Raw genomic sequence first — 51,102 nt, 5'->3', positions numbered from 1 at the left:
GGCGCGCTATAGTATGCCGTACGATATGGGCTATAGCCCACGGTCCAAAATGATGAGAAACGAGGCTAACTTTTTTTTTCAAAATATCATAAAACATGGGCTATAACCCATCGTTTTTGTCATTTCGTCATTTTTTTCAAATCCTCAAAAATGATGAAAAACGGCACGCTATAGTATGCCGTACGATATGGGCTATAGCCCACGGTCCAAAATGATGAGAAACGAGGCTAACTTTTTTTTTCAAAATATCAAAAAACATGGGCTATAACCCATCGTTTTTGTCATTTCGTCATTTTTTTCAAATCCTCAAAAATGATGAAAAACGGCGCGCTATAGTATGCCGTACGATATGGGCTATAGCCCACGGTCCAAAATGATGAGAAACGAGGCTCGAGGCTAACTTTTTTTTCAAAATATCAAAAAACATGGGCTATAACCCATCGTTTTGTCATTTCGTCATTTTTTTTCAAATCCTCAAAATGATTGAAAAACGGCGGCGCTATAGTATGCCGTACGATATGGGCTATAGCCCACGGTCCAACATGATGAGAAACGAGGCTAACTTTTTTTTTCAAATATCAAAAAACATGGGATATAACCCATCGTTTTGTCATTTTCGTCATTTTTTTCAAATCCTCAAAAATGATGAAAAACGGCGCGCTATAGTATGCCGTACGATATGGGCTATAGCCCACGGTCCAAAATGATGAGAAACGAGGCTAACTTTTTTTTCAAAATATCAAAAAACATGGGCTATAACCCATCGTTTTTGTCATTTCGTCATTTTTTTCAAATCCTCAAAAATGATGAAAAACGGCGCGCTATAGTATGCGTACGATATGGGCTATGGCCCACGGTCCAAAATGATGAGAAACGAGGCTAACTTTTTTTTTCAAAATATCAAAAAACATGGGCTATAACCCATCGTTTTTGTCATTTCGTCATTTTTTTCAAATCCTCAAAAATGATGGAAAAAACGGCGCGCTATAGTATGCCGTACGATATGGGCTATAGCCCACGGTCCAAAATGATGAGAAACGAGGCTAACTTTTTTTTTCAAATATCAAAAAACATGGGCTATAACCCATCGTTTTTGTCATTTCGTCATTTTTTTCAAATCCTCAAAAATGATGAAAAACGGCGCGCTATAGTATGCCGTACGATATGGGCTATAGCCCACGGTCCAAAATGATGAGAAACGAGGCTAACTTTTTTTTTCAAAATATCAAAAAACATGGGCTATAAACCCATCGTTTTTGTCATTTCGTCATTTTTTTCAAATCCTCAAAAATGATGAAAAACGGCGCGCTATAGTAAGCCGTACGATATGGGCTATAGCCCACGGTCCAAAATGATGAGAAACGAGGCTAACCTTTTTTTTTCAAAATATCAAAAAACATGGGCTATAACCCATCGTTTTTGTCATTTCGTCATTTTTTTCAAATCCTCAAATGATGAAAAACGGCGCGCTATAGTATGCCGTACGATATGGGCTATAGCCCACGGTCCAAAATGATGAGAAACGAGGCTAACTTTTTTTTCAAAATATCAAAAAACATGGGCTATAACCCATCGTTTTTGTCATTTCGTCATTTTTTTTCAATCCTCAAAAATGATGAAAAACGGCGCGCTATAGTATGCGTACGATATGGCTATAGCCCACGGTCCAAAATGATGAGAAACGAGGCTAACTTTTTTTTTCAAAATATCAAAAAACATGGGCTATAACCCATCGTTTTGTCATTTCGTCATTTTTTTCAAATCCTCAAAAATGATGAAAAACGGCGCGCTATAGTATGCCGTACGATATGGGCTATAGCCCACGGTCCAAATGATGAGAACGAGGCTAACTTTTTTTTTCAAAATATCAAAAAACATGGGCTATAACCCATCGTTTTTGTCATTTCGTCATTTTTTTCAAATCCTCAAAAATGATGAAAAACGGCGCGCTATAGTATGCCGTACGATATGGCTATAGCCCACGGTCCAAAATGATGAGAAACGAGGCTAACTTTTTTTTTCAAAATATCAAAAAACATGGGCTATAACCCATCGTTTTTGTCATTTCGTCATTTTTTTCAAATCCTCAAAATGATGAAAAACGGCGCGCTATAGTATGCCGTACGATATGGGCTATAGCCCACGGTCCAAAATGATGAGAAACGAGGCTAACTTTTTTTTTCAAAATATCAAAAAACATGGGCTATAACCCATCGTTTTTGTCATTTCGTCATTTTTTTCAAATCCTCAAAATGATGAAAAACGGCGCGCTATAGTATGCCGTACGATATGGGCTATAGCCCACGGTCCAAAATGATGAGAAACGAGGCTAACTTTTTTTTTCAAAATATCAAAAAACATGGGCTATAACCCATCGTTTTTGTCATTTCGTCATTTTTTTCAAATCCTCAAAAATGATGAAAAACGGCGCGCTATAGTATGCCGTACGATATGGGCTATAGCCCACGGTCCAAAATGATGAGAAACGAGGCTAACTTTTTTTTTCAAAATATCAAAAAACATGGGCTATAACCCATCGTTTTTGTCATTTCGTCATTTTTTTCAAATCCTCAAAAATGATGAAAAACGGCGCGCTATAGTATGCCGTACGATATGGGCTATAGCCCACGGTCCAAAATGATGAGAACGAGGCTAACTTTTTTTTTCAAAATATCAAAAAACATGGGCTATAACCCATCGTTTTGTCATTTCGTCATTTTTTTCAAATCCTCAAAAATGATGAAAAACGGCGCGCTATAGTATGCCGTACGATATGGGCTATAGCCCACGGTCCAAAATGATGAGAAACGAGGCTAACTTTTTTTTTCAAAATATCAAAAAACATGGGCTAAACCCATCGTTTTCTAACGTGTCATTTCGTCATTTTTTTCAAATCCTCAAAAATGATGAAAAACGGCGCGCTATAGTATGCCGTACGATATGGGCTATAGCCCACGGTCCAAAATGATGAGAAACGAGGCTAACTTTTTTTTTCAAAATATCAAAAAACATGGGATATAACCCATCGTTTTTGTCATTTCGTCATTTTTTTCAAATCCTCAAAAATGATGAAAAACGGCGCGCTATAGTATGCCGTACGATATGGGCTATAGCCCACGGTCCAAATGATGAGAAACGAGGCTAACTTTTTTTTTCAAAATATCAAAAAACATGGGCTATAACCCATCGTTTTTGTCATTTCGTCATTTTTTCAAATCCTCAAAAATGATGAAAAACGGCGCGCTATAGTATGCCGTACGATATGGGCTATGGCCCACGGTCCAAAATGATGAGAAACGAGGCTAACTTTTTTTTTCAAATATCAAAAAACATGGGCTATAACCCATCGTTTTTGTCATTTCGTCATTTTTTTCAAATCCTCAAAAATGATGAAAAACGGCGCGCTATAGTATGCCGTACGATATGGGCTATAGCCCACGGTCCAAAATGATGAGAAACGAGGCTAACTTTTTTTTTCAAAATATCAAAAAACATGGGCTATAACCCATCGTTTTGTCATTTCGTCATTTTTTTCAAATCCTCAAAAATGATGAAAAACGGCGCGCTATAGTATGCCGTACGATATGGGCTATAGCCCACGGTCCAAAATGATGAGAAACGAGGCTAACTTTTTTTTTCAAAATATCAAAAAACATGGGCTATAACCCATCGTTTTTGTCATTTCGTCATTTTTTTCAAATCCTCAAAAATGATGAAAAACGGCGCGCTATAGTATGCCGTACGATATGGGCTATAGCCCACGGTCCAAAATGATGAGAAACGAGGCTAACTTTTTTTTCAAAATATCAAAAAACATGGGCTATAACCATCGTTTTTGTCATTTCGTCATTTTTTTCAAATCCTCAAAAATGATGAAAAACGGCTCGCTATAGTATGCCGTACGATATGGGCTATAGCCCACGGTCCAAAATGATGAGAAACGAGGCTAACTTTTTTTTTCAAAATATCAAAAAACATGGGCTATAACCCATCGTTTTTGTCATTTCGTCATTTTTTTCAAATCCTCAAAAATGATGAAAAACGGCGCGCTATAGTATGCCGTACGATATGGGCTATAGCCCACGGTCCAAAATGATGAGAAACGAGGCTAACTTTTTTTTTCAAAATATCAAAAAACATGGCTATAACCCATCGTTTTTGTCATTTCGTCATTTTTTTCAAATCCTCAAAAATGATGAAAAACGGCGCGCTATAGTATGCCGTACGATATGGGCTATAGCCCACGGTCCAAAATGATGAGAAACGAGGCTAACTTTTTTTTTCAAAATATCAAAAAACATGGGCTATAACCCATCGTTTTTGTCATTTCGTCATTTTTTTCAAATCCTCAAAAATGATGAAAAACGGCGCGCTATAGTATGCCGTACGATATGGGCTATAGCCCACGGTCCAAAATGATGAGAAACGAGGCTAACTTTTTTTTTCAAAATATCAAAAAACATGGGCTATAACCCATCGTTTTTGTCATTTCGTCATTTTTTTCAAATCCTCAAAAATGATGAAAAACGGCGCGCTATAGTATGCCGTACGATATGGGCTATAGCCCACGGTCCAAAATGATGAGAAACGAGGCTAACTTTTTTTTTCAAAATATCAAAAAACATGGGCTATAACCCATCGTTTTTGTCATTTCGTCATTTTTTTTCAAATCCTCAAAAATGATGAAAAACGGCGCGCTATAGTATGCCGTACGATATGGGCTATAGCCCACGGTCCAAAATGATGAGAAACGAGGCTAACTTTTTTTTCAAAATATCAAAAACATGGGCTATAACCCATCGTTTTTGTCATTTCGTCATTTTTTTCAAATCCTCAAAAATGATGAAAAACGGCGCGCTATAGTATGCCGTACGATATGGGCTATAGCCCACGGTCCAAAATGATGAGAAACGAGGCTAACTTTTTTTTCAAAATATCAAAAAACATGGGCTATAACCCATCGTTTTTGTCATTTCGTCATTTTTTTCAAATCCTCAAAAATGATGAAAAACGGCGCGCTATAGTATGCCGTACGATATGGGCTATAGCCCACGGTCCAAAATGATGAGAAACGAGGCTAACTTTTTTTTCAAAATATCAAAAAACATGGGCTATAACCCATCGTTTTTGTCATTTCGTCATTTTTTTCAAATCCTCAAAAATGATGAAAAACGGCGCGCTATAGTATGCCGTACGATATGGGCTATAGCCCACGGTCCAAAATGATGAGAAACGAGGCTAACTTTTTTTTTCAAAATATCAAAAAACATGGGCTATAACCATCGTTTTTGTCATTTCGTCATTTTTTTCAAATCCTCAAAAATGATGAAAAACGGCGCGCTATAGTATGCCGTACGATATGGGCTATAGCCCACGGTCCAAAATGATGAGAAACGAGGCTAACTTTTTTTTTCAAAATATCAAAAAACATGGGCTATAACCCATCGTTTTTGTCATTTCGTCATTTTTTTCAAATCCTCAAAAATGATGAAAAACGGCGCGCTATAGTATGCCGTACGATATGGGCTATAGCCCACGGTCCAAAATGATGAGAAACGAGGCTAACTTTTTTTTTCAAAATATCAAAAAACATGGGCTATAACCCATCGTTTTTGTCATTTCGTCATTTTTTTCAAATCCTCAAAATGATGAAAAACGGCGCGCTATAGTATGCCGTACGATATGGGCTATAGCCCACGGTCCAAAATGATGAGAAACGAGGCTAACTTTTTTTTCAAAATATCAAAAAAACATGGGCTATAACCCATCGTTTTTGTCATTTCGTCATTTTTTTCAAATCCTCAAAAATGATGAAAAACGGCGCGCTATAGTATGCCGTACGATATGGGCTATAGCCCACGGTCCAAAATGATGAGAAACGAGGCTAACTTTTTTTTTCAAAATATCAAAAAACATGGGCTATAACCCATCGTTTTTGTCATTTCGTCATTTTTTCAAATCCTCAAAAATGATGAAAAACGGCGCGCTATAGTATGCCGTACGATATGGGCTATAGCCCACGGTCCAAAATGATGAGAAACGAGGCTAACTTTTTTTTTCAAAATATCAAAAAACATGGGCTATAACCCATCGTTTTTGTCATTTCGTCATTTTTTTCAAATCCTCAAAAATGATGAAAAACGGCAGCGCTATAGTATGCCGTACGATATGGGCTATAGCCCACGGTCCAAAATGATGAGAAACGAGGCTAACTTTTTTTTTCAAAATATCAAAAAACATGGGCTATAACCCATCGTTTTTGTCATTTCGTCATTTTTTTCAAATCCTCAAAAATGATGAAAAACGGCGCGCTATAGTATGCCGTACGATATGGGCTATAGCCCACGGTCCAAAATGATGAGAAACGAGGCTACTTTTTTTTTCAAAATATCAAAAAACATGGGCTATAACCCATCGTTTTTGTCATTTCGTCATTTTTTTCAAATCCTCAAAATGATGAAAAACGGCGCGCTATAGTATGCCGTACGATATGGGCTATAGCCCACGGTCCAAAATGATGAGAAACGAGGCTAACTTTTTTTTTCAAAATATCAAAAAACATGGGCTATAACCCATCGTTTTTGTCATTTCGTCATTTTTTTCAAATCCTCAAAAATGATGAAAAACGGCGCGCTATAGTATGCCGTACGATATGGGCTATAGCCCACGGTCCAAAATGATGAGAAACGAGGCTAACTTTTTTTTTCAAATATCAAAAAACATGGGCTATAACCCATCGTTTTTGTCATTTCGTCATTTTTTTCAAATCCTCAAAAATGATGAAAAACGGCGCGCTATAGTATGCCGTACGATATGGGCTATAGCCCACGGTCCAAAATGATGAGAAACGAGGCTAACTTTTTTTTTCAAAATATCAAAAACATGGGCTATAACCCATCGTTTTTGTCATTTCGTCATTTTTTTCAAATCCTCAAAAATGATGAAAAACGGCGCGCTATAGTATGCCGTACGATATGGGCTATAGCCCACGGTCCAAAATGATGAGAAACGAGGCTAACTTTTTTTTTCAAAATATCAAAAAACATGGGCTATAACCCATCGTTTTTGTCATTTCGTCATTTTTTTCAAATCCTCAAAAATGATGAAAAACGGCGCGCTATAGTATGCCGTACGATATGGGCTATAGCCCACGGTCCAAAATGATGAGAAACGAGGCTAACTTTTTTTTTCAAAATATCAAAAAACATGGGCTATAACCCATCGTTTTTGTCATTTCGTCATTTTTTTCAAATCCTCAAAAATGATGAAAAACGGCGCGCTATAGTATGCCGTACGATATGGGCTATAGCCCACGGTCCAAAATGATGAGAAACGAGGCTAACTTTTTTTTCAAAATATAAAAAAACATGGGCTATAACCCATCGTTTTTGTCATTTCGTCATTTTTTCAAATCCTCAAAAATGATGAAAAACGGCGCGCTATAGTATGCCGTACGATATGGGCTATAGCCCACGGTCCAAAATGATGAGAAACGAGGCTAACTTTTTTTTTCAAAATATCAAAAAACATGGGCTATAACCCATCGTTTTTGTCATTTCGTCATTTTTTTCAAATCCTCAAAAATGATGAAAAACGGCGCGCTATAGTATGCCGTACGATATGGGCTATAGCCCACGGTCCAAAATGATGAGAAACGAGGCTAACTTTTTTTTTCAAAATATCAAAAAACATGGGCTATAACCCATCGTTTTTGTCATTTCGTCATTTTTTTCAAATCCTCAAAAATGATGAAAAACGGCGCGCTATAGTATGCCGTACGATATGGGCTATAGCCCACGGTCCAAAATGATGAGAAACGAGGCTAACTTTTTTTTCAAAATATCAAAAAACATGGGCTATAACCCATCGTTTTTGTCATTTCGTCATTTTTTTCAAATCCTCAAAAATGATGAAAAACGGCGCGCTATAGTATGCCGTACGATATGGGCTATAGCCCACGGTCCAAAATGATGAGAAACGAGGCTAACTTTTTTTTTCAAAATATCAAAAAACATGGGCTATAACCCATCGTTTTTGTCATTTCGTCATTTTTTTTCAAATCCTCAAAAATGATGAAAAACGGCGCGCTATAGTATGCCGTACGATATGGGCTATAGCCCACGGTCCAAAATGATGAGAAACGAGGCTAACTTTTTTTTCAAAATATCAAAAAACATGGGCTATAACCCATCGTTTTTGTCATTTCGTCATTTTTTTCAAATCCTCAAAATGATGAAAAACGGCGCGCTATAGTATGCCGTACGATATGGGCTATAGCCCACGGTCCAAAATGATGAGAAACGAGGCTAACTTTTTTTTTCAAAATATCAAAAAAACATGGGCTATAACCCATCGTTTTTGTCATTTCGTCATTTTTTTCAAATCCTCAAAAATGATGAAAAACGGCGCGCTATAGTATGCCGTACGATATGGGCTATAGCCCACGGTCCAAAATGATGAGAAACGAGGCTAACTTTTTTTTTCAAAATATCAAAAAACATGGGCTATAACCCATCGTTTTTGTCATTTCGTCATTTTTTTCAAATCCTCAAAAATGATGAAAAACGGCGCGCTATAGTATGCCGTACGATATGGGCTATAGCCCACGGTCCAAAATGATGAGAAACGAGGCTAACTTTTTTTTTCAAAATATCAAAAAACATGGGCTATAACCCATCGTTTTTGTCATTTCGTCATTTTTTTCAAATCCTCAAAAATGATGAAAAACGGCGCGCTATAGTATGCCGTACGATATGGGCTATAGCCCACGGTCCAAAATGATGAGAAACGAGGCTAACTTTTTTTTTCAAAATATCAAAAAACATGGGCTATAACCCATCGTTTTTGTCATTTCGTCATTTTTTTCAAATCCTCAAAAATGATGAAAAACGGCGCGCTATAGTATGCCGTACGATAAGGGCTATAGCCCACGGTCCAAAATGATGAGAAACGAGGCTAACTTCTTTTTTCAAAATATAAAAAACATGGGCTATAACCCATCGTTTTTGTCGTTTCGTCATTTTTTTCAAATCCTCAAAAATGATGAAAAACGGCGCGCTATAGTATGCCGTACGATATGGGCTATAGCCCACGGTCCAAAATGATGAGAAACGAGGCTAACTTTTTTTTTCAAAATATCAAAAAACATGGGCTATAACCCATCGTTTTTGTCATTTCGTCATTTTTTTCAAATCCTCAAAAATGATGAAAAACGGCGCGCTATAGTATGCCGTACGATATGGGCTATAGCCCACGGTCCAAAATGATGAGAAACGAGGCTAACTTTTTTTTTCAAAATATCAAAAAACATGGGCTATAACCCATCGTTTTTGTCATTTCGTCATTTTTTTCAAATCCTCAAAAATGATGAAAAACGGCGCGCTATAGTATGCCGTACGATATGGGCTATAGCCCACGGTCCAAAATGATGAGAAACGAGGCTAACTTTTTTTTTCAAATATCAAAAAACATGGGCTATAACCCATCGTTTTTGTCATTTCGTCATTTTTTTCAAATCCTCAAAAATGATGAAAAACGGCGCGCTATAGTATGCCGTACGATATGGGCTATAGCCCACGGTCCAAAATGATGAGAAACGAGGCTAACTTTTTTTTCAAAATATCAAAAACATGGGCTATAACCCATCGTTTTTGTCATTTCGTCATTTTTTTCAAATCCTCAAAAATGATGAAAAACGGCGCGCTATAGTATGCCGTACGATATGGGCTATAGCCCACGGTCCAAAATGATGAGAAACGAGGCTAACTTTTTTTTTCAAAATATCAAAAACATGGGCTATAACCTATCGTTTTTGTCATTTCGTCATTTTTTTCAAATCCTCAAAAATGATGAAAAACGGCGCGCTATAGTATGCCGTACGATATGGGCTATAGCCCACGGTCCAAAATGATGAGAAACGAGGCTAACTTTTTTTTTCAAAATATCAAAAAACATGGGCTATAACCCATCGTTTTTGTCATTTCGTCATTTTTTTCAAATCCTCAAAAATGATGAAAAACGGCACGCTATAGTATGCCGTACGATATGGGCTATAGCCCACGGTCCAAAATGATGAGAAACGAGGCTAACTTTTTTTTTCAAAATATCAAAAAACATGGGCTATAACCCATCGTTTTTGTCATTTCGTCATTTTTTTCAAATCCTCAAAAATGATGAAAAACGGCGCGCTATAGTATGCCGTACGATATGGGCTATAGCCCACGGTCCAAAATGATGAGAAACGAGGCTAACTTTTTTTTTCAAAATATCAAAAAACATGGGCTATAACCCATCGTTTTTGTCATTTCGTCATTTTTTTCAAATCCTCAAAAATGATGAAAAACGGCGCGCTATAGTATGCCGTACGATATGGGCTATAGCCCACGGTCCAAAATGATGAGAAACGAGGCTAACTTTTTTTTTCAAAATATCAAAAAACATGGGCTATAACCCATCGTTTTTGTCATTTCGTCATTTTTTTCAAATCCTCAAAAATGATGAAAAACGGCGCGCTATAGTATGCCGTACGATATGGGCTATAGCCCACGGTCCAAAATGATGAGAAACGAGGCTAACTTTTTTTTTCAAAATATCAAAAAACATGGGCTATAACCCATCGTTTTTGTCATTTCGTCATTTTTTTCAAATCCTCAAAAATGATGAAAAACGGCGCGCTATAGTATGCCGTACGATATGGGCTATAGCCCACGGTCCAAAATGATGAGAAACGAGGCTAACTTCTTTTTTCAAAATATCAAAAAACATGGGCTATAACCATCGTTTTTGTCGTTTCGTCATTTTTTTCAAATCCTCAAAAATGATGAAAAACGGCGCGCTATAGTATGCCGTACGATATGGGCTATAGCCCACGGTCCAAAATGATGAGAAACGAGGCTAACTTTTTTTTTCAAAATATCAAAAAACATGGGCTATAACCATCGTTTTTGTCATTTCGTCATTTTTTTCAAATCCTCAAAAATGATGAAAAACGGCGCGCTATAGTATGCCGTACGATATGGGCTATAGCCCACGGTCCAAAATGATGAGAAACGAGGCTAACTTTTTTTTTCAAAATATCAAAAAACATGGGCTATAACCCATCGTTTTTGTCGTTTCGTCATTTTTTTCAAATCCTCAAAAATGATGAAAAACGGCGCGCTATAGTATGCCGTACGATATGGGCTATAGCCCACGGTCCAAAATGATGAGAAACGAGGCTAACTTTTTTTTTTCAAAATATCAAAAAACATGGGCTATAACCCATCGTTTTTGTCATTTCGTCATTTTTTTCAAATCCTCAAAAATGATGAAAAACGGCGCGCTATAGTATGCCGTACGATATGGGCTATAGCCCACGGTCCAAAATGATGAGAAACGAGGCTAACTTTTTTTTTCAAAATATCAAAAAACATGGGCTATAACCCATCGTTTTTGTCATTTCGTCATTTTTTTCAAATCCTCAAAAATGATGAAAAACGGCGCGCTATAGTATGCCGTACGATATGGGCTATAGCCCACGGTCCAAAATGATGAGAAACGAGGCTAACTTTTTTTTTCAAAATATCAAAAAACATGGGCTATAACCCATCGTTTTTGTCATTTCGTCATTTTTTTCAAATCCTCAAAAATGATGAAAAACGGCGCGCTATAGTATGCGTACGATATGGGCTATAGCCCACGGTCCAAAATGATGAGAAACGAGGCTAACTTTTTTTTTCAAAATATCAAAAAAACATGGGCTATAACCCATCGTTTTTGTCATTTCGTCATTTTTTTCAAATCCTCAAAAATGATGAAAAACGGCGCGCTATAGTATGCCGTACGATATGGGCTATAGCCCACGGTCCAAAATGATGAGAAACGAGGCTAACTTTTTTTTTTCAAAATATCAAAAAACATGGGCTATAACCCATCGTTTTTGTCATTTCGTCATTTTTTTCAAATCCTCAAAAATGATGAAAAACGGCGCACTATAGTATGCCGTACGATATGGGCTATAGCCCACGGTCCAAAATGATGAGAAACGAGGCTAACTTTTTTTTTCAAAATATCAAAAAACATGGGCTATAACCCATCGTTTTTGTCATTTCGTCATTTTTTTCAAATCCTCAAAAATGATGAAAAACGGCGCGCTATAGTATGCCGTACGATATGGGCTATAGCCCACGGTCCAAAATGATGAGAAACGAGGCTAACTTTTTTTTTCAAAATATCAAAAAACATGGCTATAACCCATCGTTTTTGTCATTTCGTCATTTTTTTCAAATCCTCAAAAATGATGAAAAACGGCGCGCTATAGTATGCCGTACGATATGGGCTATAGCCCACGGTCCAAAATGATGAGAAACGAGGCTAACTTTTTTTTCAAAATATCAAAAAACATGGGCTATAACCCATCGTTTTTGTCATTTCGTCATTTTTTTCAAATCCTCAAAAATGATGAAAAACGGCGCGCTATAGTATGCCGTACGATATGGGCTATAGCCCACGGTCCAAAATGATGAGAAACGAGGCTAACTTTTTTTTCAAATATCAAAAACATGGGCTATAACCCATCGTTTTTGTCATTTCGTCATTTTTTTCAAATCCTCAAAAATGATGAAAAACGGCGCGCTATAGTATGCCGTACGATATGGGCTATAGCCCACGGTCCAAAATGATGAGAAACGAGGCTAACTTCTTTTTTCAAAATATCAAAAAACATGGGCTATAACCCATCGTTTTTGTCGTTTCGTCATTTTTTTCAAATCCTCAAAAATGATGAAAAACGGCGCGCTATAGTATGCCGTACGATATGGGCTATAGCCCACGGTCCAAAATGATGAGAAACGAGGCTAACTTTTTTTTTCAAAATATCAAAAAACATGGGCTATAACCCATCGTTTTTGTCATTTCGTCATTTTTTCAAATCCTCAAAATGATGAAAAACGGCGCGCTATAGTATGCCGTACGATATGGGCTATAGCCCACGGTCCAAAATGATGAGAAACGAGGCTAACTTTTTTTTTCAAAATATCAAAAACATGGGCTATAACCCATCGTTTTGTCGTTTCGTCATTTTTTTCAAATCCTCAAAAATGATGAAAAACGGCGCGCTATAGTATGCCGTACGATATGGGCTATAGCCCACGGTCCAAAATGATGAGAAACGAGGCTAACTTTTTTTTTCAAAATATCAAAAAACATGGGCTATAACCCATCGTTTTTGTCATTTCGTCATTTTTTTCAAATCCTCAAAAATGATGAAAAACGGCGCACTATAGTATGCCGTACGATATGGGCTATAGCCCACGGTCCAAAATGATGAGAAACGAGGCTAACTTTTTTTTCAAAATATCAAAAAACATGGGCTATAACCCATCGTTTTTGTCATTTCGTCATTTTTTTCAAATCCTCAAAAATGATGAAAAACGGCGCGCTATAGTATGCCGTACGATATGGGCTATAGCCCACGGTCCAAAATGATGAGAAACGAGGCTAACTTTTTTTTTCAAAATATCAAAAAACATGGGCTATAACCCATCGTTTTTGTCATTTTGTCATTTTTTTCAAATCCTCAAAAATGATGAAAAATGGTGCGCTATAGTATGCTGTACGATATGGGCTATGGCCCACGGTCCAAAATGATGAGAAACGAGGCTAACTTTTTTTTTCAAAATATCAAAAAACATGGGCTATAACCCATCGTTTTTGTCGTTTCGTCATTTTTTTCAAATCCTCAAAAATGATGAAAAACGGCGCGCTATAGTATGCCGTACGATATGGGCTATAGCCCACGGTCCAAAATGATGAGAAACGAGGCTAACTTTTTTTTTTCAAAATATCAAAAAACATGGGCTATAACCCATCGTTTTTGTCATTTCGTCATTTTTTTCAAATCCTCAAAAATGATGAAAAACGGCGCACTATAGTATGCCGTACGATATGGGCTATAGCCCACGGTCCAAAATGATGAGAAACGAGGCTAACTTTTTTTTTCAAAATATCAAAAAACATGGGCTATAACCCATCGTTTTTGTCATTTCGTCATTTTTTTCAAATCCTCAAAAATGATGAAAAACGGCGCGCTATAGTATGCCGTACGATATGGGCTATAGCCCACGGTCCAAAATGATGAGAAACGAGGCTAACTTTTTTTTTCAAAATATCAAAAAACATGGGCTATAACCCATCGTTTTTGTCATTTCGTCATTTTTTTCAAATCCTCAAAAATGATGAAAAACGGCGCGCTATAGTATGCCGTACGATATGGGCTATAGCCCACGGTCCAAAATGATGAGAAACGAGGCTAACTTTTTTTTTCAAAATATCAAAAAACATGGGCTATAACCCATCGTTTTTGTCATTTCGTCATTTTTTTCAAATCCTCAAAAATGATGAAAAACGGCGCGCTATAGTATGCCGTACGATATGGGCTATAGCCCACGGTCCAAAATGATGAGAAACGAGGCTAACTTTTTTTTTCAAAATATCAAAAAACATGGGCTATAACCCATCGTTTTTGTCATTTCGTCATTTTTTTCAAATCCTCAAAAATGATGAAAAATGGTGCGCTATAGTATGCCGTACGATATGGGCTATAGCCCACGGTCCAAAATGATGAGAAACGAGGCTAACTTTTTTTTTCAAAATATCAAAAAACATGGGCTATAACCCATCGTTTTTGTCATTTCGTCATTTTTTTCAAATCCTCAAAAATGATGAAAAATGGCGCGCTATAGTATGCCGTACGATATGGGCTATAGCCCACGGTCCAAAATGATGAGAAACGAGGCTAACTTTTTTTTTCAAAATATCAAAAAACATGGGCTATAACCCATCGTTTTTGTCATTTCGTCATTTTTTTCAAATCCTCAAAAATGATGAAAAACGGCGCGCTATAGTATGCCGTACGATATGGGCTATAGCCCACGGTCCAAAATGATGAGAAACGAGGCTAACTTCTTTTTTCAAAATATCAAAAAACATGGGCTATAACCCATCGTTTTTGTCGTTTCGTCATTTTTTTCAAATCCTCAAAAATGATGAAAAACGGCGCGCTATAGTATGCCGTACGATATGGGCTATAGCCCACGGTCCAAAATGATGAGAAACGAGGCTAACTTTTTTTTTCAAAATATCAAAAAACATGGGCTATAACCCATCGTTTTTGTCATTTCGTCATTTTTTTCAAATCCTCAAAAATGATGAAAAACGGCGCGCTATAGTATGCCGTACGATATGGGCTATAGCCCACGGTCCAAAATGATGAGAAACGAGGCTAACTTTTTTTTTCAAAATATCAAAAAACATGGGCTATAACCCATCGTTTTTGTCGTTTCGTCATTTTTTTCAAATCCTCAAAAATGATGAAAAACGGCGCGCTATAGTATGCCGTACGATATGGGCTATAGCCCACGGTCCAAAATGATGAGAAACGAGGCTAACTTTTTTTTTTCTAAATATCAAAAAACATGGGCTATAACCCATCGTTTTTGTCATTTCGTCATTTTTTTCAAATCCTCAAAAATGATGAAAAACGGCGCACTATAGTATGCCGTACGATATGGGCTATAGCCCACGGTCCAAAATGATGAGAAACGAGGCTAACTTTTTTTTTCAAAATATCAAAAAACATGGGCTATAACCCATCGTTTTTGTCATTTCGTCATTTTTTTCAAATCCTCAAAAATGATGAAAAACGGCGCGCTATAGTATGCCGTACGATATGGGCTATAGCCCACGGTCCAAAATGATGAGAAACGAGGCTAACTTTTTTTTTCAAAATATCAAAAAACATGGGCTATAACCCATCGTTTTTGTCATTTTGTCATTTTTTTCAAATCCTCAAAAATGATGAAAAACGGCGCGCTATAGTATGCCGTACGATATGGGCTATAGCCCACGGTCCAAAATGATGAGAAACGAGGCTAACTTTTTTTTTCAAAATATCAAAAAACATGGGCTATAACCCATCGTTTTTGTCATTTCGTCATTTTTTTCAAATCCTCAAAAATGATGAAAAATGGTGCGCTATAGTATGCTGTACGATATGGGCTATGGCCCACGGTCCAAAATGATGAGAAACGAGGCTAACTTTTTTTTTCAAAATATCAAAAAACATGGGCTATAACCCATCGTTTTTGTCGTTTCGTCATTTTTTTCAAATCCTCAAAAATGATGAAAAACGGCGCGCTATAGTATGCCGTACGATATGGGCTATAGCCCACGGTCCAAAATGATGAGAAACGAGGCTAACTTTTTTTTTTCAAAATATCAAAAAACATGGGCTATAACCCATCGTTTTTGTCATTTCGTCATTTTTTTCAAATCCTCAAAAATGATGAAAAACGGCGCACTATAGTATGCCGTACGATATGGGCTATAGCCCACGGTCCAAAATGATGAGAAACGAGGCTAACTTTTTTTTTCAAAATATCAAAAAACATGGGCTATAACCCATCGTTTTTGTCATTTCGTAATTTTTTTCAAATCCTCAAAAATGATGAAAAACGGCGCGCTATAGTATGCCGTACGATATGGGCTATAGCCCACGGTCCAAAATGATGAGAAACGAGGCTAACTTTTTTTTTCAAAATATCAAAAAACATGGGCTATAACCCATCGTTTTTGTCATTTCGTCATTTTTTTCAAATCCTCAAAAATGATGAAAAACGGCGCGCTATAGTATGCCGTACGATATGGGCTATAGCCCACGGTCCAAAATGATGAGAAACGAGGCTAACTTTTTTTTTCAAAATATCAAAAAACATGGGCTATAACCCATCGTTTTTGTCATTTCGTCATTTTTTTCAAATCCTCAAAAATGATGAAAAACGGCGCGCTATAGTATGCCGTACGATATGGGCTATAGCCCACGGTCCAAAATGATGAGAAACGAGGCTAACTTTTTTTTTCAAAATATCAAAAAACATGGGCTATAACCCATCGTTTTTGTCATTTCGTCATTTTTTTCAAATCCTCAAAAATGATGAAAAATGGTGCGCTATAGTATGCCGTACGATATGGGCTATAGCCCACGGTCCAAAATGATGAGAAACGAGGCTAACTTTTTTTTTCAAAATATCAAAAAACATGGGCTATAACCCATCGTTTTTGTCATTTCGTCATTTTTTTCAAATCCTCAAAAATGATGAAAAATGGCGCGCTATAGTATGCCGTACGATATGGGCTATAGCCCACGGTCCAAAATGATGAGAAACGAGGCTAACTTTTTTTTTCAAAATATCAAAAAACATGGGCTATAACCCATCGTTTTTGTCATTTCGTCATTTTTTTCAAATCCTCAAAAATGATGAAAAACGGCGCGCTATAGTATGCCGTACGATATGGGCTATAGCCCACGGTCCAAAATGATGAGAAACGAGGCTAACTTTTTTTTTCAAAATATCAAAAAACATGGGCTATAACCCATCGTTTTTGTCATTTCGTCATTTTTTTCAAATCCTCAAAAATGATGAAAAACGGCGCGCTATAGTATGCCGTACGATATGGGCTATAGCCCACGGTCCAAAATGATGAGAAACGAGGCTAACTTTTTTTTTCAAAATATCAAAAAACATGGGCTATAACCCATCGTTTTTGTCATTTCGTCATTTTTTTCAAATCCTCAAAAATGATGAAAAACGGCGCGCTATAGTATGCCGTACGATATGGGCTATAGCCCACGGTCCAAAATGATGAGAAACGAGGCTAACTTTTTTTTTCAAAATATCAAAAAACATGGGCTATAACCCATCGTTTTTGTCATTTCGTCATTTTTTTCAAATCCTCAAAAATGATGAAAAACGGCGCGCTATAGTATGCCGTACGATATGGGCTATAGCCCACGGTCCAAAATGATGAGAAACGAGGCTAACTTTTTTTTTCAAAATATCAAAAAACATGGGCTATAACCCATCGTTTTTGTCATTTTGTCATTTTTTTCAAATCCTCAAAAATGATGAAAAACGGCGCGCTATAGTATGCCGTACGATATGGGCTATAGCCCACGGTCCAAAATGATGAGAAACGAGGCTAACTTTTTTTTCAAAATATCAAAAAACATGGGCTATAACCCATCGTTTTTGTCATTTCGTCATTTTTTCAAATCCTCAAAAATGATGAAAAACGGCGCGCTATAGTATGCCGTACGATATGGGCTATAGCCCACGGTCCAAAATGATGAGAAACGAGGCTAACTTTTTTTTTCAAAATATCAAAAAACATGGGCTATAACCCATCGTTTTTGTCATTTCGTCATTTTTTTCAAAACCTCAAAAATGATGAAAAACGGCGCGCTATAGTATGCCGTACGATATGGGCTATAGCCCACGGTCCAAAATGATGAGAAACGAGGCTAACTTTTTTTTTCAAAATATCAAAAAACATGGGCTATAACCCATCGTTTTTGTCATTTCGTCATTTTTTTCAAATCCTCAAAAATGATAAAAAACGGCGCGCTATAGTATGCCGTACGATATGGGCTATAGCCCACGGTCCAAAATGATGAGAAACGAGGCTAACTTCTTTTTCAAAATATCAAAAAACATGGGCTATAACCCATCGTTTTTGTCATTTTTTTCAAATCCTCAAAAATGATGAAAAACGGCGCGCTATAGTATGCCGTACGATATGGGCTATAGCCCACGGTCCAAAATGATGAGAAACGAGGCTAACTTTTTTTTTCAAAATATCAAAAAACATGGGCTATAACCCATTGTTTTTGTCATTTCGTCATTTTTTTCAAATCCTCAAAAATGATGAAAAACGGCGCGCTATAGTATGCCGTACGATATGGGCTATAGCCCACGGTCCAAAATGATGAGAAACGAGGCTAACTTTTTTTTTCAAAATATCAAAAAACATGGGCTATAACCCATCGTTTTTGTCATTTCGTCATTTTTTTCAAATCCTCAAAAATGATGAAAAACGGCGCGCTATAGTATGCCGTACGATATGGGCTATAGCCCACGGTCCAAAATGATGAGAAACGAGGCTAACTTTTTTTTTCAAAATTTAAAAAAACATGGGCTATAACCCATAGTTTTTTTCATTTTTTCATTTTTTTCAAATCCTCAAAAATGATGAAAAACGGCGTGCTATAGTATGCCGTACGATATGGGCTATATTTAACAAGGGTTTCTTATTTAACAAGGGTAAATCATAGGCTACAGATTTAAAGACAAATTAAAGGTTGACTTTGCACTAGGCACTGGGCTAAACAAAACAAAACATAACTTACGGCATAATGAACAAGAACAAACAAAAACAATAATAAGGCAGGCACAAGAGAGGACTAGAGGGATCGAGTCTCTGCTGCTGAATGCTGTCGTCCCCTGCTGAAGGCCAAGTTCAACTGAGCTTTTATACAGAGACAGGAAGAGAGCCCAGCCAACAGGAAACTGGTGTTGTCGGGGAGAACCAATAAGGAACAGAGGGGCAGGTCCAATCAGGGACCTGTCACTCAGAGCCATGTCTGTCAATTCACTTGAGTACTGTAGCAGAAGAAGTACAACTTGTTACCATAAAACATAATAACAAATACCAACTTATAATTATTATCCTAATTAAATAGCCACCATAAATAATAATTATAGTTAAACAAATAACAAATAATCAAAAGGACCGTGGTCCGTAACAGCCCATGGTCCAACATGATGAGAAACGAGGATAACTTTTTTTTTCAAAATTTCAAAAAACATGGGCTATAACCCATCGTTTTTTTCATTTTTTTCAAATCCTCAAAAATGATGAAAAACGGCGTGCTATAGTATGCCGTACGGAGAATGCATTGGGCATTTAAGTTAAATAACTCAGAAACTACAAAACATTTCAAAGTAAAAATGTTCCAGCATGTGTGCATGTCTCCCCCCATCTCTCTCCCCATTTCCTGTCAGCCTATACTGTCTGTCCCTCCATAAAAAAAATATATACAGGCGAAAGCCAAAAACATTGAAAGAAAAGCAGTCATTCATTTGGGATACATGAAAAAAAGAGCTAAACATTTGAGCATTCGAAACAATATATAAAATCAAGAGAAAGTATACAAGTCATTTATTTGATCAATATACTTTTCAAATGTCAGAACATCTTATGACAAAAACCATCGCTTAATAACTTAAAACCTCAGAAACATGGTCAATCAGTCCAGTGAATCGCAGCATTTTAATATCATTTTAATGGACAAAACTAGTATCAACTGTAAAAGTGATAGTTAAAGTAGTGGCCAGATCAGAACATCACTTAAACCCTATATACCAGTAAGACGCGCAAACGCGGGAAGCGAACGCAGCTGAGACCCTGCAGATCATGTCTGTCTGTCTGTCTGTGTGTCTGTCCCGCTGTTACTGTATATGTGGACCTGGCCCCTTTTGTGCCCATATATGGAGCTGAGTGGACCTGGCCCCTTTTGTGCCCATATATGGAGCTGAGTGGACCTGGCCCCTTTTGTGCCCATATATGGAGCTGAGTGATTGCTGATGCAACACACTCCATATTTGGATAGCGGGACAGACAGACAGACAGACACACAGACAGACATGATCTGCTAGGTCTCATAGTAAGTGCTCACTGCGTTCGCAAATACAGTTGACCGGGCTTGACTAGGGGTATTGGTATGACTTGGTCTATGCCTTTCCCCCTCTATACCAAACCTGTTAGGTTGAAAATAGGCGATCTACAAACTCACTAAGTTGTAAGCCTATTGCGACATACCCAGAATAGGAATGCTAGGGCTCATGTGGCTAACCCTGAGTAGGGTTTGGTGATATTTCAAGTTATTCTATTTGTCTTACACCGTTACGTGCTTGCACAAAATATACACTGTAAATATTTTGTGAAAGCACCAGTAGTCATCCATACAATATTGTCACAATATCGATAGCGGTATTTGGTCCAATATAGTTTGTACTATTTGATTTTGTCCATATGGCCTCAGCCTATCGCTTTGTGCGCCTGCTGCTGCTGCTGCTGCTGCTGCTGCTACTGGACAATCTGGATGGATGAGCCAGGGTGCTCAGTGGAGCGGAGGTCACAGAGAGACACAGACCCAGATCCACTGCTCTGGATGTGGGGGTCCGCACGGTAGATGCTCCGGATGTGGGGGTCCGCACGGTAGATGCTGTGGGGCTGCTGCTGGCTGAAGACCTGCAGCACACATTCACGCACAAATGCGCGCGAGCACACACATAAGAATAATATAAAATAATAAATGTATAAAAAGAGCTTAGCAATACCTTATGTACTGTGCGTGCAGCATAGCAAGACACTCTTTTGTCCTGCATAATGCAAGCATTGTGTAAACTTTGTTCATTATTATTGATGATGTTACTTTTGCGTCTGATGTCTTTTACCCTGCTGTATCTACTACAGTACTTTTCTTGCCCTGTGACTGTCTGGATCTGCTATGCTGCCTTTGGTGACTATCTTATCTTACACTTAACCTCAAATGTATCCCTTTCAATTATGTTTACTTACAATTCAACCACTGAGACTCTAATACTCCTAAGTATTGTGGTAAAAGATTGTCAGATTTTCAGATTATACAGGACATTTTTGGACTTTCAACCAAAATATGCACTTGTGTAGAAACCTGGAGGCTCTTGGAGGAAATCTCAAAGGAATGTTAAATGGGAGTGATCTGATATTGAGTTCTATTCTAGACAGCTTATCCATCCACGGTTGTATTTGGATCCTGTAAGTGTAAGGGATGTATTGTAGACCTGTTGGTTTGGGCTGTGAGACACTAACCTGGGCGAGGCAGAGCTGCGAGGGGAGCTTGTCTTGGAGCTCAGTCTGCTGCTAGGGGTGGATGATGGAGGTGATGGAAGAGTCAGGTTGGCCTGGCAGACAAACCAGAACGGCAAATTAAATCTAATGCTTACAACCATGTCTTTCACTTGACTCTGAATGTGAAAACCCAGTCCATAGAATAACATGTGTCAGGCTTTTGTCTTGGGTTTCAAAAATGAGACAAATCACAGAAACCCGACTACCAGTCAAACATAATCGATGAGGAATACATCAAGCTAATACAAAGTACAGCTGTTCTCTTCCTGGGAAGTTAGCATGCTGGCATGGAATCCATTGTTCTTGAATTAATAATAGTTTAAACTGGGTGTCCATAAATAAAAATAAATAAAAAAAGGTTTGAAATTTTGCTTTAAATGGCCAAATCTGCCTACCGATGATGTCACTGGTAGGCAGGTTTCGGAACTGTCCAGAGCCCTTCAGACACCCTTCAGAGTGAGTAGACAGGAATGGTGCCATATGAGGACCAATTATATGAAGATAAGGTTGAAAATGGGTGTAGTGGCCGACCGTTTAAGTGATGTTTATCTACACTACCTGGAGAAAGTACTTCTCTAGCTGAGTCTTCAGATCAGGGTTTTCCTCCATGGCGTCCAGCAGCATTCTGTTGAGCGTCTTGTTGAAGTCTCTCATCTCTCTCAGTCTAATGTCTCGCTCTACAAACGTCTCCTCTCTGCTCTTACTGGCTGAGCGCACATCCTTGGTCAGCCTGGAGCACTGCAAAGAAACATAAACGTCACTGTCAGCCGGCAGAAACCTCATATATCCATATTCACACAAAAGTATCAAAAGTAGCAGATTTACAAGCCCAAAACGCAGTGCTAAGCGACATGTTTTGAGCTTGTTCATCTGCTACTTTTGCTGTTTTTGAATTTGAATCCTGAAAAGTAACAGTTGTGGACATAAGAGGTTAGAGACAGAGACGATGGAATTGCTTTTTTCATATTTTACAAATCAAAGTCTATTGAATATTGCAAATAACTGGGGTTTGTGTTGTTAGTTATTGTGAGTTTTTCGCTGAACTTCACCCCCAGAATAGGTACACTAGGGTTCAAGACGTTAGCGCTGTGATAACCAATATTGTTGTTCTGTGTTGACACATGAAACACTGGTCATGATGAAGCATGTTGAGTGTTTGTGTGTACACGGTTCTCAGATATCATTTGTTATCTGAAAATGACGCTCTACGACTACTGGCTTCTGAATCGACACTCTTTACTGAGCCATTATGGTCACTGCCCTACACTTGAACACCAGACGGTAAGCCTAAAAGGGACCAGGCCAGAACACCTGACGTAGGACAGTAGAGGGAGAGCTGAATAGCCTGCCTGCATCACACCATGGGGTACTATAAAGACACTGACCTACAGGCAGGAGTGGAAATCTAATTTTTATTATTATTTTCCGTCGATGGCTGCAGCCCACCCTAGCCCAGTCGTAAATCCGGCCCTGGGTGTAATACTGGGCATTCGAACCCAGGCCTCCCGTGCAGGAAGGGACACTAAAGCTAAACATCTTATCCACTACCAGCCTAAAGGGGAATTCCCTCTAGGCCATTAGGTTTTTGGTCTTTAGGCAGAGGCTCTGAGTCACCACAGGAAGTAATCATGGAAAAACTACTGTGGAACTTCCAGTCAATTTTAACCAAAAGGTATCTTATGGTCCCCAGGGGAGGGGAAATTTGGCTTTTACAGCTTGACCTAGCTTAGGTCTTCTCAGGCGGCTTAGATAAGCGCACGGCAGGGCGCAACGCCTCGCATTAGGCGATGTGAGCTTGTAGATCCAAAAATTCCAAATATGATTATTTTGGGGGGGATCACAACTTGAAAAGGTTTGAGAACCACCGAGCTACACTGGGCCGCCCCACAAGTTAAGTGTCACGTACTGTATAGACTGCAGTGTGTGACACTTGATGCGGCGGAGACGCTGAGCGATGTGCACCATGCCACTGAGCATTCAAACCTGTTTAGTGACCCGGTTGAGTTTGTCCCTCTGAGAGGCCAGCTCTTTGTTGAGCTGAACAATGTGGGACTGCCTCTGCTCTATCTGCTCACTCTGCACGTTTACTTCCTCCTGCGCCACACGGTCCAGTGTGCTGTTCATCTCCTGGATGTGGAGGAAGGCGCACGCACGCACGCACAATTATCCATGAGGACATCACCATTTTGGGACAGCAATTAATACAAAATGTCTAGTACAAGCTCTGAGCTTCGCAACACGGAAGCATGTACGGTAATTAAGTATGACTCAGGCTTAACTCTTAACCCAAACCACCTAACCTAACCTCTGAATGTGTAATCCTATAACCCCGACCTGAAACGTTTTCTAATTGTAAGCCTTAACTCTAAACATTTTCTCAAATTACCTGGAGGAAATTTGGCTCTCGCGAGTACACACACACACACACACACACACACACACACACACACACACACACACACACACACACACACACACACACACACACACACACACACACACACACACACACACACACACACACACACACACACACACACACACACACACACACACACACACACACACACACACACACACACACACACACACACACACACAGGTACAGTAAGTACAGGGAGTTGCCAGTCTATTGTCAGGCTGCCCTCTTATTTCAGTCACAGGAGAATGTAAACGATCTAGCACAGCAGCGTATTGTAATCCTCACAAGAAGATGTCAGAGTAAAGACAAAAGCTAAAATGAGGGCAGAGGACATTCTAGTGCACTACTGCATGTGAAAGGCAGATAAGAAAACATTAAATTCCTTTTGAATTATCCACTTAGGGCACGGTCACACCAAAGTGTAAGGGTGGATTCTGGCAATGCTTTTCAATGGGAACAGAGCAACAGAGCAACAGAGCAACAGAGCAACAAAACAAACATTGAAAAGCATAGGCAGAATCCACCCGCATAGGTAGAATTAAACTTCGGTGTGACTGCGCCGTGACTGAGTATTTCACTTTAAAACATTTTTCCTGAAGTTGAATGGGCTTAACTCGGACTGATCAAAAATAATTAGGGTCTCCTCACGCATTAGAAGGATAATATCAGTTACCAGAACCAAGGACGTGTGAAATATCTCAAAATGTAATCAAGAAAAAACTGTCTGGGGTCAATTTTAGAAACACCTCTAAAAACCTGACCTAAGTTTTCAGAACATTTAGATAGCCAATCTACAAGCTTACAATACAGCGTGATGTGACACGTTGTGAACTTGTAGATCTGCTATTTCACATTGGTTCTGGTCTGGAACCAATGTTTGGTAAACCCTGTCACAATGACCTGTATGTCTTCCTGCAGTTCTCTGATCTGTCGTTTCTTGTATTTGAGTTTCTCCTCGGCTGCTCTCTCCTGCTCCTCTAACTTCAGCTTCTTCTGGTATTCTTCACCTAGGCAAGGTAAGGCAGTTTGAGTTGTATAGCACATTTCAACAACAAGGCAATTCAATGTGCTTTGCACAGAAAGCAAAGGAAAATGACATGAGGATGTCAATATAATAGCAAGGAGATTAACTACCACCAACCCCCACAGTTGTATTAGTTGTTGTTATACTGTAGTAACATAACATTAACATAACATTTTATTCAGTAAAGCCCAAACCACACCAAAGGGTCAGGTTGGGACAAAACGGTTTTTAAGGTACTCAATGAGTTGTATTGGTGTGGTCTACCTTAAAAACAGTTTCCGACCCTTTGGTGTGGTTAGGGCTTTAGACTGTGTGCATCAAGGTGTTCAAAATGCTCAGCCAAACACCCCAAATAGAAAATATTCCAGCTCTCTGAGACCAGACAATAACGTTGTGTGAACGCAGAATAGACGAGTAGTACCTCGTCACGTCATGGTGTTTCTAACATAGCATAAATGACGTGGCACTTTTTCATTGAAAACTATTCAAACGTACAGTCTGAACTCAGGAGCAGACAAAACTCTTTCTGGACACAGCCCCTAAAACAAGTTATGAATTGCAGCTTTAACACTTTACAATTTAGTCTGAATGAAGAAACCACTCTGTCTCGGAATCTTTCCGCCATCTTGGATCTTTCCTCGTCTGTAACTGGCCGGATGGATGAACGATTCCAAAACAGAATGGATTAAAACAATTGTATTGAAAACTACGGACCTACAGGTTTTAAACTCTAGGCACAGATAAACCGGACATGTGGGGCAGCAGGGTAAGCACCTTAGATGTATTTGTACATGTTCAGAGCCATTAGGGAAGGGGATTTCGGGCTCCTGACCATGGGGCGAGTTCACTTATACTCTCGTAGATTGAAAATGTCAGAATCGATAAATACATCTACGAGAGTCTAAATCTACTTCCTTCATCCAGTACATACTAGACTTGGGCACTTTGCTGAAGCCTTTGCAGTAGGAGTTGTATACTAGACTCAGGTACTTTGGTGAAGGCTTTGCAGTAGGAGTAGTATATAGTACGTACTAGACTCAGGTACTTTAGTGAAGGCTTTGCGGTAGGAGTAGTATATAGTACGTACTAGACTCAGGTACTTTAGTGAAGGCTTTGCGGTAGGAGTAGTATATAGTACGTACTAGACTCAGGTACTTTGGTGAAGGCTTTGCGGTAGGAGTAGTATATAGTACGTACTAGACTCAGGTACTTTGGTGAAGGCTCTGCGGTAGGAGTAGTATATAGTATATAGTACATACTATAGACTCAGGTACTTTGGTGAAGGCTTTGCGGTAGGAGTAGTATATAGTACGTACTAGACTCAGGTACTTTGGTGAAGGCTCTGCGGTAGGAGTAGTATATAGTACGTACTAGACTCAGGTACTTTAGTGAAGGCTTTGCGGTAGGAGTAGTATATAGTATATAGTACGTACTATAGACTCAGGTACTTTGGTGAAGGCTCTGCGGTAGGAGTATATAGTATATAGTATAGTACGTACTAGACTCAGGTACTTTAGTGAAGGCTTTGCGGTAGGAGTAGTATATATTATATAGTACGTACTATAGACTCAGGTACTTTAGTGAAGGCTTTGCGGTAGGAGTAGTATATAGTATATAGTACGTACTATAGACTCAGGTACTTTGGTGAAGGCTTTGCAGTAGGAGTATATAGTATATAGTACGTACTATAGACTCAGGTACTTTGGTGAAGGCTCTGCGGTAGGAGTATATAGTATATAGTATAGTACGTACTATAGACTCAGGTACTTTGGTGAAGGCTCTGCGGTAGGAGTATATAGTATATAGTATAGTACGTACTAGACTCAGGTACTTTGGTGAAGGCTTTGCGGTAGGATGCGTTACAGCTGTTTATGAGCTCCAGTGTGTTCTCGAAGGCTGTAATCTCCTTCTCCATCTTGCGGATTTCTCCATCCAGGTCGTCTCCCTTCTGCTTCAACTCCTCCCTCTCTTGGGCAGCCTGGAGACCATGGAGTCACATGTTATAAAATACTATTTAAAGTTAGTGATATTCTTTTGGTTAAAGGTTTTCTTTTCAGTTGGGTTTGCAAATTTCATCCAATCAGGAGAGAGTACCCATTTATCAGATTAAAATGTATAGTGTTCCAGTTTCAACAGTCTGCTCATTTCTTTGTGTCATCACTTCTGATTTCACTTGTTTATCCTTATAATAAACAATCAGGACTTCTCTCTCCTGATGGCTAAAACTGGTATCCCGACCTGAAAGAACACGTGAACTTGTAGATCAGATTTTCTTTTTAAATGCTCACCCATAATGACATGCACAAGATAGGGACACTGGTTGGAAAGAGACAAATGATACTTGGCCTGCAGAAGAAAGCTCATTTTTACCTTTATGACATAATACGCTTGTGACATCTCCTCTTCACCTTCAGGAGCGGCCATTGAAAAGGTCAGAATCTCGTAGCGTTTCCTCATGATGTCGATCTTAGACAGTCTCTCGTGCACCTCCGCACTAAAAACGTGTGTATAACATGTGAGCTTGGGCGGATGTTAATATAATATATGATATTTTTGTAATACCTGGTCGACTAAACATTTGTTTACTAAGTACAATTCACTGTCAAAATCGGTCAGTCTTGTTCAAGGCTATAGATCCAAGCCCTAGCACGTCTGTGTGAAAAGCAGGTACAGTAGGTGTTCCTGTACCTGATGCCCTGTCTCTCCTGGTTGTGGATCTTGATGTGCATGGTGAGCACCTCCCTGTGCTCCCTGATCTCCTCCTGTCTCTCCTTCATCGCCTCCTGCATCTGCAGCCTCCTCTTCTCCTGGGACAGGACGCCGTCGGCGTGCTCGTACAGCTGGTCTCTCTGGCGCTTCACCTGCAGCCTCAGGATCTTCTCTTCCACCATGGTGTCCTGATGCCCCCCATCAGGAGAGAGAGGGGTCAAGAACAAAGCACTGGTTAGCAGATCTACAAGCTCATAGCGCGCCACCGAGTGGCGCACTATGAACTTGTAGATCTGCTATTTTTGAAAAATCGTAAAAATGCGGCACAAATCTTTGAATATGTATATATTCTTTCGGAGCGAACGTTTTTCTTATTTCGACTAAATGGGTTAAGACCTGAGGCCGATTCTACAAATGTCTTCTAAATCCTATAACAGTTTTCTGAAAAACCTATGTTTCTTTTCTATGTCAGTGCTTCTCAAACATTTTCATGTCATAAATTGCCAGTAAGAATGGAAATAACAATTTTCATCCAGATCCCTACTAGCAGCAGGAGGCATTCATCCAGATCCCTACTAGCAGCAGGAGGCATTCATCCAGATCCCTACTAGCAGCAGGAGGCATTCATCCAGATCCCTACTAGCAGCAGGAGGCATTCATCCAGATCCCTACTAGCAGCAGGAGGCATTTGCAGATACCTGTTTGTTGAGTTTGAGCCTCTTCAGCTCCTTGTCCGTGGTGTCGTTGAACAGCTGCAGCTCCTCGATCTTCGTGGTCAGATCTCTCTTCTCCGCTCCAGTCTTCTCCGCTGATTTCCTCATGCAGAGGATGTCGTCCTGTCGGAGCGGTGAACAAAGTCGATCATTAACATTAACATCAGGAAGCAGGAAGACTAGTGTCTTGTTCAGATTTGTTCAGATTTGTTTAGCTGTGTCCACACACTGTTATTGCATTAACGGCCATGCAGTCTTATGCAAAGGTTAAAATGTAATTTAGATGGCATGTTATGTAGAGAGATGCCAGGTTCATTTTTTGACCTGACATCCTAAATGAAGAGTGGTTTTCAGAGCGTTGGGGTGAGGTTGTACCTCCAGCTGCTTGAGCTCAGCCTTCAGCACTTTGTGCGTCTTCTTCTTCTGGTCGACGGCGTCAGACAGCTCGCTGACCTTCTTCTCCAACGTCTCCTTCTCCTCCGTGCTCACCTCGCCTTGAAGCCGAGCCAGCTTCCTCTCCAACTGCTGGATCTGAAAGTCCTGCGCGAGGACAGGGGAACGAAGAGGGGACAGCGATCTGAGAGCAGGTCTGGGACTCGGAGGCAAACCCAGAGTCTTCGGAGCAGACTTCATAACAATTCCATAATCACGCCTGTTTTTTTGTGTCATGGATTTGTTTTCTAAACCACAAATGTTAAAAATGCCAAATACCGGTAGTCAGATAGTGTCTGTGTTGTTTACACAGATGCTGCTGACCACAATGGAAACAAGTCCCCGGGACTTTGTGTTATGCTTTTAGCCTTAATGTCTTTCGGACTAATAAAGTTTAAAAAAAAGTAGGTTCATTGTATACTAGGTATCCTACAGTTTCAAACATACATGTAAATACAGAATATACAGTAAATAAATAAATAAAAAATAGCAGGGAACCAAGTGGGGACCCCTGGGGGACCCTCATCAATTAACTATATTGGGTTTAAGTAGTGCAAATATTGTGCAAATATTGCACAATACTGCTTTAACCACTTGAACCCCATTGTCCCTATTAACTGTTATAACAGTTAAACATTCCAAAGCTTTCCGCACAACAGAAAACTGTTTTAAAATTGGAGAACTTAATTTCACTTGCTCGCTTTAAACAGCTTGTGAAGAATACTGTGACATCTGTCTGTATTTGCATTCTTTAAAATCCTGAAACGTCTATCGTCTTGTCATTTGTTTTGTTTTAATTCTTATGCTACGTTTACTGTAATCAGGGAGAGATCATTGGAAAAGAGAGATTGCTCTCAAATTGACCTTCCTGAATAAAAATAATGTTTAAGACTTGTGTCTTTTCTGTTGGAGCCCTGTGGAACACTGGTCAACCATGTGGGGTGTAAGTGGCCGTGCCTGGTTATACTATACCTGGTTGTACATGATCTCCTGCTGCTGGAGCAGGTTGTGGTCCAGTTTGTTCAGGTGACTGTCCAGACCGGCCAGTGTGGCCCTGCTTCCCGTCAACTTGGCCACAGAGTCCTTCTCTTTGGTCCGAAGAGCCTGCAGCGCCTGTTTCTCACCAAACAGTGCCTCCCGCTGGCGCTGGAGCTGCACATCCAACTCCTGCAACATGAGTGTGGAAGGATAAGTTTCAAACACTTGTTCCTGTTTTGCACATGCTGTGAGTGAACCTGTGTTCTTCTGATTGTAAATACGAATCTGTTTGTTACTTGTTTTGCCTTGTTAAATAAAGGTTATAGAGATGCGATGCAGACTGCATGCTTGGATTCACTTGAAAAAGGTACATTCTTATTAGCTGATTTATTGGGCCAACTGATGCACATTCAGTTCAAACAACTTCAATGTAGCATTTTTACTACTAGTATTTTCTAACTCGTTTACCCTTTTGAAAGCTTTCCCCACTAAAGGATTTTTCAGATTCATACACATACGTGAAGAATATTATGAAATTATATATCGTCTCTGTCGGGTGGAAACCTCATATGTCCCAAACTGTTGCTTTTCAGGATTCAAATTAAAACAATAGAAAACATGTAGATAAGAGGTTTCTGGCCATCAGAAATATTATTAACATTAGCGATAATTTTTTAGCTCAGTTCCATACAATACTGAATTCTTACGGCAGATACAGATCTATAGAGATATGATGACTGATGAATGCTCCACACACACCTTCATGGACTCCTCTTCATCCTGCAGCATCTGCTCCATCTGAGCGGCTCTCTCCTCCGTGCTGAGAGCTGTCTGCTGCACCGTCTGCAGCTTCTGCTCCAACGCAGCTGTGTGGAGCTGGGCCTCCGTCAGTCTGCAACACACACACACACACACACACACACACACACACACACACACACACACACACAGTCACACACACACACACACACACACACACACACACACACACACACACACACACACACACACACACACACACAGTCACACACAAGAACACACACACACACACACACACACACACACACACACACACACACACACACACACACACACACACACACACACACAAGAACACACATATTAATGTTTACGCTTTATAGCGAAGATATAGCCGAACTACAATCTCTCATATTTTGTAATGCCTGATGCCGTTGTACAGTACTAACTTGTTGGTTTTGTCCTGGATGCTTCTCTTCTGGCTGGAGATCTGTGACCTCACAGACTCCACGTCCATGGCCGTTCTGTCCACCGTGCGCTTCAGATTCTCCAACTGCAAATTAAATGTCCAATAGTATGACTTTATTTTAAACCAATTACTGATCATTTAGATTATAATTATTGTTAACCTTTTGAATTATTTAGTAAAAGAGTGCTCGATAAATCAATCGATGATATATGTAGCCTAAATTTTCATGTTGCACTGCCTTTAAAAACTTCAAAGTGAGGGGCGCCCACTGTATCTATATCGGCCACATGGCTGTCATTTAGTGCCATAAACAAACATTAAAGCGTGTAGACTTGCATGGCAAACAATTTACATTCATGTCATTAGTACTCTAAACAAACATTGAAATTTCATCAAAGTCCATAGACTTGGCTGGCAAACGATTTACATCATAAGTGCTCTAAACAAACATTACAAATCACATAGACTTGGCTGCCATATGACGTAATCCTCAAAAGCCATGCATTGGAGGGGCTAGCGCCCCTCAAATAGAAGAGAAATCCTAGTATGGTACCGGACCTCGTCTCTGAGCCTAGCACGGTTCTTCTCATGCTCCTGGTATTCTTGTCGGAGTTTGGCTTCCTGCTTGTTGGCTGTGGTGATCTTCCTCTCATGTTCCCTGTTGTTCTCTATCTCGTTCTCCAGAAACCCCTTCTTCTCTTTGACTGTGGTGCTCCGCTCCCTGATCTGCTGGTTCACCTCTGCTAGTTGCTGGGTGGAGGATGACACAGTACAAACAAACACACATTTACATTTGCACTCAAAGCGATCATCATGTCAAGACCCCCCAAATTGTAGGGCAGGCCTGTGTCGCCACAGACCACATCTGAAAGTATTTTGTGTGAAATATTTTTTTGCTATATTAACACATTTTGCTGGGGACCCCCAGGATCCTACTCAAGGATCGCACTTTGAGAACCACTGGTCAAAATTGAAAAGCTGTGATACAGGGTAATTGTAAATCATACCTCCTATCTGAGGCTATCTCCATATTCTAACTCCCCCCCCCTGTAAATGAACGCCCTACTTGATCATACTACAGTGTCACACAAAAGCATCAAAAGTAGCAGATTCACAAGCTAGAAACACTACGCCAAGCAGCGCATTTTGAGATACAGTAGATCTGCTACTTTTGATGTTTTTTAATTCGAATCCTGAACAGCAACGGTTTTGGACAGACAGTCCAAGTTTCCACCGACAGAAACTAAATATTAGCACATGGTCAATGCTTTGTGGCAGTATCTCAAGTTGATTGTGGCCTAGTGGTTACCAGTGAACACTGCTGCATCTCAGCATCTCGTGTCCTCATCTGTGCGATGGTCTTTTCCCACTGACATATCAGCTCCTGTCTCTCCACGTGGGCCTGCCGGAAGTTCTCTGCTGTCTTGTCCAAACTGATCTGTTAAGAGAGTAGAGGAGAATCACACACCGGTCCTCAATGGTATGTCTGAGAGTGTCTGACATCTTCTATGCCGGTTTTGAACCCGGTTTCCTGCGCAAGTGCATGTTTTTTTACCATTGAGCTCATAGAGCCAGCCTACTTGCTGAAGGGATAAATTTAATTTTGTCAGGTCCTGTGTCTAGGTGACCTTTGACATGATCTAAGACGTGTCTCGATACAAGAGCAGGGAGACAAACCATCCCAATTGTATAAGTTATTATATTGTATTATAATACTCTACCATAAAGATTTGACAAACATTTCATTCATTTAACAAAGTGAGGAGAGGTGTAATGGTATTACCTGTGCCAGCATGGTCTCGGTCACTGCATTGTCCAGTGTTTTGTGCATTTTATTAGCCTCGATGGTCTTCTTCTCTATAGCTACTGTGAGGGACTGAAACAGGACACAATTATGGATGTTACATTCACAAGATTCACTGACCCCATTGGAAGTGAACATCAGATTTAGGACAAAAGAAAGCCTATAACTGAAATAAAAGTAGATTAATGTCAGATCTTCTAATGGACATCAAAATCAGGGGTAACGATGTGGTTATGAGTGCAATAACACACTAACTCACAGACAAGAAGGGAATTCTGTTGGAAGAACAGAACTTGCTTCTTAAAGCCCTGGTTTGTACTGTTATTTAGCTTTGTAGACTATGGGCATCGATCTAAACAATGAACCATGGACATACTTGACTCATGAATAATGTCCAATACATCAGATGATATTTGGAATTTGAAAAGAAAAATAATCAGTGAGCTATTTCTGTGTTGTGAAGGTACAGATAGAAACAGTATACATACATATTACAAGCATCTTGTGGAAAAGAATACTGCAGAACTCGACCCGCCGACTCTTCTTCATCTTTGGCGAGATTTCTTCCCCTTTCGGCGACTCTTCGTCACTTTCCGGGTCGAGTTCTGTCTGAGAACTCGACCGAAAGTGACGAAGAGTCGCCGAAAGGGGAAGAAATCTCGCCACTGGAGCGCGCATCTAGCTACTGCATGATGATCATGCACGCTGACAGACAGCAGATCAATAAAAGCATGCAAAAGCATTGGTGCTGTGCGAACAGTGAATAATTATATAGTTTCTTACCTCGTGGCTCGTGCCATGGTTTGAAGAAAGAATAATTAAATAAATCCAATAAATATAATCCAAGGTTTGTTTGTCTGGAGAATGGAGATCCAACACTATGTGATATTATTAAAGTATAAGTAAAGAAGAGTCATTGTGCTGCAGAGTGAGAAGCTAATCCGCTCTGATAATTGATCTGACCTATATATATTTGCGCAACTGACTGCAGGCATGAGGTAGCCTATAGTAATTATACTTATTTGGCAGCACCTGCAATTCAGTAACCTATACACATTTCAAAAGGCTTTCATAGAAATGTGATGATTTTTGTATAGTTTTGGATATTAACAAATTAATTATTAAAGCACAGCCTCGCATTTCTCCCAGGCAGCTATGATTGCGAGCCATGCGTGCGCCTCGCATGCAAGCACTGTCTTGCTGCTGTCATAAAGGGGAAAGCAAGTAGTGTAGTGTACACTTCCATTTGTATAAAAATACGTGGTTTTATTTCTCGTTAGTCATAGCCTATTCATACTGTTGTAGTAGGCTAGCTATTATTCAGTTTCTCAGAAGAAACGTGTCAGCTCAGATCGACTGAGAAACTGAATGAATAGCTAGCCTACTACAACAGTACAGAATAGGCTAACTAACGACTAATGTGTTCGTGAGCGCGCGTTGTGAGCTGTCCATAATATCGCCACGAACGGCCAACAAAAGACATCTGTGAATGAAGCGCAGTGATGCCTGATTTATTCTTAATGTGTTCGTGAGCCACCCCCAGCATGCGGAGATGCAGGCTCTGAGAACATTCAGAAACGTGCAGCTGCAGCTGCTGAAAGTGCCCGAAACGTGTAGAAAACTCGCCAGAATGTGAAGAAGAGTCGTCCCGCGGCGATTCTTCTTAACAGTCTGGCGAGTTTTCTACACGTTTTGCCGACTTATCAAGATAAGTCGGACTTATCAAGACTTATCAAGATAAGTCGGCAAAAAGGGTAAATGTGGCGAGTATTCTTGTTACCATGGAAAATATGGTGAAAACGCATACAAAATTAGGGATTCGTCTCACCTTGATCTTGCTCTCGTCCTGCTGGGCGTACTTGACGATGGTCATGGTGTCGTCGTCTTTGCGTGCCGACTCCTCCAGCCAGGCGTCCAGGGTCTGCTGGTCCCAGTTCAGGCGCTTCCTGAGCTCCTCCAGCTTCTGGTTGGCCTTGAAGATGTCATTCTGGAGACAGAAAACACTACGTCAGTACTGCAACACAAAAAAGGTAAAAGACCAACTTTTTGGTTTCCTTGTGGAAAACTTTAATAGCCTTTAATTAATTAAGACCTGAGGCCGATGCCTCAGATGCAAATGCCATCTAAATCAGTGGTTCTGAAACATATTCGTGTCAAGGCGCAAAGACCCCCATCTGAAAATGTTTTGTGCTAGGGACCCCCAGAAGAAAAGATGGTGTTCAAAAAAGATCTAAGAAAATAATCTAAGTCATTGAAAATCTTTTCAAACACACAAACGTGTTAAGAAATAGCAGATGTACAAGCTCGCAGCGTGTCACTTCGTGCCACACTATGAGCTTGTATATCTGTTATTTTTGTGAACCACTGTTTTAAACCAGTTTTATAAAAATATTATGTTGCTATATAGCTCAAATCTAAAATGACACAGATGATTTCCCGGTTTTAATGGGTTAATATTATTTGTATTTGTGAACATGCATTAGGCTTTTTTAATTGTGTGCCTTGGTCTCTTCTCCCTTCTGGCTCCAAAACTGTGGAATGCACTTCCCATGGCAGTCAGAACTGCAGCATCACTCCCAATCTTCCGCCGTAGTCTGAAAACCCACCTTTTCAGACTCCATCACGGCCCATAGCACTTACTCTACCCTAGATAGCACTTCTGTAGACTTAGATAGCATTTAAAACAGACTTATAGCATGTTATGTAGACAGCACTAGAATTGCATTGTATATAGTCATAGCACGCCATAGTACATATGTATAGCATAGTAGTATATATGTATAGTTTATACGTATAAGTTTCATTATATAGATATTCCACTGTTACTTTCTTAGCTTACGCATGTTTCATGATGAATGTTTTTATGTGATGTATTCCCATGCTTTTGTTCTTGCTTAATGTAAGTCGCTCTGGATTAAGAGCGTCTGCTAAATGCCTAAATTGTAAATTGTAAATTGTCTCTTCCCTTTTTTTGTCCTATTTTGTCACTGATTTGTACAAAGATCACCTTGATGGGTATTTTTACTTTGCCAAACTGATGTGCCCCCCTCTCTCTTTCTTGGAACAGTTAATAAAACTTTATTGATTATAAAAGATGATCTGAAATCGATTTTAATAAGAAATAGTCGATTTTGGGGTTTGGGGTATATGTTATGGTTCTTCATGGAACCATCTAACTATAAATGCACCAAGTCTCTCTGTGTGTGTAATCCGTGTAACTTGGGAACCTTTCCCCCCACCCATCAAATTCGACACACGCGTTCCACACCACCACAGGGGTGCACGTGCCCCAGAACTGCCACAAAAAGACCTCTGCCCGGGCTCTGGACAGGGCCCAGGGTCCATATATGGAGCTGGCCTGTTCTGACATCACAGCACTCCATATTTGGGCATGCCTGACACATAAGGCCTCTGCCCGGGCTCTGGACACAGCCCTGCCCATGTCCATATATAGAGCTGGCCTGTTCTGACATCACAGCACTCCATATTTGGGCATGCAGCCTGACACTGACTTCATATATGGACCCAGGGTCCATATATGGAGAAAAGGGACACAGACATAATATCTGGGTGGGGCATGCATTTCCAACTTGCATCGTTCCAAGTAGGCCAGTGCCCAACGGTAGCCTTTTAAAGAACCATAGTTTTCTGTGTATAGGCTATATGCGAGTCTGGTCATTGGGATAAGGACATACACGTGTGTTATTTGAGGACAAATGGTATTTGGTTACATTTTGTACACTCTCAGAGTTAAGGAATAACAATATGACCTCTTGGGTGTTTTTCTTCTCCCTCAAAGCTCCCAGCTCGGCTTGTAGACGTCTGTTCTCCTGTCCTAGTCGACCTGCCTCTCGCTCTGCGACCGCCTTGAGGTGCTTCTCTGAGTCTGTCTCTCTCTCCCGGGCAATGTGCAGGGCCTGTAGATAGGGAACACATCTCATATTCCGTGGTGAAAGAACTCCGTTTTTCACTTCAAAGGGGCATTCCACTCATTTTCAACATTTTACTATGTTATTAATATACCTTAGAGCTGTTGGCCTGGAAAAAAATCATTAACATGGTTAATCACATTTTGATGATGTGATTCAGCTCTAAGGTATATTAATGACATAGTAAAATGTTGAAAATTAGTGGTATTCCACTTTAAGAAAAATAGCCACAAGAAATACTTCAAAAAGTTCTTTTTTTTCTATTTATTTTTTGTACTCTACTTATTTTTTTTCTTAGTTACTTTCACCAATACCTATTATATTTAGACATTTAAATTACATAGGCCCACATCATGTATGATGGTAGCCGGCTACTGCTGTATGCAGACAGACAGTCTGTCTGCAGACCTTTTTTTTCCTTTTTACAGTCTATGGTGCAGACAGACAATCCAGACAGGTGCCACCTACCTACCTGAGTGTGTGCTAGCTCTTGGTTGACGTTTTTCAGGTGTTCAGACATGGCTTGTATTCTGTCCTTGCATTCTCCAACTTTATACTCCAACAGTGTCCTCTCCTTTTCCTTCCTCTCAATCTGTTGGAGTTTAAGAACATAAACTTGTTTTTGTAATTGTGACCAAAGCTTGATTGAATTGTAGGCTACAGTACAGTTTATCTTGTATTGCATTAATTTGTTTGTGTATGATCCACTCACCTCATCTTGCAAAACTTTGTTTTCAGCGTTTGCCATGGGGAGGGCGAAGCCCTCACCCCAGCCTACCTCAGCCAAAAGCATGTTCGACATTTCTCCTGCTGCGCTGCTAAAAGCTATAACGTTTAGAGTAGACGGTTATAAAACGCTTTCATTTGTCATTTATAATAATACACTTTAAAATAGCAATGCCACCTACCTGCTAGTGCTTTTAACGTGGTCTTGGGGAATTGTTCCAGAAAAGCATACGGTACATTTGTTTGTGTGTTGCTGCTAGCAACCAAGAACCAAGTCAGCTGAACAGAACGCTAGAGGGCAGCGCAGTACAGCGCTCGCGTTTTTGATTGGCTGGTTGGTTGTACGTACGTACTGTTCTAACTGTAGCCTACAGTAAATCTGCTTCAGCTCTACACTACACAAGTATTCTATACAACTGCAATAATTCATTTATTTATTCATACAAGTATATTGCAAATTGCAGGATGTAACATGTTATGTCATTTCTATTCATAGACAACTGCTAGCTCTGCCTCTAATGCGTTGCATTTACACATTAGAGCTATGGACCAGAGCTAGACAACTGCTATAGGGAGGTATCTTTATTGTAACATCTTGTGTATGGGTAACAATTTTATTCTTTGTGTACACTGCAGGCTATATTGTGTATGACTATGATATCTGATATTTCTAACTTTTTTTATGTTTCGGTTTTCTGTTGTTCCTGTTACCATTGCTTCAACCTTACCAAGATGAATCACTTATGTAAACATAATGGCAACAAATAATCACTGATCGTGAATGACAAGAATTCTGATCGTGAATGACAAGAATCCCAGCAAGAGTTCAAAAGTATATCCATAAGCACATTCAGATTGTGTATGGTAAAATAAAAAGGATTGGTATTTTTATAACCGATTTGTGATCATAGAATTATCTCAGTAAACATTTTCAACAAGAAATATAATACGTTCGATTAAAATATACAAAATACAAATCTGACCCACTCGGATAGGGATGAGAAGTGGGGAATTACGGTAAATGAACTCTGTGGTTGGAAAAGTAATCTGTAGGAATTGATCGATCACTGGGCTCTTCCAACAGTCTTCAGGATGCAATGGACAAATCCAGCAGGTATTTTATCATAATTAAACTGGCTGCATTATCCATAAAGCAATCATAATGAAAATCATTGCACATTAAGTTAGCCTAAAATGCTAAGTAAATATCTCATAGTAATTAGACAGATACAAGTATATCAATTAAAACTAAACAGCCCCCCACAACCCACCCCCCCCCCCCCCCCCAAAAAAAAACTAAAACTAAAACATGAAGAGGCATGGAAACATTAAAGATATCAAATTGAAACATTTATTATCTTAGACATTTGTGTGTGGAATAGCATTATGCTTAAAACAAAAAATATTACAATCAATGTTTTGTACTCATCTGTCACACAAATGTTTCATAAAACAAAACAAAATCCATAGCAGGAATGCACACAAAGTACTAAAAGTTGATTCAATATTTGAAAAGGATGACATTCCCTCATGGTGCCATTGTGTTTAGATTAGGGTTTAGCAGTATGTCTATGTGGGCGCCATTTGCTCCTGCGAGGAAACCCTAAAAACTCAGTGGTTCTCAAATGGGGTCCAGGCGGGACACCCACCTCAAGGTTCCTTGAGGGGGGGGGGGGGGGGGGGGGGTCTGCAACTCTTTAGAGTGTGGGTTCCATTTGTACACTCTCAGAGTAACAGGGGGGGTTCTTGAAATTAAAAAGGTTTGAGAACCACTGAATGACCTAAACCACCATATCACCTAAACACTGGCCGTAGGAATTATTGACGAGGTCCAAAATGTGACTCATCTCCAGTTGGATCGAGTAACCACAAAAAAGCCCCCATTGTTAAGATAAAAGCCCCAAACCACCACAAGTCGACCGAAGAGGAGATACGCCTTTCTATATATATACATATATATGTATATGTATATATATATACATATATATAGTCTCTGTTGTGTAAAACATCTCAGTCCTGAGGGTTGTAAAGGCAACGTAGATCTCATGTCAGTGCAGCCCCCCGCTATCGGTTCGCCACCTTGTTTGTGTGGTTTTCTTCTCCGTTATCAACAACGTTGTGGACGTCTGTTCATTAAACGGCCGTGCTTTTGGTCCCGATGTGCGGCCGCGCAAACTCCACAAAGTCGTCAATGAGGACTGGCCACGCCCCTTAGAGTGAGACAAAGAAGTTGCGGTTAGATCAAATATCCTTCATATCGTTGCTGTCGGACAAAAACCTCTCATCTCCATGTTAACTTTTTGTGTTTTTGTCTTTTTGTAAAAACACAAACGCAAGATAGGGCCCTATATAGTATTCGGAGATTGTGGAATAGTTGTCTGGCTACGCAAGCCTAGTGTGCAACAGGTCACAGAGAATCGTGACCTGTTGCTTGTACATTTTTGGCAACTAAAGCAAAACACCCACCTTCCTCATCATAATTGGACATGTCGTCTGTGATCATTGTGCTGAAGTCTAACAAAAGGTTCCATGTGTCCTTGGGGATTGATCTTTTATGATGCTCCTACATGACAAAGTGACAGCAAAATAACACAGCACCATAAACAACAAACAAAAACAAACTGCATGATGGTAATATAACAATTAATAATTGGCCTGTAATAATGATCGGCTTACAACTAAAAATTTGTTCCAAAGGTCCAAGAACTTGAATCTTCCAGCCAGTACTAAATTCCAATATGCAATTGCCATTTCTAGATCTAGAAGAAAAAGAGAATAAAATGAAATACTGTCAAAAACAACAACAAAAATAACTCCATATGTATTCAACCAAAGAAGAATGACACAAATTATACTTACCCAAACCTTTTTGGCCAGGATTTTTTGCAAAGTTAAATGTAAACTGGTAAAAGTCCTTAAACCTTCCTTGGTCTTTCAGCTCTTGCTCCATTTTTGGTAGCTGAGCTTTTAGTTTGTCTATACTGTCACACCTGCAGAAACAAACAGGAGTAGAGATACATTTTGTCTCTGTCGGGTGGAAACCTTGAACTGTTACCTTTCAGGATTCAAATAAAAAAAAAGAATAGCAAAAGTAGCAATAGTTTCTAGCCTGTACATCTGCTACTTTTGTGTGATACTGCCTGTAGTATGATCAAGTAGGCCAGTAGGGCATTCATTTATGAAAGAACAGAGGTTTCTGGAAGCCTGACAGCAACACATTTCTAAACTGCAAAACTAGGCTTATGTACAGCTGTGGCTCATGACGACATTCATTATTGAAGTTGAACTCCAATAATTAATTATTAGTTGTCTACAACTTAGTTATCAAACAAACACCACTAGCGTTGTTATGTTTATAAACTCTAAACCCTGTGCAGGCTCATTCCAAGCGTTTGAGTTGGGGAGTGCTCATTTTTAAATCACTCAACATTGTGCATATCAACCGTTTTGAAAGTGCACATATGCAGGACATTGATAGATTAAACTGAGCACCTTCCAACTCAAACAAAAGAATCATGGCTTGTTTATTCTCAAAATAAACTCACATTTTATTTATAGAGCACATTTCAAATGACTGAGGCCAAGGCCAACCTTTGGTTGCCAATTGGCATAGGCCATAGGGGGTCAGATCAACATATGGAATGAATTCTGTACTGGCCATATATGGAGCTTGTCTTGAGTGTACAGGGTTTGATGAGGTCAGATCAACATATGGAATGTAAAAACAGGTCAGCTCCATATATGGAGATAGATCTAAGGGTGGCAGTGGGGCAGTGTCTTCCATCCATATAGTATGCAGATCTAGGTGATGATCCAGTCTTCTCCATGTATGTATTCAGGGTTTGATGAGGTCAGTGTTGTGATCTTCATATGGAGACGGCCATATATGGAGCGTGTCACGAGGCATAATGGACTGACAACCATATATGGAGGCGCATGTCACGAGGCGTAATGGACTGACAACCATAAATGGAGGTGTGACCTGACTGACGGACAGGTTTCGCAGGTTTTCATAGTAGTCGCAATGCAGCAATGCAACAATGTAGTCGCAATGCAACAATTGAAAAACAGGTTAAGATTATTGACAGAGTTGCGGTGGATTTTCTTTTCAAACGAAGCCTTGATAGAGACAAACAGGATAGCACAAGCTGTCAGTAGAGGTACAATATCGTTGTTTAAGGTTTCATGTTTCATGAATGGGGCTGTCAATGGAGGTTGGGTGGCCGGTTAAGACTCACTCTTGGCTTCCGTGTGCGGTTAGGGTTAGTAATGTCGCATTATTGGGACATCGGACTAATACTACGCACCCATGGAGAGTCGCCTCTAAGGGGGCAGTAATGTAAATAGGTTTTCAATGTAATGAGTCCCGGGATGGTCTTTTAGATGAGTCCCAGGGACATTTTATGAGTCCCACTTCAATGACGTTAGGAGTCATATTTTGCCATTTTTACAAATTGCAGCATTTAACTCCCATTTCATTTTATATGGATATAATGTAGTTATATTCATGTAGAAAACAGAAGAGGAAATTATTATTATAACTAAAGCTAGCAAAATAAACTAGAATGAAAAAGAAAAACAGTACAGTAACACATCCCGTGGATGCAGAGGTTGTTGTTTTATTAACTATAAACTGCGTTTTGGGATGCAAAATGCACCCCATTTTAATCTCTGAAGGGGGGATTCACACTATGGTCCCGGATGTGCATTCGGGACCACTTGGCAGATGTTGTGGTAGTATGAATGCTGTGTACCGTTCCCGGGAGCGGATCACCCAACCGTTCCCGGGAACACATCGGGATCGATTGAAGTGTACTCGGATATGGATCACTGCAATGTGAAAGCATTGAATACAATTGAATGAAATGTACTCCGGTACGGAAGAATCAAGGCCAATGTGTATCATGGCCAGTAGTGACCAGGCAACCGTATTCGGGAACAGTTTGGATCAAATGGACTCAGTGTGAATCCCCCCTAAGTTTCTTGCTGCTAGGACCGCAATGGAACATAGAGGCTCTATTTTCATCCATTCTAAACCCCTTATCCCTAAACTACTTATAGTTCATATATCAAATCTACAAGCTGTAGATTGTGTCGATGTTGATCAGCTAGTTGAACTACTCAAAAATGTTTTTCAAAATTGTAAAACAAAAAAAAAAGGCAAAATAGTTTAGGGGTTTAGCATGGACGAAAATTAGAGCCCTTGGACTTTTTGTGTTATCCTTTTAGCCTTAATGTCTTACTGGCACTGCCACTGCACCACTTGTTTACATTTCTGACTAATAAAGTATTCAATAAACCAATCAATCAATCAAATCAATCCCGGCTCCCATTCTCACCCTTGTTCTGTCATGCCGTCCATGAACTCCTGCTTCGAGAACTCGCACTGCGTTGCCGCCCGGAATTTCCAGGCGATGAGGAGAACACTTATACTGGCCGGATCCAGACCTAGGTCATCACAGAACTGCTGGATCCCGTCAATACCAATCTTATTGTCATCCTGGGGATCTGAGTACCACATTGACACAGGTGTATGGGTTAATAACAGAAGAGAACACTTTTGTTCACAAGGCAAATTGTTTCAGTGTCATACTATCTTCTTTATTAAAGTTTATGTCCAATTAGATCAGTAGTTCTCAAAGTGAGGTCAGGGTACACCCAGGGGCCCTGGGGGGGGTTTCAGGGCCCCCCCAGCTAAAGTAGTTATAGAATATATATATATATATATATATATACACATATATATATATCAAAAAAGGAGAAAACCCTTCCAAGGAAGGGACTGCACACTCCAGGGAACAGAGACGGACAACTTACTGCATCAAACGTATTTATTAGCACGACGTGTTTCGCCGTGAGCTTAAGCTCATGGCGAAACGCTGTGTTCCCTGGAGTGTGCAGTCCCTTCCTTGGAAGGTTTTTCTCCTTTTTTGATGTCTATGCCTGCTAACTAGACTTGCACCTCCTACGGGTCTTTTTGGATGTGCAGGAGTCCCTTTTTTGTCTCAATAAAAATAAGTTAAACCACTTTGACCCAATTTTATACTCACTATAACTAAAAATACATCACATGCATGCACCTGGGACGTATCCTCAGTGATGTATCCTAAGGTCAACAGGGTTTCGGGTCTACCAACATCATACCCCTCACTCAGGCGACCCAGCCGGGGTTGATCAAATCCCGACTTACATCCCAGTAGCTACCCTCGATCAGTCCATCAGGGAATGAGCAAGGCCACACAATCCGTTCCTCCGGAACTACTCTGCCGGGACTGGGAGAACAAGATTCTGGCTCGTGGAAGGACTAGGCTCTGTGGGTTGACTACTGTCCGGGCCCCTCCTACGTCTCACCAGGTCCACTCCTGCTCTCACCAGGCTCAGGACCTGTGCGTTGCACCAGACTCCCAGCACCAGGCACTTCATTCAGGAGTGGTGGATTATAATGGCCCTCCTAAAGGCCTCACCGAGGTTTGTTGGGCTTCCTCCTCACGGAGGAGACAGACTGGGGCGCTAACCCATACTGCTCACCCGTGTGAGCAGTATGTGTTGTCACATAGTCTACTCTGGTTATTTAAGATATAGCTGATCTACAAGCACACAACACATTGCTTCACATCGTGTTGTGAGCTTGTAAATCTGCTAAATTACCATTGCAAATTTGAGTACATGAACATAAATATTCTCTTATGGGAGTCCCTGGCACAAAATACTTTCAGATGGAGCGAGGTCACGTGATTTCTTTCTACGTCCGAGCATAGACATGGTAACGCCCCGCCTACCAACACTGCCGACGTCTTGCCTGTCCTCCGAGATGCAAGGCTACTCCGTGGTGGTAAATAATACATGAAAAGTACACGAGAATGGCAACACGCGACAGTAACTTGTAACTTTAATTTTTGTAGAAGAGGCAAACTAATATTGTTTGTGCCGTTTGCTTTGATTGAATAATTGATTGAACTATGATTTGATTTGTCTGTGTTCTAAATTAAAGTGTTGAATATCGTGTATTAATCTAATTATAGTAAACTAATACTAAAAATATATTTATTTATTTCCCACCACGGAGTAACCTCGTAGCCTCGGTCCCATCCCATGCTTACTTATCTGCAAAAAGAAAACCTTGCGGCAGACTATCCAGCATGTAACCTTGCCTCACCAGGCTTTCCACCACCTCGGAGGAAAGCCTGGTCTGTTTCAAAAGTCTGTATGATCCGGTCGGGAGCTCTTCTACAAAAATTAAAGTTACAAGTTACTGTCTGTCGCGTGTTGCCATTCTCTCGTATTTATTTATTATTTCCCACCACGTACCCTTGCATCTCGGAGGACAGGCAAGACGTGCAGTGTCGGTAGGCCAATCAGAGGCAGGCGGGCGTTACCATGTCTATGCTCGGACGTAGAAAGAAATCACGCAGCGAGGTCTGCAGCCAAAAACTAATCAATTTGGGGGTCCTTGGCAGGAAAATGTTTGAGAACCACTATACGAATAGGAATGCAGCAGTCACGATGAGATGTATTTTAGAGGTGCTCTGACTAGGTGATCGGCAATTTACTTCATCTGGAGATACCAATCTTTTATACCATTGAATTACTATAAAGTCAATCAGATATATAGTATATCATCATTTTGCATCTTTGTGACAGGCCTAAACATTCTCTCCTTCCATGCCACACACACACAGGAACAGTTTTGACGTGGGTTTTGACATATCATTTTGGAAATATTCAAATGTTCCCCTTCCGCACAAGATCGGTATCGGCCGATCGTGAGAGACAATCGGGATTGTCCCAAAAAACCCGATCAAAGCATCTCTAGTGTATTTTCTGATGTTCCCTTGTGCACGTGAAGGAGGCTGAAACCTACCTCTGTATCTGTTGTAGAGCTGCTCAAGCTTCTTCTTGTCAAACGACCCCTTTAGGTTGGACACGTAGAGCTCTGGGTTTTGGAAGAAGTTGTCTGTGGCCACGTCTAGCTTCCAGTCATTCTGTGATAAGCAGGCTAACGCGGTCTTCTCGTTGGATTGCGTGAAGATCATGAACTGACGAACTTTATCCTTCTGTGAGGATTTCAGCTTGTTCTGCAAACAAAAGGCAACAAGTGTGGCACAATTTTATTACCTTGTTTACTTTCAGGTTACAATATGTGTGGTATACAAACAAAGTCTTTACATCTTCCTACTCCTACATCTTCCTACTTTTTATACATGATTTTAGTATGTATCAATGATCATATTTGTCGCCGTGGTCAAAGTTTATTTGTCCAAAGCTGCATTTCGAGCTTGTACATCTACCTTTCAGATTTTTGTGTGATGCCAGTAGTGTGATCAAGTAGGGCATTAATTTACTGAAAACACACACGCACACACAGTTAAAATATGGAGATAGGCGGTTTCTGCCTGACAGCAACCATAATGATATAGTATGGCATTCATTGTTATGCGTTATTATCAAATCAAAGTGGGTCCAGGTCTACAGTGAATACAGGAGCCGAGAAGTGCCATACTGTAAATCAGTTGCTAAGATGTAGTGGTCCTGAAGAGGATGGTGGGTTGATCTGCTTTCTGTACTGTATGCTTTACATCTCTTTTATTGAAACATGTAAAGGTCTATCTAGGACTGCAACTATCGCTTATATTGACATTTGAACGAGGTTAGACTGAGCAGAGAACTTTTTTAATTAATCTAATCGAGAAGTGTTTTTATGTTTTATAGAAATCCACACAAAATGAAATTATACCTTGTCTTACAGCTATCGGACAATAGTCCCACACAATATTATTTTTCTATTTTCGTACTAATTTTTAAATTAGTATAAATCAATTATCATCATCGACTGTGTCACTCCTGTCTTTCTCTCCCTGTGTTTCTCTCTCAACCAAAAGCATTGTCTAGCAAGCAGTCTAAAACCATTTAGACTGCATCCATTAACAGTTGGCATCAGTGAACTATTAGCATAACAAATAGTTCAAAAATAATGTGCTTATGTCTTGTCTCCTTCTAGGAGAACACATGGATGTTGTGAGAGAAGCTTACATTAAACATCCCACATTAAGCACTTGGCTTGTGTTGATCGGCACTTTAAATAGAATGTTACAGGTAAAAATGTAACTAGTAAACTGATTTAAACTGATTTCCAACGTCTGACTGGCAAGGCTAGCTGGCTATTTTTTACGGTTAGCTTGTTGGCTAATGTTGGTAGGACAGCTACATTTGTTTTTGTATTCTTTAGCGGGTTTAAAAGGCCATCAACGCTAGTTTTTGGCTATAGTGAGTATGTGTGAGTGTTTGATCAGTAAATTGTACACCTTGTGTATTCGTGGAGCCTGTATAACACTACATTGAGATGTTTCTCACCATGTTTGTAAATGCTCGACTCCCTTTTTCCCATCCAGCTGGTTAACCTGTGTGTCAAGTGTCAGATTGAGGAACACGAACATTTCCGGTATCAGTGTTTTTCCCTTCAAAATAAAATTCAATGAAGGCATGCCTGGGACTTTTTTTTAAATACTTTAGTCAAGTGGATGGATTGGAGTCTATTTCGCTATTTTTATACTTGTGCGAAGATGTCAGCCGATACAGCTCACAAATCCCAGTGCCATCCTACAATTTTAATATCCTAACATTGAAGCTGTGTTCTGTAATTGTTCCATTATCCATCTGAATCAAGGAAACAGAACACTGAACCTGTGTTCTGTAGTTCCATTTTCCATCTGCACTGAAAGTCACGTTTTCTATTGTGTGCGTGTGTGCGTGTTTTGTGTGTGATACAGCTGCGCCCTATGGTGGCGGGCGGGTGGTGTTACAGCGTGACAGACAGACAGACAAGCCAGGCTGCAGGCAGGCTTCCATCACTCAGTGCATTCGCAATAATATTTGTGTGATATATATAGTGATATTATTTTAAGAGACATATTAATTCATAATTAGGCTATAGTAAAAATGTCAAGGGAAATGTCACCAGCATAGGCACCCATGTTGGCAAGACATGTTGGCACGAGCTAGTTGGCACCAAACACGGACATCTGGGCACCATATGTTTTGGATGACTGGGCACTTGGACATGTTTATGAACATGGTGGGCCCTATTGTAAACAAGTGTAATGCTTTATGGTGTCGTCCACAGTTTTGTTTTGAGTTGTGCTTGAAATGTAGGCTACTGTAATTCTCCAATCTGTTAATAAATCAATCAATGGACATTTGGACAACTGGGCACGTGGCATATGTGGGCACTTTGACAACTGTGCAGTGTGCACCCTGACTTAGGGTTCATTATTATTATTTATTATTATTATTTTTGCCTTACATACCTAATATGTTGCTGCTTTGTTTTTGGCAAGTGTGTGTGTGTGTGTGTGTGTGTGTGTGTGTGTGTGTGTGTGTGTGTGTGTGTGTGTGTGTGTGTGTGTGTGTGCGTGTGTGTCAGTGTGTGCCAGGGCTGGACTGGTACAAAAATCCAGCCCGGTCATTTTCACACGAATTTGGCCCTGACCAGCCCACCACAACCAGCGTGCAGATAGCAGAAACTCTACTGCCCAGTGCCCACTCCGTCGAGGCACACACAAACAAACAAGCCCTAATACCACCACTTTTACAGAACAACATAAATGATACAAACCAACAGACAACTGCACAACCCTTTGTTGCTCTCACAAGAATGCTGGCAAAAGGATTCAAGATAGAAAAGGGTTTATTTGTCACTCACTTTGCCTGCCTGTCAAAAAAAATCATATCATAACTTGAGCGGCCCCCTACGGTCGCAGCCCACCGGTAATGTGACCGGTACGTCCTGTGGCCAGTCCACCCCTGGTGTGTGCGTGTGTGTGTGTGGTAAATACCATTTCATGTGCAGTCAGACTCATTGATCACCCCTTGCGATGTTTTTCTGCTTTCATAATGTTTGGAAAATGCCTATGTATAAGCCTGCAAAACATTTAGGCTATGTGAAACAATGAACACCATTCATTTCACCCCTTATGCACCAGATCTTATTTTAATGATGTTTAGGTCGGACACAAGAAACACTTTCCTGGGGGTTTTATGTTTGTAATATGTGTTTTTAGATATTTTAGTATTTCAAAGAGGCTGTGATTAGTGTGATATGTCAATTCCTCACTGGGCTACAGTTGTCTCAGTACCCCAAATCTCGGCCACTCACTCACTTATTAACACTTACACTTGCTCACTACAGCATGGCATGCTATGGTGACATTGGTGACCTACTGAAATAGGTGACCATCTTGTGCCGGTCACCATTTTCACCGTTACATGACCATGCTGGAGTGACCCAAGTGTGAGTGGCCGAGACACCGTCCTCCAGGCGACCCGACCAAGGCTGATGAGACCCCGGCTTGTGTCCAAGTGGATGCTCCAGGAGCTGTGGGTGAAAAGGTATAAAATATGATAAGAATAGCCTGCCTTGATTAAGCACCAACACAGCTTTCTTTCATTGTTTACTGATTGACCTGTAATGACAATGTACAATAGCACAGTTATTCTCAGATTGGGTCCAATAGCAACAGATGTTTGTTTTGTTTTTTGTAATAGGCTATAGCATAAAAAAGCCACTTTAAACCCTATATACCTCAGCTATTTGAAAATAGCAGATCACAATGTTGGGAGCTTGTAGATCTGCTATTTTCCAAATTAAAGTTATAGGGTTAATTATTAGGATGTGAAGAGTTGTGCCATACTGAGCATGCAAGTACAGACATGGTGTTGCAAAGCAAAAGAAAGCGCTGGTAGAGTACTATCCAAACTTCTGCCTTGCTATAAGGTTCGAAGCTCTACAGCGCTGTGACCTGCTGACTGCCTCACCTTAGTCCTGTTGTATGTTTAAATTAATATGAAATTCACTATTTCACCAGTGTTAAGATGCTGTGTTTATTCTGACTCCTCTCATTCCAACACGGAAATGGACAAGGAAGAGGTGGAGGAGGTGTAGGACATTTATACGGAGGACAGGTGGAGGAGACTTACTGTAAAGGAGCTGTGACCACTAGAAAGAGAGTTCTCCCATTGTAACAATGGAATGCGGAAGTGCTCATTCTATCTCAATGGGATAGTTCCAGCCATAGGAGCAATGTTTGGAACTAGAGCCCATAGGCACCCGCTTTGTCTCAATGGTATAGTTCCAATGTTCGGAACTATAGCCCATAGCGCCCGCTTTGTCTCAATGGGATTGTTCCAATGTTTGGCTATAGTCCAAATGTTTGGAACTATAGCCCATAGCACCCCGCTTTGTCTTTAATTTATAATTGTTGAGTTCACTCTGTATATCCATGGGCATAATAATAGCATGATGGCGCTACATGGAGGAAATTGGAAGTGGAAATGTTTACACAGCAGTCACCGTCTCTGTCTCATGTTATTCTGTCTTGCTTTTACAGAGTACAGAGATCGACTACTATACAATCAAATTTCTCAATAAATCGGTATACAAGATCATTTCAGATTTCAGCAGCCCAGAGGGAGGGAGATACTAAATGATCTATGTGTTCAATTAACAGATAATGGTACTGCATTCTTTGTGAATTAATTGCATCTATTGACATTACAATAATTACAATAATAATAATAATTCTAATTCGGTTGCCCCTTGCTGGAATTTGAGGAGTTTAACTACATCCAGTGCAGGCTCAGTTCTCTATCTATGGCTCAGTTAAGTTTGTATAGGTAAATGTGGTAAATGTAGTTCTTCTGGTCAGTGGTCATGGGTCTGACGGTGACTGACCTAAGGATCTGACCCGTCCGAGTCTCCGTAGGGACCTAATCACCCACTGGACATGCTGCAATATCCTTCCGCTGAAGAAAGTAGTCCACGTTCATTACACCGTCATTACACGGTCATCGATTATTATCTCATTTTCACCGTTGTTAAAGATACGTTTTTAAATAACACTCGGCAGCTTTTTTCCCCCGGCCGACACCGTCAATCTAGTATATATATAATCGATACATCAATCAGAGCGTATTGATCCCGTGTGTGAAAGTAGTCATCATAAAGGCACTCTGCTCGTCATCAACGATCTTTCCAGTGCATGCCGAAGGTGGGAACGGATCATGTCTAGCGATTCTGCTGATTACAACAGGTAAACATGGATATACCGTCGGCTCAATCAATATAATTAAAACTATGACATTTAAAAACGTTCCGGTGTGTATTTATGGGCTCGTGTCGCGTTATTTGATCGGTTTTGGTGTGTTTAAATAATCCCAAATCGCGGCCGGCTGGCCGCTGGGGTAGGCTACTAGGCTAGTGAGAAGAGCAGACCTACAACATCACCACGCGTAACGTCAGAGTCGCGTGGTGATCTTGTAGATCTGCTCTTCGCCATTAGCAGTGCTAGCTAGCATTCCCTGGGAACGGTGGATG

The 51,102-nt window shown here is 40.2% G+C and overlaps 3 protein-coding genes across 3 annotated transcripts in view; 1 reads left to right on the top strand and 2 right to left on the bottom strand.

Annotated features, from left to right (window-relative positions):
• Nucleotides 1–20,331: 20,331 nt before the first annotated feature.
• On the bottom strand, nucleotides 20,332–37,809 carry ccdc39 (coiled-coil domain 39 molecular ruler complex subunit; the record flags this gene model as incomplete). Its single annotated transcript, XM_080777722.1, has 20 exons — nucleotides 20,332–21,126; nucleotides 21,730–21,821; nucleotides 22,327–22,506; nucleotides 23,752–23,895; nucleotides 25,091–25,197; nucleotides 27,033–27,192; nucleotides 27,585–27,708; nucleotides 27,903–28,111; nucleotides 28,622–28,759; nucleotides 29,012–29,176; nucleotides 30,041–30,235; nucleotides 30,806–30,938; nucleotides 31,255–31,358; nucleotides 31,833–32,024; nucleotides 32,584–32,712; nucleotides 33,058–33,150; nucleotides 34,907–35,065; nucleotides 36,849–36,995; nucleotides 37,480–37,599; nucleotides 37,720–37,809. The coding sequence occupies 20 exons, from the start codon at nucleotides 37,807–37,809 to the stop codon at nucleotides 20,919–20,921; spliced, it is 2,889 nt and encodes a 962-aa protein (XP_080633848.1). The 3' UTR covers nucleotides 20,332–20,918.
• A 1,257-nt stretch (nucleotides 37,810–39,066) lies between these two features.
• Nucleotides 39,067–47,149, bottom strand: dcun1d1 (DCN1, defective in cullin neddylation 1, domain containing 1). Its single transcript, XM_080778347.1, has 7 exons — nucleotides 47,085–47,149; nucleotides 45,595–45,808; nucleotides 43,073–43,241; nucleotides 40,593–40,723; nucleotides 40,410–40,492; nucleotides 40,200–40,296; nucleotides 39,067–39,943 (listed from the first exon to the last, which is right to left on the bottom strand). Exons 1-7 carry the CDS (start codon nucleotides 47,085–47,087, stop codon nucleotides 39,867–39,869), a joined length of 774 nt encoding a protein of 257 aa, XP_080634473.1. The 5' UTR covers nucleotides 47,088–47,149; the 3' UTR covers nucleotides 39,067–39,866.
• A 3,606-nt stretch (nucleotides 47,150–50,755) lies between these two features.
• Nucleotides 50,756–51,102, top strand: part of eif4a2 (eukaryotic translation initiation factor 4A2) — a 7,424-nt gene continuing 7,077 nt past the window's right edge. Inside the window, exon 1 of the mRNA XM_080778568.1 lies at nucleotides 50,756–50,818. Coding sequence (XP_080634694.1) covers nucleotides 50,790–50,818 — 29 coding nt within the window. The 5' untranslated portion in view covers nucleotides 50,756–50,789. The remainder of the gene's footprint in view (nucleotides 50,819–51,102) is intronic.

Source organism: Protomyctophum bolini (assembly GCF_963924005.1).
Source record: "Protomyctophum bolini genome assembly, chromosome: 12".
Lineage (NCBI taxonomy): Eukaryota > Metazoa > Chordata > Actinopteri > Myctophiformes > Myctophidae > Protomyctophum > Protomyctophum bolini.
This window is presented reverse-complemented; position numbering and strand designations above follow the sequence as displayed.

Excerpts from the sequence above, each read along its gene's own strand:
- dcun1d1 (XM_080778347.1), bottom strand. Across the intron at positions 40,297-40,409 it reads TTTGGAACAAATTTTTAGTT|GAGCATCATAAAAGATCAAT; the intron begins GTAAGCCGATCA and ends TTTGTCATGTAG. Across the intron at positions 39,944-40,199 it reads GTCCAATTATGATGAGGAAG|GGGCGTGGCCAGTCCTCATT; the intron begins GTGGGTGTTTTG and ends TCTCACTCTAAG.